Source organism: Sceloporus occidentalis, unplaced genomic scaffold (genome assembly GCF_023333645.1).
Source record: "Sceloporus occidentalis isolate IW3139 unplaced genomic scaffold, rSceOcc1.0.p SCAF_2, whole genome shotgun sequence".
Taxonomy (NCBI): Eukaryota; Metazoa; Chordata; class Lepidosauria; order Squamata; family Phrynosomatidae; genus Sceloporus; species Sceloporus occidentalis.
In genome coordinates this window covers 204,419,258-204,471,169 of record NW_028316982.1, presented here as the reverse complement: position 1 = coordinate 204,471,169, position 51,912 = coordinate 204,419,258, and the positions used below count along the sequence as shown (strand labels likewise).

Sequence of the window (51,912 nt, the reverse complement as noted above, 5' to 3'; positions counted from 1 at the left end):
ATGGTTAGGATGTTTACTACAGTCTAGGGTTGATATTTTCTCTGAGGAAAATAAGTGGCTGGTATTTGCTTGGACCTGTTGAACATAAAAAACCAGGTTATTTTTGTACTGGCTCTCAAGCTTACACAAAATGCTGCAGAACTGATATTGCAATCACGTGCCTCAGCTGATCTAGCCAAGGAAAAGGAAGTGGAGATTACAGTCTCTGACCTAATTTATGACCCATGTATGGCCATTCAAGCATGAACTGTAACTTCATTTTCTTCCCTACCTTATTGCCCAGTTAAGATACACGTAGCTCCATAAAGCCTACTTTATAACTCTGCTCCATGTCAAATCTACCAGTTTGACTCATCCTTCGGATGAATATATTTTTTATTCTTGATTAACAATCTCTTCCTAAATAAGATGGAAAAACAACTTGAGGTTAAAGCAATTTAAATGTGGGAGAAGGGTAAACATAGGCCCAAGACCGACTGCCTGTTATCATAGAATCTAAGGAAGCATCCAGTGCTCCATTTGGTCAGTGACATCTCTAATGTTGGTGTCACCTGATGCGGGTGCCTGAAAGATGCTACCAGGGAGGGGCAGGCCATGGTCTGCCACCTCGCACAGCCTCCCACACCTGTTCCCCCTCTCTGGCCAGCCAGCCACCTGCCACACAATCCGACTCAGAAAAGGCTATTGGGCAATGACAGATGCTGCCTATCTTACCCTCCCTCCTATCGCCTCACTTGCTGGGTGGCCACCCAGGCCTGCTGAGAGCAGACGGGCAGCAGGGGAAGTGAGGCAGTGTGAGGGGACAAAAGGGGCGTGCGCTGCCCATCCTTGCCACTGCCTTGGCTTCCTCCTTGTCCAAGAGAGCCATCTGGTCATTTTTCTAGAATCAGTTGCTATAGCTGTGGTCTGATGATGTTGACAATACACTTGAATTAGTCCCTTCCATCATATGTAAACTAATAAAATGTAATAATCACGTATTGATGGGTGGATCCAGGGGTGAATACTAGCCTCTTTGTGACAGGTGGGTTCTGTGTATTGTTGGTTCTAGAGTCTGAGAATTGTGTAAATAAGCTTGTCTGCATAGGGCTGCATTCTTTCAGAGAAGCACTTTAGCTTGGAATCGCTATTTGTACTCCCATATTTGTTGCTGAAAGCCCAAATGGACACCACAGCTTGGAATGGCACTAGCTCTGCCTAGTGTGCCAGCAACGGCCTTTCCTGGACAAAGATAATTTACAAAGATAATGGGGAAATTACCACATACTGGTAATTTTCCCATTAGAGAACTGTAATGCATTCTATTTGGGGATGCCCGTAAAGATGACTTGGAGAAGCTACAGCTAGTGCAAAATGCAGTGGCAAAATTGCTGGCCTGGGTACCATACAGACATATGAGCTTAACACTGATCTTAATGCACCAGCTGCCAATTTTCTTGTAGTCTGAATTCAAAGTGCTGATGATATTTAAAGGTCTTAACAGCTTGACACATCGATACCTGAAGAAGCTTGTCTCCCTATATGTATATGCTTTCCCTGGGATCTGCCAGAGGGGTCCTCTTCAGTGTCTCACCTAGGACCTATAAGAAGGTTGGTTCAGCCAGTACATTAGTCTAGAGAACCAAGGAAGGGCCCATAAATTTCTGAAGTCCCCTCCTTTAAAAAAGCAACAACTCGCAATACTCTTCAATTGCATTATTTTACAAAGGTTAGCAAACATGTTGCTCAAATTATTTGGTTGGCTTTTTGCCAGACATTTACAAGTATGTAAATCCTGTGGTCCAAACTTGCAGAATTGGATATGGAGCCAAGACTCTTTTATCTGCTTAAGGCTCTTCACTCAGATACCTGCCTCAAAGTGCATATTGGAGCTAGTGGTGCATTGTCCAAGAAAGTCAATGTGCATAAAGGAGTTAGACAGGGATGTATTTTGGCCCCTACTTTATTTAATTTATATGTCAATGACATCCCAGGTTTTCTTTTCTCAACAACAATCCACACACCAAAGATAGGCAATACATTTAATGTCCTTCTCTATGCCAATGACATGGTTCTGATTGCTCGCTCGCAGGTGGGTTTGAGATGGCTCTTACAAGCCCTAGCCACTTACTGTTCCCTTAATTCTTTAGCCATCAACAAAGATAAGTCTAAGCTGATGGTATTTGGGAAAAGGTACAAAAAATATAATTGGTTCCTGGAGGGAGTCCCAATTGAGCAAGTTAACTCCTATTTATATCTAGGGGTGTCCTTCTCAAATACAGGGAAATGGACAAACCGTCTTAGAAGAAACAGAGAGCTATAGCTAATTCCAGTGTATTTTATAAATTGATAAATTACAACCATCCCACTAGTTTATCTCTTAAAAATTTATAGGGCTAAAATCATGCCTATTTTGTCATATAGAGCAGAACTATGGGGGCAGATAAAAGTACCCCTTTTGGAGCAGGCACAGAACTGCTTCCTAAGGAGGATACTTGGAAGAGATAAGAACACTCCGGCCCAAGCAGTGAGAGCAGAACGTGTTGCCTATTCTATCCAGTGCCAGGTTTTGATAAAAGTCTTTAATTACTGGCTAAGGATCTTCAGAATGGACTCAGGGAGACTGCCTAAACTCTGCTTAGAAGAACAGCTAGATATTGGGCAACCAAACTTTTGGGTATGCCAGTTATTCCAACTAATGTACCAGCTAGGTTTCTCTCCTCCTTATCAACTTTCCACTGGTCATATAGCTAAGGAAACATTAAAACAAAGAGTTTTGGATAACAGTGCCCAAACAGACATAGCCTTGCTGGCCGGTTTCAAGTCTCTAAATTGGTTGGCCAAGAATAAAACATTATTTGGTTTAGAAAAGTACCTTAGGCTGAACCTAATACAGAGACAGAGAATAGCTTTCACCAGAGCTAGATTTGAGCAACTGAACTCTATGGTAAGAATAGGACGGTTTCTAAAAATACCCTACCACAAAAGAACATGTATCTGTGGTGCTCCAGTCATAGAGGACACTGTGCATATCTTGTTTGATTGTTGTACATATGCCAAGGAGAAATCCTATTACTTACAACCATTTTTGGTTAGAATGATCAACTGGGATTCAATTGTTAAACTGTCCTATTTCCTTTCTGGGGAGAATTTACACTTAGTATGCTGCACTACAAAATTTATTACAGTCCGCCCTTCCCTTACATGAGGGATCCATTCCAGACCTCCTCACATAAGGGGAATTCTGCATATGCATGTGGTGGCGCAGCAGCATGTGCATCACAGGCACACACACCATTACCCCTTATGGGGCACGCCGCCCCTTTTCCCAGAGCGACTTTCAGCGGGTGCACTGTACAAAAGCTGCTCACCCAAGGGATCTATTTATCATACAAAATGGAGTCTCCTGCCATGGTGATGAGCTTATTTAAATACTCCAACTGAATTTTTTATACTCGTTACCTCACTCCCCGTTTTGGCTTGCAATCTATTTTTATCAAATTTACTATTTATTTAAGTTTCATTTATTTTAAATTATCTAGTTGATTTTATATGAGTTATAGGATAGTGATTATGTTTTATCTGTGTATGCATTTTGGTATTTTATATTCTATTTTATTTTATTGTTGACTAATCAATAAATGTTGTTGACATTTACAAAAGCATTTTAAAAAGTTTATCACTGGTCATATTCGAAAATTAGCCATCTTGTTCAATTATGCTTTCATAATCATATAGCAAAAGCTGTCTGCTTTGTTCACATTTTATTATAATCATATTTTTCTACAAAGGGAGAAAAATGGCAGCTTTTAACATTTTATGTTGCCCCATTATCTTTATTGAAAAGACTTAACTGAGGAAGTAACATTCATTTGGGTCCTCTGAGAACTGTAAGCAGTCTTGTTCTGCCTTGCAAAATTTCTCTTGGCGATCTTGGTCCCACCAATTGGGGCAATATGAGGGGAAAGGACACGGGGAGAAGGCCTTCTTGCCTGTGGTTCCCCACCTGTGGAATTCCCTTCCTTTGGAGGCCCAACTGGTGCCTCCAAAGCCTGTGGGATATAATTTACTTTTAAGCTTGTACATGGCTTTAAAAATTGTTTTGGCCATTTTAAGCTATTTTAACTTGTTTGAGTTGGTTTTTTAAAAGATCATTTGATTTTAATTTACAATTGGATAAATGTGAAGTCGAAGGCTTCCATGGCCAGCATCCAAAGTTTTTGTGGGGTTTTCAGGCTGTGGGACCATGTTCTAGAAGAGTTTGCTCCTGATGTTTCACCAGCATCTGTGTAAAAGAAAATCTTTCTCTGAAGTTGTCAGACACAGATGCTGGTGAAACATCAAGAACAAACTCTTCCAGAACATGGCCACATAGCCCAAAAAAACCCCACAAAAAACAATTTGACAAATTGTTAATATTGGAGGGTTTTTCTGTTTACCATCTTGAGATCTAATGATGAAAGCGTGGGATAAAAACATAGAAATAAATAAATAAACAGTTCAACTACATCTGATGTTAATTACGCCATCAGCAATTATATTATTTGTTTTCAAAATTAAATACCAGACATAAGTTGGGAGTGCAAAAGTAATAATTGGACCTGCATGGCAGAGTGATAAAAAGTTTAAACCCAAGCTCCCTGGCCAACATATCCCTTGCCAATAAAAATGGCCTTCCTTCTGTGCAGCAATTTGTATTGGCAAAGGAAACCTTTCATTCAAATTTCCAAAGAAGTCTGCATAGCAACCTAAACTTGAGAATCGGTGGCCATTTAAGACTCCTTTAAAATATTTCTGATCTGCACTAGTGACACTGAAAACATTTTAGGACTAGTACAAATACTGATTATAATAATAATTTAATTTGTTTTATTTATATACCGCTATTCCAAAGATCATAGCGGTGAACAGCAAGTAAGCTAATTAGCAAGTAAGCTAATTTGCCCCCAACAGTCTGGGTACTCATTTTAGCGACCTTGGAAGGATGCAAGCCTGAGTCGAGCTTGGGCCCTTTTGCTGGTCTTGAACTCGCAACCTTGTGGTTTTGAGTGAATGGCTGCAGTACAGGCATTTAACCACTGCGCCACCAGGGCCCTATTATGTTAAATATTTACCTCATTGTAAAAGACACACACTTTCTCATTTCAGATTAGCATACTGTAAACAATAAAAGTGAAAGGGCAAATAAACTTGACTTGGCAGTTTCCATGATAAATTCACCAACCAATATTGTTAAGCCCTCCTCCCTTTGTTTGTCCATAGTCTTCAGAATCTTGTCACTAAATACATGTTAATATGATAGACCCCAACCTCTGTGCTACCATTTGGTACTGAACTGCAGAAAACAGCAGATGGTACAAAGCAAATGATACATGATGGAAACCAAAATAATATTGTGTAACGAAGACGTTGCCAAAGATTAAGGAAATCCCCTCCAACACACATGCACATGCTTTTCTTCACAAAAATTTTCTGGTATTTTTGCTAATTACAGTGTAAACATTTATTGCTGACATCTTCTGGAACTTTGAGCTGAGATATGAAAGAGAATCAGATTTGACCCTGGCTAGTCAAATGTCTATCTACTTAGCACCAGAAATGGAAAATGGAAACTTTGTGTTGTGTTGTTCTCTACTACTGCTTCTTTCATTCTAAACAGATTTAAACCACTGGAAATGTTGAATATAGCAACTCTGAGGCATTGATAATGTAACAACAATGAAACACAGTGTGTTGATACACCAATAGTTTTTCTGAAGGCCTAGAAATTTGTGAGAAATTGACATTTATTGGATTACAGTTCACTTTGGTAGCAATGATGGCTCAGGTTTCACAGCTTTTAGGAATGTAAACCTGAAGTTTCTTCCAAGTGATAAACTATGCATTATCTTCCCTTCCCAAACTGAATCTGCCTTGTCATCTTTTGTTTGAGATCTCATATCCTGTACTGTGCCCTTTTACTCATTTAGTTGAGTCATACAATTGTCTTCTTATGGACTTAGTTGAACTATAGGCCAATGTCTAAAACAATGTTGATTTAATTTTCCATTTATGTTTTTAAGTGTTGCACCAAAGCAAGTTGTTTTGGTACCACAAAACTCTTTGTTGCATTTGCTGCAACAGACTGAGCACATTACTTATCCAAAAATCTGGAAATAAACTCAAACAGTGCAGTAGTAATATACAGTACATAGTTTTCACTCCCCCCATTTTCTCCTTACAAGATGTCTGTGCTGTTCAGTAACATAGGAAACAAGGGAGGAAGCTGGACCCTCCAACACAGCCCAGTGGCTTATCCTTCTGTTGTGGGAAGAGGGTCCTTGGGGTTGTGCATGTGCACTTCTGTGGACAGTAGGTTGCAATTTGCAATATAACCCAATGCTATGAGTTTCCAATTGCTGGACACCTATGCAGTGTAGTGGGTTTTAATGTATTTAGGATTATCTGTTATGTCAGTGTTTCCCCTCATCTAACCTGTTATGAATCCCATCTCATACCAAGCACACTTCAGGTCATAACAAAGTAAGAATCCTTAAAATCTTTTTTTTTTTTTAATTTAAAGATGGAAATTCTAGATTAAAGGGGGGATAGAAACCCTCTCTTTGATTCAAATAGAAAAATATACAAAGAAAAATTTATAACGTAAGCTTTTATGAACTCCATCAGACACATCTGATTTTTAATGCTAATGTCTTTTCATGTCGATACAGACCATTTTTTCTTCATCATCTTCATTTTAACCCACCTTTTCGGAAAAGGCTTTTCCCCAAGCCTGAGACACAAGATGGCTTACACATCAAGACAATTACAGTTAAAGCATACAAAAAGCTGTTTACAAAATGTAATGTTGGCTAAGCCACTGTATATGATGTTGTTGTTCTCCCTTGTTTTCATTGTAAAGCAACCCCATGGGGTTTTGTTGTCAAGATTAGTTCTGAATGCAGGGAGGGAGTTGTCCTTGCAATCCTCTGAGAATCTGTGACTTGCCCAAGGTGGCTTCCATGGCCCTGGTCTCCAGAGTTGTAGCACAGTGTTCAATATGACTTGAGAAGAGTGCTGAAAAGATTGTGGACGGCTAAAAAGACAAACAAATGGGTCTTTGAACAGATAAAGCCAGAAATTTCCCTGGAAGGCAAGGTAATCAAACTGAGGCTGTTGTACTTTGGCCACATCATGAGAAGGCATGACTCATTTGAGAAAAAAATAATGCTAGGAAAGGTGGAAAGAAGGAAAAAGGAAGCCATGTCCCTGTGTTTGCAAGACTTGAGCAGGGTAGTGGATAGGGTGACCTGATGTCCTCCTTTTCCAAGACATGTCCTACATTTCAACCTTTTGTCCAGGAGTAATACCAAAATGTCCTCCATTTAAAGCATGACTCAAATGTATGAATTTACATTTATATGAGTTTTTAGCGTTTATTTTGTAATTCCCTCTATTTTTCTTGAATACCCTCCATTTCACAATGACTTGTCCTCCTTTGCGGTTAGGACATCTGGTCACCCAGGAGGCAGTGGAGGACAAGGGGATCTTGGAAATAGCTCCTCCACAGGGTCACCAGGAATCAGTGATGACTTGAGAGGCAGTTAATAACAATAAAGGTCCAAAACACATTGCAGAAATCATCCAGTTTGAGACCGCTTTAACTGCCCTGGCTCAATTCTAGTGAATTCTGGGAACTGCAGTTTTGTGAGGCATTTAGCCTTCTCTGTCAGAGAGCTCTGATGCCACATTAAAACTACAATCCCCAGGATTCTTTAGCCCAGAGCAAGAGCACTCAAAGCTGTCTCGAACTGGATTATTTCTGCAGTGTGTTTCAGACCAAAGCATTAGTGTGGTGTAGTGGCTTATATTTTATACTGAGTGTGTATATTTGTCATGTCTTTTAATTTCTGTATATTTTAATATGATTTTATATTGGGGTTTTTTGATAATTTTTGAAACTGTTTTAAATTTTATTGTAATGTTTTTAAATCTGTGAGCCGCCATTGGCCCCTTCGGGGAGATTTCATATCAATGAAATTAAATAAATAAATAAATAAAATAGTAGTTTGAACGATGGACTCTGGAGACCAGGGTTCGAAACCCAGCTCAGCCATGGGTAACCCTTGAGCAAGTTACACTCTCTCAGAGGATGATGGCAAGGGCCGACCCCCTCTGAAGTAGCCCTGCCAAGAAAACCCTATGTAAGGTCGTCATAAGTCAGAAATTGGAGCCACACAACAACAACAACAACAACAACAAATATGTTGTCCTCTGAGAGGAAGAAGAAGGCATCCCTCCCGCTGAAAACTAATTCCCTCAGAGCATGAATTCAAAGACATAGCCGTGTTAATCTATGGAATCATTATGTAGAGAGATCTTGTAGCACCTTTGACACTAACTGGAAGAAAGGTGGCAGCATGAGCTTCCCTAGACTTAAGTCTACTTCCTCAGATGCATAGGAAGTAGACTTTAGGAAAACTCATGTTGCCAACTTCTTTATTTCAGTGAATCTCAGAGGTGCTACAAGATCTCTCTCTGCGCACTGATTCTACAGACTAACACGGCTATATCTTTGAATTCCACCAAGATATAGCCGTGTTAGTCTGTAGAATCAGTATGTGAAGAGATCTTGTACAGAGAAGTACTGTCTCCTGAAATATCTGCAATAGTAGCACCTTTGTGACTAGCTGAAAGAAGTTGGTAGCATGAGCTTTTCTTGACTTAAACCTACTTCCTCAGACGCATTTGGAAGAGGAAGTAGCCTTAAAGTCTAGGAAAGCTCATGTTGCCAGTTTCTTACATTACCACACAACACTGCTATTCCACTTTGACTGCCCTAGCTGCCTCCTGTTGCATTCTGGGGCTTGTAGTCCAGTGGGGCCTCAGAGCTCTCTGGCTGAGAATTCTAAATGTCTCCTCCTTAAACTCCAAGTCCCAGAATGCAACGGGAGAAGGCAGCCAGAGCAAAGTTAAAAAGTGGAAGAGCAGCACTGTATAATAGTGTAATGATTTAATTGGTATTTTACTATTGTTATGCAGGAATTATGATGTTGTTTAGTTAAGGAGGGTGGGGGAGAGTGGGATTTGTTTTTTATATTGTATGGATTTTATTATTGTTGTTAGCTGCCTCGATCCTATTGGAGAGGTGGGATAGAAATATTATTATTATTATTATTATTATTATTAGTTTATACTAGGTGCTACAAGATCTCCCTCAAAGGAGTGTTGTAATAATGTAGTCTCAAAGGTGCTACAAGTTCTCCCTCAGAGGAGTGCTCTTGCAGCTTCCTTTGAGACTTAACTGAATATTGCCAACTTTCTCTCTTACAGTGAGCCTCAATAAGGTGCTATAATAAGGCCCCTCTCTAGGTCCTGGGTCTACAGACTCATAATACCACTCCCTCACCCTCAGAGAGGAGTGGAAAGAAGGAGGGAGGCTAAAATGGCGGCGGTGCCGACGTCACGGGGGTCACGTGACCCTGAGGCGGTCTCGCTTGAGGCATCCTCTGTGGGCTCTGTATGCATTCCTCCTCCTTGTCTTCCCTCAGGGGAGCCATGCCAGGGCCATACTCTCTGCTTATGGTGCTCCTCGCCTCCCTGGGAGCCAGGGCTCTGTCCGTGGGTGAGTCCCCCCTGCGTTTGGGTGTGTTTGGGTGGATTACCCCCCTCTTTCTTCGCCTGGGCTTTGGGACCGTTATTCCTGGGATGCAAAACAAGGGCACCGCCCTCCCTTCCCAGAGGGGCATTGCTGCTTTTTTGTGTGTGGGAGCAGGGTTCGAGTTCCACCATTGGGTGGCCTTAGGCAGAAAGTTACACTCTCTCAGCCTCAGGGGGAGGCAGTGGAAGCTAAAGCCTCCTCTGGACGAATCTGGCCAAGAAAACCTCAATGAGAGAGGGTCGCCATAAGTCGGGAACGACTTCAAGACACACAACACACACACACAATTCCCAAATAAGAATTCAGACACACCATGAATTTTTCCCCTCCAGTCCCCAAATTTCTACCTGCACCCTCCTCCTTAAGGTTGCCTGCCTCTTTGTGTTGTACAGTATGCAAATGCTTAGTTGAAGAGTGTGTGTGTGTAATATATATATATGTATATGTATATATATATCATGGTATAAATGAAGGTATAAATGAAAATACTTGATAGTGAAAACTTGTTTGCCTCGTCATTTGCTGTGTTTGCCTTCCTCCTTAAGGTTGCCTGCCTTTTTGTGTTGGATGCCAAAACTGGATTTCTAAATGCTTAGCTGATATTTCATTTTATAAAGGAAGGTGACTGGGGTTTTTTAAACTTACTTAAAAAAATAAATTAAATTATTAAATTAATAAGTAAAATCAAATAAATTAAATAACAATTAAAATTATTTAAATAAATCAAATAACAATTAAATAATAATAATAAATACAATTAAATAATAATAATAAATACAATTAAATAATAATAATAAATAATAAATAATAAGTGAACATTATTTAAATAATTATTTAAATAAATAATAATTTATTGTTTAATAATTTTAATTATTTAATTAATTTTAATTATTATTTAATTAATTTAAATTAATTAATTAAATAATAATTAAAAATTAAGGTATTCAAATTAAATTATTAAATTAAAATTAAATTATATTATTAAATTAAACATATTCTTAAATGTTGTACGTATGTATTTTAATATTTTGTATTGTTTTTAAATTGTATTGTTTTGTACTTGTTCACCTTGGATGATGATGATAATAATAATAATGTAATAATAATATACATTAAATACTTAATAGTGAAAACTGTTTGCCCCTTCATTTGCTGTGTTCTCATTCCCCTCCTTAAATGTTGCCTACATGCCAAAACTGGGTTTCTGAATGCTCTACTGAAGTTTTAAGGTGCTAAAGGCAATGGCAAAACGTCCTCTGAAATAATCTTGCCAAGAAAACTTCCATGATCAGGTCGCCTCAGTGTCTCCATAAGTCAAAAGGCACACAACAACAACAATGCTAGGAACTCAGGCACTGGAGGAAACGTCCTGGGGGAAAGAATTTTTATTTGGGGTGCTTGTTGTTGTGTGCTTTACAAGTCATTTCTAGCTTCTCACCGCCCTAAGGTGAATCTGTCATGGTTTTCTTGGCAAGATTTCTTCAGAGATTTGCCATTGTCATCTTCTGAGGTTGAGAGAGTGTGACTTGCCCAAGTTCACCCAGTGGATTTCCATGGTCAAGCCAGGATTCGAACCTGGACTCCAGAGTCATAGTCCAAAGCTCAGACCACTGCACCACCCTGTCCCCTTCTTTTGGCCCATAGATTTCACTGCTATAGGGTGGCTATTGGTTAAGTCGGTGTACTTAAAAGTGGTGGTTCATAAGCCATCAGCTTTCAGTCCCAGACACATTTCCAGAAAAGAAAAAATTGTAGGCAATGGGCACACATCTGGGGCCGGTACTTGGCACATTTTGGTGGTGGTGGAATAATTGCTGGTGCCCCACATAAGCCCATTTGGGAAGGACTGGGTTAAGATAGAGTCCTGGGAAGAAGTAAAGCAGTGTGAAAGGAAAGGTTGCAAAGCTTCCTGTTTCTATTGTCATAGCAAACAAAGCTAAAGGTATACTCAGCACATAATGCTGAAACATGAAAAAGGGCTTCCCAAAAAGAGATCAGCATTTCTTGGCACCCTGTATTTGAGCGCAAACGGCTTCCAGGAATTGGGGTGTTCTGTTATTCAGCATGTAATAGTTGCCTTCAGGGACAAAATTTGTATGATGGGAAAGGGCAGCAAATAGTTATTTCAGTTTTTATACATACAGTTGGCCCTTCTTATACATGGATTTTTTATACACTGATTCAAGCATCCACGGTTTGAAAATATTCAAAAAAAGTGTAAATTTCAAATATCATACCTTGATTTTCGATTTTTTATAAGGGACACCATTTTGCTATGTCATTATATTTAATGGGACTTGAGCATACACGGATTATGTTATCCACAGGGGATATTGGAACCAAACTCCAGCGTATAACAAGGGTCCACTGTACGTACATATATATGTGTGTGTGTGTACATATATCCTTATTAATTAAACACTGGTAAAACTATTTGCTTCGTGTGCCAAAATTATTTGGTTAGTGTAGTGCCACTCACTATGCAGCTTGATTTGAGGGGATGTTGTGGTTTGAGTGTCGGACCACGGTTTGAATCCCCACTCTGACATTGATCCAAAATACACTCCAGAAATAATCCAGTCTGAGACAGCTTTAACTGCCTTGGTTAAAGCTAGGGAAACTACAAAACTGTAGTTTTGTGAGACATTTAGGCTTCTCTGTCAGAGAGCTCAGATGCTACAATTAACTACTATTCCCAGGATTCCCTAGCATTGAGCCAGGGCAGTTAAAACAGTCTCAAACTGTATGATTTCTGCAGTGTGTTTTGGACCATTGAAACTCACTGGGAAGCCTTAGACAAATCACACTCTCTCAGCTTCAGAGGATGGCATAACAATTCTCTTGTGAATAAATCTTGTCAAGACAGTCCTAGGATAGCGTGCCATAAGTCAAAGTCAACTTGAAGGCACATAACAACAACAAGCCTTAGCTGCTATTCATCAGGCAGCAAAATATCTTGGGCTTGCCATGGCTCTTATTTCTGCCCTGCCGCCATCATGTGGTTTTATTGATGTTAGCTTTCAGGATGTGTCAGTGTGGTGTGGTGGGGGAAGAAGTGTAAGTTAGGAAATCAGTTCATAGAGATATTTATTTGCACAGGCTTTAATGGAGAAAATTGGATGCTTCAAAGAAGTTGGGAAGCCATAGGATAATTCTAAGCATACTCTTAACTGGTACTTTTTCTTTGCTGTAATTATTTATTTCTATCACAAACACAAGATGTGATGGCTTAGAAGTGGGGGAAAGGCATCAATAATTCATTCTATAATTACTTTATTATTTATTCAATATTGCTTAATTCATATCCCATATTTCATTCACCGTGAATTAGTTCAGAGCAGGGTTTGCCTACCATTATGGAGACCAGGGTTCAAATCCCCACTTGGCCATGGAAACCCACTGGATGTCTTTGGGCAAGTCATACTCTCAGGCTCAGAGATAGGAAAATGCAAACCCCGCTCTGAACAAAGCATGCCAAGAAAATCCTATGAGAGGACATAAGTAGGAAACAACAACAATTTCATTCAGTTAGCTCAATGTGTAGCTCCTTTCTTCAACATTTTATCCTCTCAAAAACCTTTTGAGGTACCTGAGGCTTAAAAAATACTTGCTGTCCCTAAAGACACCTCCATGAGTTTTCATGAAGTGTAAGGACTAAAACCTGGATCTCCCAAATTCCAGTCTGGCGCTATTCTGCACTGGCTCTCATAGGTTTGGCACCATGACTTACATGAGAAATTATCCCCTGCCCTCTTATATGACAAAGCATTTAGAACTCTGTCTTTTAAGGGAGACGCCAACCATTTTTCTTGCTGCCTTTTCTCTGTAGAAATCCCTCCAAAAATAGGTGTGGTGGGTTACTTTTCTCTCCTGGTCAAGCATCCACATGGGCTCTAGCTTATTTGCTATTTGCTTTCTCCTGTATTTTTTGTGGCAGCACCCCAGTTAAGGATTTTTTTTTCCTAAGAAAGTTTTATTGCTTTTAAAAATTATTTTCAGTTGTATTTTTAAAAGTATAACTACAAAGAAAGACAGTAAAGAAGAAGAAAAATGAAAAAAAGAAATATATAGGAATACATGGGCTATGAGTGTGAACTGGGCAGATACAGCTCACCCACCCCAACCACAGGCTTGCCATCTGCAGATTTGAGCATTGGTGGATGACAAACCCCATTGACCCTAATAGTGGCACATGCACGCGGCCATTCAAAACCATAGGGCTTGAGGTCCCGTGGATCTTGGCATCCATGGGGGGTGGGTCTGGAACAGAACCCCCTAGATACTAACAGCCGACTGTACATTGATATAAGCAGATCATATGTCCAAAAACACATTTTCTTGAAGTTGGCATCTCATTTATTTATTTATTTACAGTATTTATGCCCTGCTCATCAGCCCTAAAGGCTCTCAGAGCAGCTTACAGATAGTTATTCTCCCTCCTTAACAGTCATCTTTTGGCCTGTGAGGGAGAGAATAGGCTGGCCCAGCTCCATCAGGGCTAGCCTGAAGAAAGAGCCTCCTCCCCCCTCCTTAACAGCCATCCTTCGGCCTGTGAGGGAGAGAATAGGCTGACCCAACTCCATCGGGGCTAGCCTGAAGAAAGAGCCTCCTCCCTCCTTAACAGTCATCTTTCGGCCTGCGAGGGAGAGAATAGGCTGGCCCAGCTCCATCGGGGCTAGCCTGAAGAAGAAGAGCCCTCCCTCCGGTCCATCTGCCTTGGTCCAGGCCTCAGAGGGAGAGAAGAATGCTGGACCTGATCCCCTCCCCCCCTCCACCATTCCCTTCCCTTTTTGTGTCGTGTCTTTTAGATTGTAAGCCTGAGGGCAGGGAACCGTCTATTATCCCCTCTGTTGTAAACCGCCCGGATTCCCAGTGATTGGGCGGTATATAAATAAATCCTATTATTATTATTATTATTATTATTATTATTATTATTCAGACGGTTTCCTGACCTCAGGCTTACAATCTAGTAAAAAGACATGACACAAAAGGAGAAGGGAATGGTGGTGGGGAAGGGGATCAAGTCCAGTGGTTCTTCTCTCCCTCTGAGAACTGGACCATGGCAGATGGACTGGAGTGAGGGCTCTTCTTCATGCTAATCTGAAGAATCTTCTTCTTCAGACTAATCCTCCCAGGCTGGATGATGACAAATGGCATCTCTAAAATACATGTTTATGAGTAGGTAAAGCAGGAGGTTCTTCTAACTATTTAACAATAGATGATGAGAGAGGCAGGCTGGCTCCAACTGCCTGCCTGAAGAAGACAAGCCCTCCCTTCAGCCACCATCTTGGGGGGAGAGAGGCAGGCTGGCCCAACTGCCTGCCTGAAGAAGACAAGCCCTCCCTTGTATTGTTTTTAAATTGTATGGGTGGGTTTTTGTATTGTTGGGCTATGTATTGGTTTTGATGGTGTTTTTGTAAACCGCTGTGATCTACAAGGAATAGCGGTCTAGAAATAAAATTTCATTCATTCATTTCATGATGAATATTTATTTTCTAATCCTGTACTATAAAGCTTTAGCAACAATAAGAGCATGCAGGATCCAGTCATGATGACCATCAGTTAAATGGGGCGGAGAGCAGTCAAGGGAGCAGCCATTGCAACATTAACAGGTGGGGAGACAGGGCAATCATCAAGAGAGAGCGGAGAGCCATAGAATTGGTTGCCCCTAAACTGTCTTCCATTTCAAGTTGTTTTAATAGCCTTTGCAACAACCCCTCTCCCCAGCTGAAAATGCTACTGCTTAGTACCAGGTCAATCAGTTGGGGGGGGGGACATCCTTGATCCAGGACTGGCTCTTGAATTAACATGCTGGCCTGGCTTGTGTCACAGAGACCTGGCTGGATAAAGTTGTGGGTGGGCAATATTTCCAGCTCTTCCACATGGAGGAGCAGAAAAGCTAAGGGGGTAGGGAGGCAGAGTTGCTGTGGTCTATCAAGAGTCCATTTCCCACTCCAGGTGCCCCATTTCATAGTCTGCTGGGTTTGAAAGTGTATATTTAATGGTGAGTAGCCAGAGCAAAGTAGGGCTTCTGTTGTGTACTGCCTGTCCTGTTCAACAATCTTCCTTCCTGATTTAACTTTTGATCTCAGTGGTGGTGTTGGAATCCTCTTGGCTTGTTGTACTGGGGAACTTCAACATCCATGCAGAGACTCCTCTGCCAGGAGTAGCTCAGGACTTCAGGTCCTTCATGACAACTATGGGCCTGTCCAAAATAGTGTCTAATGCCACCTATGCTGCAGGACACACCCTGGACCTAGTTTTCTGTGCAGAGTGGGATGTTGGTTATCTGATTGTGGAGGAAATTTCTGTAGTTCCGTTTTTGTGGACAGATGACTACCTGGTGGGGTTTAGATTTATTAGAGCTCAAAGCCTCTGCAAGGGTGGGAGGCCAATTAAGATGGTCCACCACAGGAGGCTTATCGATCTAGATGGGTTCCTGATAAGCTCTTGTGGAGTTTCCTGTTGCCTCAGTGGTCCTGTTGGAGCCTTGGCTGATCTCTGAAATTGGGAAATGACTGGGGCAGTGAACACAATAGCTTCTAAGCATCCTTCCCATGGAGAGGAGCCAAGCAAGCTATCTTGAATCCCAACTTGGGTAAAAGGTGGGGTGTAAATTTAATAAATAAATAGATAAGCAAAAAAACTTGTTCACTAGGGAGCCGGTGGCAATGAAACAAGTGGGATAGAGACTAGGGCAATAGAGTGAGTCTAATTGAATACATGCTAGAGGCTATTGGAAAGCCTACTCTGTTACAGTGGCAGCAGCTAAGAAATCATTCTTCTCTGCATCTCTGCATTGCATCTACACAGTGTCATCCAGCAGAGGTGCCTTGAGTGATCGGGCCTTTTACCCTTTGCCCCACAAAGGCAGTATGTAAACCACTTGGCAGCCTGCTGTGAAGAATTTGCACAGCATTTTGCAGATAAAATTTCTCAGAACCAATTGGATCAGACTGAGGGCTGAAACAGACGGCCTGTGGGGGCATGCGGTTCAGACATGCCATGCCCCTGAGTTCCCTGCAAGCCACTTGCCCCAGACAAGAGGCAAAGGGACGGCTTTTTTCTGCTCCTATTTGGGGTGGAAGCTGAGCAGATTGAGCCGTGGTGTGTGGTTGCTGCTGCCCCAATCAGGAATTCCGTTTCACCCCTACGATTCTATAGCTGATACAGCTCCCACAAATTTAACCTCAGCTCCTGATTGTCCTGTGTTATTAGACAATGATGTGAGGATGTGGACAGGATCATTGGCAAGGCAAGAACCACCATGTGCTTACTAAAACCATGCCCTTCCTGGCTGTTAAAAGCACCCTGAGGAGGACTAGTGGAGTGGGTAGTGTTTCCACCTTGCTTAAAAGTGACTGTTGTGAGGCCATGATTGAAAAGAAATTCTCCTTGGATCCTACCATACTGGAGAACTATCAGCCAAATCTCCAGTTTTCCTTTTTGGACCAAGATTTTAGAACTTGTAGTAGCCACCTAACTTTAGGGCTTCCTGGATGAAATGGATTATCTAGATCCATTTTAATCTGGCTTCAGGCCTGGCTACAGGATAGAGACAGCTTTAGTCATCTTGATAAATGACCTGCTGAGAGAATTAGACAGAGGGAGTGTGTCCCTCTTGGTTCTGCTGAACTTCTCAGAGGCTTTCAGTACCATCAAACATGGCATCCTTCTTAACCGCCTCTCTGTGGTAAGACTCAAGGACATTGTGGCTCCAGTCCTTTTTGGAAGAGGGGGCCCTCAGAAGGTAGTGCTTGGGATGCCTGGTCAGCATCCTGGCCCTGAACTTCAGGGCTTAGTTCTATCCCCCATGCTGTTTAATATTTACATGAAATAGCTGGAAGAAGTCAACTGGAGCTTTGTGATTCAGTGTCATGAGTATGCTGGTGACACCCAACTCTTATCTCTCCTTTCCATATGATCCAAAGGAAACAGCTTCTATATGAAACCATTGGCTGCTGTCAGTATTGGACTGGATGAGGGTGAACAAATTGAAACTTAATCCAGAGATGCTCTGGATTAAGGCAGATCAGGGTATAGGGATTCAGCCTGTATTAGATAGTTACCTTCTTCCTGAAATCTCAGGTTCACATTGGGTGTATTCCTGGACTTAGATCTGAGCCTGTGTGCCCTAGGTTTGGCTGTGGCTAGGAGTGTATTTGCACAATTAAAAGTTAGTGCACCAGTTGCATTCATTACTTGAGAAGTCAGATCTGGGCATGGTGACATATGCCTTGATCTATGTGGAACTGTTCTGGAAACCGTTTGGAAACTTCAGTGGGTTCAAAACGTTGCAGCCAGGCTGTTGACCAGGATAGGTTACAGGAATCATGTGACCCCCATGTTGAAACTGGCTACCACTCCGTTTTTGTTTGTTTGTTTGTTTGTTTGTTTGTTTGTTTTGCAGAATTCAAAGTGTTGGTTTTGTTTTTTAAAGCCTTACATGGCTTGGGTCTAAATTAGCTTAAAGACTGTATCTCCCTGTACAAGCCAACTCAAGTTTTTAGATCTTCAGCAGAAGGCTTTATCTCACCTTTGCAGGCTTGTTTGGTGAGGAATCCAGAGAGAGCATTCTGAGTGGCTGTTCCAAGGCTGTGGAAATCCCTTCCACGGGAGGTCTCGTTGGTCCATTATTATTATTATTATTATTATTATTATTATTAATAAAGCGCTATAGGGTTACACAGCACTGGACAAATGATCAGTTAAAATAAAATAAAATAAAGACCTGACAGTGGTGCTCACTCTACAAAGAACAATGGAGATTAATATGTATATTAAATTAGAAGCAATAAAATAAACAACACAGGTTAAAACAGCATAGGCTAACAATCATGTAAGGCCTGTGAACGCTTCCCTAAACAGTTTCTTTCACTGGCAGGTGAAAACCTTTTTTATCCAAGGAGGCCTTCGAAATGTAATTATACAACATTAATGTATGTGTAAAGTGGTATGCTGTATTTTTTTTAAAAAAATTTGTTCTGTTTTAATTTGTTGTTTTAACTTTTAGATTGTACGCCACAGGCAGGCTTTTTATATATTCTGGATTTTACTTGGTTTTATACAGCACCGTGTACATTTACGGCGCTTTATAAATAAAGCTAATAATAATAATAATAATAATTCTGTTGTTAACTGCCCTCGAGTGGACATCAGCTCATGGTGACCCTGTGGATGAGACATTTCCAAGCACCTCAACCTCCCTGCTAAGATCCTGTAGGCTCAGGCCCATGTCTTCCCTGATCAAGTCTAACCATCTGGCTTTTCCTCTCTTTCTGCTGTCTTCCACCTTTCCTAGTATCATTCTCTTTTCTAATGATTAACTTTTCCTCATGGTGTGGCTAAAATATGACAGCCTCAATATAGTCATCTTGGCTTCCAGTGAGATTTCTAGCTTGATCTGTTCTAGAACCCATTTGCTTGTCTTCTTGGCCATCCACAGGATCCTCAGCACTCTTCTCCAGTCCCCCATCTCAAATGAGTTTATTTGCTTCCTATCAGTTTTTTTACTGTCCAGCTTTTGTATCTTTACAGCATGATGGGAAAGTACAATGGTTTGCAGTATCCTCACTTTAGTGTTCACAGTTATGTCTTTACACTTTCATAGCTGCCCTTCTCAAATCTTCTAATTTCTGGACTGCAGCATCTGTTCTGATCAGTATCAAAAGAAGATCTGGGAAACTATAGGTCAGTCAGACTTCTATGACATCCTGTATTTTATGTCTGCTTCCTGTTGTTCCTGAATCAAGCATAAAAGAACTACTCGTTGCATGCAAATGTATATGTTAAAGCCCTGACATCTTTCTCTGTTTACGCTTCGCATTTTGTTGCATCTCGTGTTTTATCTAGGGTGGTCTAACTGCTTAATTATTGTTTACAATTCTTTTGGCTAAGCAAACAATTTGCATCTAATTTTTCTTATCTGATTTTTCTGTGTGGGATTTTTCATTATTCTTGCCATTTTGCTGAATTTAACTCCACTCATCCCAAAATTGGTCTTCTCCCTCAACCAAAAGTGCTTCCAATTGGCAGTTGCCTTCTTTATTTCACTTCCCATGAAGCATGTGAATACATTCATATGTACGGTATACATACACACATATAATGTGGGGTAAGATAACCGAAACGTCAAGCAGCTACCCTCTTTTATTTTTATAGGAAATAAGACATATTCATTCTTATACAGAAAGATTTGTTCCTGTACTGTGGTTCGATTTGGGACGAAACCTCATCTGGTCCAATGGGAGGTTTGTCAGGGAAAGAGAAATTTGCAGAGGTTGCACCATTCCATTTCCAGCTGTGACACGCCTCCCCACAATTGCCAACTTGGCATGGCATATCTAGGGGTAGCAATGTAGCAAAGTACAATAGCATCCAAAATCCACAAAACAACCTTTATTTGCCAACCAAAATGCACAAAATATATGTTATAAGTATTTGAAGCTCCTCCGGCTTTTTCATCAGGCAAAGGTGTTAAAAATCATACAGGAGGGGGAAAAAATTAGGACAATGCTACTCACAAGCCTGCATTTTGAAGATGTTGCTGTTTTCAGTTCAGGTGTTGCTGGATTCATGCCAGCTGGTCCCTCCTCCTTCTGGCCATGTGAATACTTCCATTAGCAAGACAAAACGAAATGCTTCTTTTGAAATCCAAGTTGCCTTAGTCCTTTGTAAAGCTCCTTTGTTAGACTGATAACATTGAATTTCTAAGGAAATCATGTTTTTGCATTAGGAAACATTTTTTAGATATGGCAGTTTGTTGTTAACTGCCTTTGTGTCAGTCTCAACCCATGGCAATCCTATGGATGAGACATCTGCAAGTTCCCCTATCCTCTGCTGCTCTGCCTAGCTCAGGGGTCGGCAACCTACAGCCCGCGGGCCGAATCCGGCCCGGCGAGGCCTTGGGACCGGTCCTGCCGCCGATTGCTGCCCTCGCCGCAGCTTCTGTGCTGCTCTGGGTGCCATTTTGAGTTCGGGCCCCCAGTTGTCTGAGGGACAGCAACCCGGACCCCGGTTCAAAAAGGTTGCCTACCCCAGGCCTAGCTCCTGCAAACTCATATTTGTGGTCTCTTTAATAAAGTCCATCCATCTAGCATGTGGCCTTGCTCTTTTTCCACTTCCCTCCACCTTTCCTAACATTATTGTCTTGATTCATGCCTTCTCATGATAGATATGTCCAAAGTAAGACAGTCTAAGTATATTGTGAAGTCGAAGGCTTTCATGGCTGGGGGCATCCATAATTTTTTGTTGGTTTTTCGGGTCTTGTGGCCATGTTCTAGAAGAGTTTATTGGCTGGCATCTGCAGATAATGCTGGCATGGAAGTGAATAGTGTGTGTGTGTGTATGCACACACACACACACACTGTGTGACTCTAGGTTGGGAAGAGTGATTTACATGTTAACCTGTGTATTTTTCTGTTGTTGCATGGAAAAGCCTCAGGGTGGGAGGATGTGCAAGGAGTGGTTCGATTTGGTTTCTATTTTTGCCAGCAGACAATGGACCACTAATTAGGCAGACACAAATCCTCTTTGCATTTTTTGCAGCTGCTTTTTGCACTGCGGAAAGGCCAGATCGGGGACGCGGTGTGTGATTGCCGCGGACTCAGTTGGTGAAGAAGGAGACGGCTGCAGGCCTATGTCTCAAAGGTGCTACAAGATCTCTCTTATTGTGGCAGTGTCTGACCATCTGTTAAAGTTTGCACATGAAAATTTGGGGGGTTTATGGCCTTTGGGTTCAAGGAGAATTTGGACAGTAGCACGGTCACAAAAAGTTTTAAACTTCTAAAGCTTCACATTGAATACATATACTTGCTGGCATGTTTATTTATTTATTATGGTATTTATGACCCACTCTTCAGCCCTAAAGACTATTAGAGCGGCTTACAATTATTATTTTTAATTAGATGGTTCCCTACCCTCACAATCTAAAAAGACACAACACAAAAGGAAAAGGGAATGGTGGTGGGGAAGGGGATCAGGTCCAGCAGTTCTTCTCTCCCTCTGAGGCCTGGACCAAGGCAGATGCCATGGAGGGAGGGCTGTTCTTAAGGATAGACCCAATGGCACTGGCCTGTCTTTTCACTCCCTACCAGGCTGGATGGAGTCAGGTGCCATGGAGGGAGGGCTCTTCTTCTTAAGGATAGACCCGATGGCATCTGTCTTTTCACTCCCATGTTTAAAAAAAATGGACCAATACAGGGTAGTGGAGGGAAAAAGAGCTATATTTAATGAGCAATTTTAGCCTATCTTTCTGTTGAAAACATTTTCAAGATACAATAATAAAACAATATAAAACACATTTTATAATAAAAACCGTCAGCCACTCTTGTCCCTGAAGGTCTGCATAAATATGTTAATTGCTTGTCAGAGCTCAGGGAAGGGAAGTTCCAGTTGTGTTGCCTTATTCTCATCTGAGGTCCTTTTGAGCCTAAAATACGTTCTGTCTCTGCACTAGCTGATGCCAACAAACCCCCTCCCCCCCCAAATTTGGGGCCATGTCTGTGCTATTTGAAAAAGAGATGTGTAGCTATATTTCACCATTTTTTTTACTTAATAGGTTCCTTGTGTGATAAAGCAGATTAAACTTCCTGACAACCCTTGGTCTTGGAACTTGGAAAGTATATTTCAAGTGTAATAGCATCTGTGTTTTTGTTTTGTTTTTAATTTCTAGGATTAATATGTCTGAAGCAACCACACAATGTTACTGTCCATGTTGTTGACACAAACATTAGTCTGAAATGGGAATGGGATAATCCTTGCAATCTCAATGTAACCTTTTCAGTCCAGTATCAAGGGTAAGTTCCCAGTTAACTATGATTGTGAAACGTTGCTATAACTTTTGGTTCAATCCAGATCTTGTCTGTGTGTTGATATAGCAATAGCAATAGCAAGTACATTTCTGTGCCACTTATCAGTTCACTTAAGCAGTTTACAATGTGTAAGTTAATTGCCCCCAGAGAACTGGGTACTCATTTTAGCGACCTCAGAAGGATGCCAGGCTGAGTTGACCCTGGAGCCACTGGCTGGTATCAAATTCACAACCTTGAGACTGTGAGTGAGTGGCTGGTGTACTGGCATTTAACCACTGTGCCACCAGGGCTTCTTTTTCTATGTTTCACCAAAATATCAACAAAATTACTTTATTCATAGGATTATATTCCAGTCAAAATTAGACACATGCATGAAACATGTGGCATAAATTTCTCAGATTATACTAAACCTTTTAGGTATATTAAGACGGGATATAAACTGCCCCTTTCCCCGACAGATCGGGGCCTCAGCTGCCACAGCGGCAGCCCCGGAGGCCCCGATCCTCCACTTTTCCAGGTCTCTGGGAAGTGGCAAAAGGCTGTTTGCCTGCGGCCTGGAAAGGGGTATCCTTGGGGGTTCATGCCCCAAGGACACCCCGACAGCGGTGGGGAGACAGAGAAAGGGCCGCTTGGCCCTTTTCTCTTCAGTATCGCTGGTGCAGCCATGTAAAAGCCATGCCAACAATACGCAGCGCGAAAGGAGCTCCATTTTGGAGCTCTTTTCGATGCCACTGAAAGGACGCCAGGACGTAACGGCTGCGCTGCGCCGTTTAGACACAACGCAGCCATTACATCAAAATGGCAGCGCCCTTGTGTACAGAGTGCCACCATTTTGACGCCCCCATCATGTGCTAGGGATGAGGCTGGTATGGACGCTGCGTCCCCGGCCAACCCCTAGCACGTGCCGGGGTTGCCGCATACGCCAGTATGTACAGCACCTAAGATTCTGCCCTAGAAGAATCTTGAATAAATTACAAGTGCTAGAATTTGCTAATACTACAGGAAGTAGAAGTGCTTTTCATATAACAATTGCATGTAAAAGGGATGTATGATGGAATAGAATTGTGATTACAGGCTACTCCCATGGTCTTTGCATGTTTGCTAGAAGGCATATACAGTTCCCCTCTGTACACAGACTATATATCCAGACATAGAGTTGAGGATGATATACTCAATGGTCTTAGATTGTGAGGCAAGATTTCCCTCCTACCCTTAGGGTTAGCTGGTTTAAAAAAAACCATATGACTTTTAAAAAACATTCCTGGTTTTTAAAAAATGATTATTCATTTATTTTTTTAAGCCTGGCTATTATTATTACTTTCCAGCCGTCTTACTGAAACAACAATGGCTGTTTGAATTTAAACATTTCACGACCAGTATCCAGTGTCAGTTACTTCTTTTTAATCTCTTTATTTATAGTGCAAGAAATGCTATTCAGAAACAAATTCTTTAGTTAACATAAGTTCAACCAAAACAACTTGCTTTATAAGAAGATTTTTACAAAGAACAATTATTATTTAATTTAGCAGCCATTACATCTGAACTGCATTTTGCGCCTTAATTTTCTGATTTAGTCCTGTATTGGTGCAGTCCTACACACAGTAATGCAGTGGTTCTCAAACTGTGTGGCAAGAGTTTCTCAAGGGAGGTGCAAGACTTGGAGACCTTGATCCCTCCTCCTCCTCTTCCCAAACTTTTTTTAATGTGTAAAATTTGCACATGTCCAGTTAAATATTGAATTTACTTAAATAATTCTGTTCTAATTTAAACAATGTTATTTCTTTATGAATTATTAAAATATGAATATACATGAATGTGTGAATGAAAATATTCACACTAAATAAACAAAATATTTTATTTATATACTACATGGGGGACATGTAGATGTGAAGGGGGTTACAAGGATAAAAAGTTTGAGAACCACTCTATTAATGGGGGAAAAACTGGTTTAAACCAGCAAACCTTATTTAAACAAATAAAAACCAAAACAGTTTCCAACCCTGATAATTTTGCCGCACACCACAGATAGGCTTGTTACAGACTGCCAAAATAAAGCTGCTTCAGGTCTCTTTGGAGGTATGCTATTTAAATGATGCATGGGTCCTAAGAGTCCGGAAGCTGCACCAAAGCTGCACTCCTATGCTTAGGAATGGAGTGTGGCTTTGGCGTGACCTCCGGACTCTAGGACCCATGCATCATTTAAATAGCATACCTCCAAAGAGACTCGAAGCAGCTTTATTTTGGCAGTCTGTAACAGGCCTATGTGAGCATATAAAGTGCCTGAATCATTCCTAATTTTGTTAATGATAGAGAAAAACATGAAAGGCAATAATCTCCTATACGAGCATGATGCTTATAGGACACTTCAGGAAAGATTAATTATCAAGAGTCTGAAACCAAGACTTCCTCATTTTGCCCCCATTCCCTCCTGACCTCCCAATTTTTTAAAAATTAAATTACTCCTTAGATCTTTTAGAGAGTTTAGAGGGCAATTTCACCACGCTTTATCCCAAACCTATTTTAAGCTTGGGGAAGAGCTTTTTTTTCAAAACTGTAAATGATTAGAAGTCACTTCAAAGATCTGTTAAAACCCACCTCCTCTAGGATTGTGGTTCTTATAAATTCCGATTGTCAACTCCCAGAAGTCCTGGCGAGCTTGGCTGGTGGTCAAAGGGTGTAGAAAGTGAAGACCAAAATATCTAGATCACCAAACATGGAAAACCAGGAGGCTTTTAAAATATAAAATTGGGGGTGTATGAGTGGTTGTCCTTTACCCATTTCAGTTTTAGACCATTGTGGTTCTGGAGTAAAAGAGAATCTTCTTTTTCTTTTTAAATTATTTAGCTGAGCCAGACAGATGTGCTTTACAGGCGGAAATTGGCAGGTGACAATGCTTAAGTTTTCCCACACCAGCTTCCTCTATGAAAGTCAACTAGCACCTGCCACTTTCACCTTTATGCAATAAACAGGAAGAGCATCTGGGAGAGGGCCTTGCAAGGAAAGAGCGACTGGCAAGAAGAGGACTAAGCGCCTATGTTCAACTGGCCACTTTGCTTTTTTATGGTTTTCGTTCACTCCTCCAAGTACCAACCTGCCGCTTTGCAGCTGTTGCCAGTTCATCAGATAAACAGTGTAGTAACCATATTTGGCTACCAGGTTGTGCAGACCAAAGCTAAACTGAATTTTATTCAAAGATCAGCAATGCTTATTGATCTACATTGTTAGCTCATGTATTTATTTGCTTTCTTTCCCTAATCGCCAAACCTAGAAATCCAGAGGATGAAGAAAGAAGCCCTGAAAAGTGGTCAGTGATTTTGAAGTGTCAAAATATAACAATCATGGAATGTGATCTCTCTTCAACAATGCTACATTATCTTGATGAGTATATTGTGAATGTAAGAGCGGAAACCACAAAAGGTCACTCTCCTTGGGCAAATTTAACATTTTGTCCTTATAAAGAAGGTATAAATACATCTTTGTTTACCTATATCAAATCAAAAAGCCAAAACCTTATGAAGAGTTATTTACAATATTTTTATAAACCAGAACTATGTTCTACAGTCATCCCTCCATATTTGCGTCTTTGATATTTGCGGATTTGATTATTCACAGATTTCATTAATATGTTCTCTCTAGGACTGTCTAGGTCCTCCAGTGCAACTCTGTGGTCAACTTTAACTAAAAATTGCACTGAAAGACCATTTGTAGCTACTCCAGTGCCATTCTATGGTCAGTGTATGTTGGACATTGACCACAGAGTTGCACTGAAGGACCTAGAGATTCCTAGAGAGGTGTCTTTCAGGTAAAAAAAATGGTGTTTTTGTTATTTGCGGTTTTTCCATATTCACGGGGGTCTTGTTCCCCTAACCCTAGCGAATATGGAGGGACAACTGTATTTTGTTTTCACAACTAGATGTATATAGCATTACTGTACTGTTGGCATTCAGAATTGTGCTCATATGTATTTTGTTTGGGGGGAGGGGGGTATTTCTCTCCTGCACTGTTTTCCTGGTCAAAATGCTCTCATGCTGCAAGTTGCTGTTGTTTCCCCTAGTTCAGGTAGGGAGAAGAGTGGTCCATATTTTTGACTATCCAAATCTTGAAATGTTAGTGGAACAAGAATGAATATACAGTACAAGCCCTGGATCCACAGGGCTTTTCACTTACCCATGTCAGAAAAAGTATGTTCTCTCTGGCATTTTCTAGGTCCTATGCAATTCTATGATTTGTTTCCAGCAGATGTTGACCATAGAGTTGTAGTGGAAGACCTAGAAAAGAACATCTTAGAGAGGTGTGCTCTCTAGGAATCTCTAAGCCCTCCACCGTGACTCTATGGTCAGCTTCCTCTGGAAGTCATTCATTTCACTAGACTTTACTATTGTCTATGGTTTTGCATTTCCATGGTGAGTTGGGGAATATTCCTCATGGATATGGAGGTCATACTGCAATGCCAGCTTCTCCTTCTCCATAGTTTCCAACCAAACCAGCCAGAAAAAAAAGACACAAAGAAGAGAAAGAACATCCAAAAAGGCAAAAGTTTCAAAAAGAAAATTAAACTCCAAATTCAAAGATCTGTCAGGCTATTTATAGCAAATAAAGTGGGGGAAGGAGTGGGATGCAAAATTTTAACATCTATATACAAGAAAGAAAAAGGGAAGGAGAAGAGGGAAAATAAACTTGATGAGACACTACTATCATAAATCATAGCCACTGCAGAAACACTCACACTGTGTCTGGAGGTATTTCAGATGCTACGGACCAAAGATGTACACTGAAAGACAAGAACAGAAATTGCAGAGGTTTTCAGTGGTTAGAGAAGAGCTCTTTGATACTTTTCAATTATTTCCTTTCACAACCATTCAAGAGGTCTGGTGGCTTGAGTGCTACCAACCACTGTGCTGCCTAGTGAGTCCTGAACTCTCTCCTTTCACCCAGGGATTAAATTTCTCCTCTCACCAGATTTATAGTGTAAAACTGGTGATCTTTGGGGTCTCTAGGTCCTGGGCATCCCCTCACTGAGAGGTAAGTAGATAGATCTGCAAAATGCTCTCAAAAAGCCCTCCCTTTGGGGGTTTAAAGTCAGAGCTCAGCTTTCACCCTTGTCTGTAGTCTCTGTCCCAGACTGTGGAATTCTGTTTAGCAGTAATATGAACTTGCTGTTTTACATGGTTTCAGCACATTGGTATATTTACTCTCCAAACTGCCTTTCCAAGCTCTACTCAGGGCTAATAACAGCTGGAAGTGAATAGGAATGGGGATTAATGTACACTGTGTGATCTAATTCCATTCACGTCTACCTTTAATTTTGGGTTTCAGCCTTAATTTTCCTTTTGGGATTGGGTGGGTTTGAGGGTTGAGCAGGGCAAATTAAGCATAACAGATGCATTTGGATATGGATTTGCAGTTGTTTGGATTATTTTTTTGGACATTTAGTCCCATTTTGTATTGGATTGTCAAGGGGTTTGGGGAACGTCTCCTTCCACCTTTGTGAGACACTACAAATTAGACCTCTACCAGTCAGCTGAGTCTGCCTTTGGGATGAGGGTGCTTCAACAGGTGCTCTCAGGTTCCCCACATAGAGCACAGCATCCCCACCCTCCAGCTAAGGGGGCTTTTGTAAATCCCAGTCTAAGGAGGATCTCACCTTCCCTGCTAGGAAATGGGAACATCGGTCTTGCCTGCTGTACGTCCATTTCCAGCAGCGAAGGGTTTGATCCTCCTGCCTTTATGACGTGCTGTGCTGAGAACCCTGGATGATGTGTGCTAGTCAGGGTCCACTTTGGCCTCTGGCCCCTGTTTTTCTTCTCTTTTGTTTTTTCGTTGTTTTTGTTGTTGTTGTTTTTCCTTGTTCAACCTTGGTCCAGCTCTCTTCTGGCTGGCTAACAACTTAACCTCTCCTGGGTTGCCCCTCCCACTTGAGGGACAGGAAGATCTTTTGTTTTTGCATTATTTCTTACTGCCTGTAGGAGCAAATGGGAGGGGCAACCCAATCTAAGGAGGATTGAACCCTTCTCTGCTGGAAATGGATGTACATCAGGCAAGATTGACATTCTTTTCTTCCATGGCCAGGGTATACATAGAAGGAAAGAGCTCACTTTCGCTTTCTTTCTCTCTTTCATCCCTTCTTTCCACCCCTTCTAGTCAAACCCACAAATAATCAAATCCACAAATGTTAAATCCATGAATGAGGAGGGCAAGCTGTAATTCTTTATCTGTTCTTTACTTATGTGCATGCTGTCTTATCAGCAGTGATCAACATCAGTAATACTCATTTTAATAATATTTATTCAATAATATTCAAATGAATATTCAATAATATTCATGTAGTGTCTTACATTCTGTTATTTTCATCTACAGCGAAGATTGGTCCCCCAGGTGTGTGGCTTGAGTCCATAAATGGAAATGAGAAAATTAACATTTTACATCCTGAAGCAAACCAATCAAGAAAAATGTGGGAGTCAGATAATTTAAGCTACACACTCACTATCTGGAAAAACTCATCCCATCCTGAGGTGCTGCATTTATTTCCATGTCTTATTTAAAATTTACTTTCTTTGTTGACATATGCCTTTAAGACATAGCTCCTGTATATCATGACATGGGTGCTAAGGAAATTAGAAACAGAAATGAGATTATGTTCTGTGGTAGCATTTCTAGGAATAATCTGGTTTAATTATGCAGTCTTGAATTTTACAAATAGCTTTGTAAAAACTTGGCAGAGATAAATTATTTTCACAACTGTAGGTGTAACTATTTGAATAGGTGTGACTGTTTAAATGGCAATTAAATCATAAGTGATAGTCAAGTTATAAAGCACACTTCATTCCGATCAAGTTGATAACATAATATCCATCCCGAAATGATCCCAATTTTATTATTGTTCAGTTAATTAAACTTTGTATCAGCTTAGGAAGACCGTGTATAGCAAACACAAGTTAAATTGTATGCAATTGTTTTTCCACAGGAAAAAATTGAGCCTGTTTTTCCAGGACAATTTATTCATGGCCTTGAACCAGAGACTACTTATTGTCTGAAAGTGAATGCACATTTGATTGATAACATCGGTTTAAATAGTGCAGTTTACTGTAAACGAACCCCTAAAGGTATGTATTTGATATTCATTCATTTTAACATTTCCCTTCTGTTTGTACTTGGTGGTGTTACCAAGTTTGGTTTTATATAAATTTTGGGTGCCATGCAATCTAAATCTATGACCCCTGACTGCCCCCATCTCTAGCCACCATTATCCTAAAAGTGAGCTGACCACATAGCCAGCAGTCTTGCTAGGCTTGGACCCAGGAAAAGGTAGAATTTAAACCTTTCAGCAAGCAGTTTTGGGAGTTGCCCTACTAGTTTCGCAGGCTGCCCGAAGAAGAGAGGACAATAGAGGTAGCCTCCTTCTCAATGAGTGAGTGATTAACTTAACAGCTCTGCCATCTAGATATTTGTCTCCTCCTGAAAAGTGCCAGACCTCTTCTTTGTGTATCCGTTGTGTAAGTTTCAGCTTAAACAAAGATAAAATCATAAAGCCTTTGTTCACCAGGCTGCCATAGCCTTAGGTTATGTTTAGGGGTATAAAAGGACCCCGATTTCAGCCCTCATTTGGCTTGTAGAGCAGAAGTTCCAAGCCTGATTCCAAGCTGGGCTTGTTGAGCTTTGTGTTCCAAACCTGATACCTTGCTTGTCGAGCAGCCTGCTCCAAGCTTGCAATCCTTGAGCCTTGGGCTCCGCTGAAATCACTTGAGCTAAGCCAAAGCTCGCTGTCTCTCGGGCCTCTTGTTACTTTGCCCGCTGGAACTCAGCTCCTAGCCACTGCGGTCACCGCTTGCTTTCCCCATTCCCGCAGCTGTGTCTCACCCATTCACCATCCCTCATCCGTCGCTTTGGAGAAGACTCCTAAGGTAATTATCCCAACGGTGCCTCTATTCTTTCTCCTTTACTCCCGAACTCACCCCTCCCTTGGTTTAGCATTGAATGTGTATGTGCGTGTGTGATCCCCTTTGTTGTGTGGCTTTAATAAACGTTTCATATTTTATTGCAACTCATTGGCATTTTGAGTCTCTTTCTCTCTGGGGGTGGACTAGATGACCTCTGGTATACACATAGGGACCCGACCCCGCTGCGTGCGTTGTTAGGACACGCCTCTCGTAATATTTGAGCTAATTAAATTCCCCTAATTCGATCCTTCCTAACAGTGGAAAAAATAAATCTCTCCAAATAATAATAATAATAATATAGTATCCTCAAAAAATTCCATGGCCAGAATTGATCAGGAAATTCCTTAGGTACTCACAAGAATATCCACTCACTTTCTCCTCTTGTTTTGTTTCTAAATTCCAGCATCTTGCATGGTGTTTGAGGCCATTTCCATTATATCCCTAAATCCAGGGAACAGTAATTGGTTAGCCCTTGAGGCATTCCTTTAAGAGTCCCCTCTGTTCCTGCACTGTTGATATGATCAGAGCTTGTTTACAGCTCTTCAGGTTTGCAATTATTCCTGAAACTAAATGGATGATGGATTTTTTCCTTTCCTTTTTTTATAGCTTGGACTGGTCTGCCTATTCCTGAAAACCTTCGAGTACATGCCTTGAATATGAAGTGTATCTTATACTGGGATACTCTGAATGAGGGAAATGTGAGCTACCTGGTACAGTACCTCTTGTAAGAAGCCTTGCAATGTGCATTTTCACATGTACCATCTAATGGTACTATTCTTCCCTCTGCCAAATCTTTGAAAATCAGGGTTTCTATAAAGTAAATCTGACAGGTGTAACTTAAGGCTATTGTGAGGCTTCAAAGAAATATGATCAGAAATAAGCACCAACATTCCTGCAGTCTTTGTGAGCACACTGTAAGCAAAGACAGGTCTTGCTGACCTCAAAACTACTAGTGCATCCCTGCTTTCAAGAATCCATAATAGAAGATGTACAGAGACTAGTATAGAAGAAGGAGAGAAGCAGCCATGGGTGATTTGAAATAAAGCCAGGAGAGGGATCACCGTTTGGATGATGACCTCCATCCCACAGCATTTTAATGGACATACTGACTAGAGGATTCTGGGAGTTCAGGCCAAAATTACAAGTTTTTCAGGCTCCCTGATATTCCCATCTACCTGTGTGATCTCTGGTGCAAGGGGTGCTGTTTTTCTGCCTGTTGCAGTGGAAATCACTCATAGGAGGAGTGGGAGTGTCAGTCAGCTGCTTCCTAATCAATAGGGGAACAGGTCCCCCATTGTTCACAGTGGCTACTGCCTGGTAAGTAGAGACTGGGGGACTTTCGTAGTCCCTATATATCCCCCAGACTAGGGAATACAGTCAGCCCTCCATATGCACAATTTTTTTTATCCATAGATGCAAGCGCCCATGGCTTGAAAATATTTTTAAAATATATAAATTACAAAAAAGTAAACCTTGATTTTGCAATTTTATGTAAGGGACAACATTGGTATGCCATTGTTTTCAGTGGGACCTGAGCATCCATGGATTTTGGTATCCACAGGGGGTCCTGCAAATACCAAGGGCCCACTGTACATAGGGATTGTGAATATGAACCAGTCACAAATGCTTAACTTACATTCGTAACTGTCTTATGACATTACTCCACACAGCTTTTAATCAGTAATTACACCAGGAAAGAAGCAGCTTTTGAGATACTTATTGCATGAAAACATATTCGACCCATAGCTGCTGTGTCCCCTAAATGTCCCTTTTCATTGACAGGAAGCTCATCAATGACCTGGCAAGCATACAAGTCCCCAGGTGTGAAATGTCACTGCTGGAGCAGTTGTGTAATTGCCAGTCACATGGTGTCAGTGTCCCTCCTCCCCCTCCCCGTTTCCCCTCCCCCTTGCTGTTTTCAAGCACTCCGATTACCTTTATTTTTTCTATTTCTATTTCTTCTTTTTTTTCTTTCTTTTTAAATATCAGTCACAGTAGCAGAGCTCCAGAATTGTGCCGAAACAGTATGTGGTGGTGGTGAGGATTTAAAAAAATAACCTAATGCTATGATGAGTAGGACATAAAGCAGGGTCAGGAAGAGAGGGTGAAGGTGGTAGTAGTCCCGTCACAGGATTGAAAAGAGGTGCAGTGATGCCTTCTCTACGGGCGCTATCTTTCTTTGTTCTTTTTCTTTTTACTAGCATGACTGCTGCAAAAATGGGGTATGTGCAGGCAAGTCCTTAGTGAATAATAAGTAGTTGTAGTAAGGGGCATGTTTGCAGGAATCATTAACCAGCATTGAAATCCTCAATTCCTTTAGAGCTTTTCTCAGATTTCCTTATTGCTTTACTAAATCTGATTTCTAAATGTGATTAAGGCTATAGTCATATGCATACTTATTTGCAAGTAACTTTCATTGATTGTTAGTCAATGGGTTTAACTTTCATGTAAAGATGAACAAAGCTGTGATTTAATTTTGCTCAAATAAATGTCTTGTACTTAATCATCCTTTTGTTCTTGTAGGGGACACAATTCACGGGCCTCTCTTGATATCTCAAAGAATTGGGCCAATGTAACTGGATGCAAAAATGTCCAAACTGCACATTGTGATATCTCATCTTCTGTTAGCTTTGATGGAATTTATTATTTCCAAGTACAAGGTGTGCATAATGATAAGAAATCACCTTGGTCTAAAATGCAGCAATTTGAACCTCAAAAAGATAGTAAGTAACACTTTAAAAGCATTTATCAGTGGCAACCTGTACATCATAAAACTCAACATCACAGTTTATAGCATGCAAAAGTTTCAAAATTGAGCCTCCTGTCTATTGGCTGGGATGAGACTTCTGCCCAGCAGAAATTCCTTATGCATGTGTTTTTTTAAAGTTCCAGATATGCTAAAAATATGTATTTAAATTTCAAGTTTGTTCATAGAATTGCTAGCAATAGATTCATGAAACAGCCCCTCCCAAAACACCTAGTTTTGTGACCACTGTGTGTGTGTATGTTTCTGTTAAACAAATTTCAGTGCCACATTTCTGATCGCTTCTTCTTTAAATCCTCTCCTGAAGTAGACATTTTGCCTGTTGTTTGAAGCTTTACTTCACTTCCGTATGGCCTTACCATTAAGTAAAGCAAGTCAACCACCTTAAGTAGCAGATATAGAGGGCAGCAATGTGAGCCCCTAGCACAGTGATGACGAGCCTTTTAGAGACAGAGTGCCCAAACTCAAAGGCGTTCCCATGCTGGATGCTATCTGGTGCTGGGGGTAGGACTTCCATGGGCAGGACTTCCACCTTTTAGGGGTGGGATTTCCTGGAAACAGCTGAAGGCCTGGGAGGGTGGGGAAAGAAGAGGAACAGGTGTATGCCTGTTCCTTCTCTTCCCTGCCCTCGTGGGCCTTTAGCTGTCTCCCGAGATGCAGCTAAAGGCATGGGAGGGTGGGGGAAGAGGAGGAACAGGCATGCACCTGTTCCCCCACTCTCCCATCTCTGTGTGCCCTCAGAAAGGTCTGTGAGTGCTAAAGAGGGCACACATGCTATAGATTCGCCTGCACGGCTCTAGCCATTCCTTTTGAGCTTTCCAGCAATTCTGCTCTGTTACAGGACAGAGTTCTTTGTGCCACATGGTGTGTTTTGACTCAATCAGTGGCCCCCAAACTGTGCCCTTTAAGAGATTTTGGACTTCAGGTCCCAGAAACCTCAGCCACGTCTAGGATTCTGGGAGATGAAATCCAGAATCCCTTAAAGTGCACAGTTTGGGGACCACTGTTCTAAATTAACCTGCTGCCCTCAAGTGCAGTAGATGATAGTATCTTATTTAGTACTATTTAAATAAGAGCCAGTTCTTTTTCTTGTTCTCTGTGAATCACACAAATGGGTCTTCTTGCACCTGTACAGAACCATTTGTTATTTTTTAGAATCTCTAGGCAGATTTTTGGCATTAGTTCCACCCATCTCTTGTGGGATATGATGGCTCAGGTGGTTAGAATGCTGACTGTTGATTGTGGCCACATGATCACAGAGTAGTCTCTGACAATGCTGGCTCTTCGGCTTAGTAACAGAGATGAGCACCTCACTCTGTGGTCAGAAATGCTGCCTTGGAAGCATGAAGAAATGACTTGATAACCTTGTCAATGGGGAATACTTTTACCTTTACCACCCATCTCTTATTTCACCCCTAGCATTCCTGCTCATTTACCTTACTTCCTTTTCATCTGCTGGCAAGCAGGACTGAAGGAATGTTGTTCTTGGAATCGCTTTTGATTACCTGACGGTTTGGTTTTTGACTCTCGGACTGTTCTTTTGACTATTCTACTGGTTTTTCCCTTTGGGGTTTTGTGTTGTTTTTTTTGTTTGGTTGGTTTTTTTTTTTTTTTTTTTTTTTTTGGTATTAACAGCTTTGACTCAGATCTCCCAATTATTCTTCTGGCTTTTCCTAATTGTTCTACGGTGTCTATTGACTTTGACTTGGACACCTTGACTGTGTTTCAGTATGGTGACTCTTTCGACCTCTTTTAAGAGGTGCAATGAATGTGGAACTAAACTTTGAGACCATGATGGCCATTCCCACTGCCTTCTGTGTATGGCAAAGGACACAATGTGAATACATGTGTTCCCTGTAAAACCTTTACTCCTCAGGTGAATCAAAATAAGTCTTGGTTAAGGGCATTTCTGTACAACAGGCCCTAAAACCTTCTGTTTCACTGTCTGCCACTGTGTCAGCCACTCCAACTTCAACCTCCATGGGTAAATCTTCTCATTCACTCAAGGAGTACCATCTTGAGGCCAGCAGATGTGCTGAGTCCAAGAAATTTTCTTGGTGTAGTGCTGGTACTGAATTGGTCTTGAAATGTCAACCCAATAAGGAGATCTTGACACCAAAGAAAAAGAAGGACTCGGCACCAAGTCTCAATGTCAAAAGGTCACACGCAAAGGACTCACTCTGTGATTAGGGGTGAAGTCCCTTTGACTCCGGGGCGCTCCCTCTCAACTGAGTTAACCACTGGCTGACATTCTGGAGACTCAGAAAATGAAGAAGCATTCCATGTGGTCTTCTGAGGAAGGCCCTTGGCCTGGATAATAATAATAATAATAACAACAACAACAACAACAATATAGTTTATTTATAACTCCCGCCTCTCCCACGGATCGAGGCGGGATTACAACCTTAAAAGACGCTTAGTACAATTTATAATCAATACAACAATAAAATGCTAACACTGAATTTACCAAGAATTCCTATTAGTTCTCTAAAAATTACAATTCGTCCATTAGCCAACAATCAGAGTCAGTCTGAGCAGTCGTCATAACCTTTTATATGGAATTCAGTGGATAAGCCCGCCGGAAGAGATTCGTTTTGAGTGCCTTCTTAAAGGCCTCTAAGGTAGTAATGAGACGGATCTCTTCCAGTAGGTCATTCCATAATCTTGGGGCCGTGGCAGTGAATGCCTTATGTGAAGTTGTCATTAACTTGGTATTATAATATTCTTGTAAGAACTTCCCAGATGTTCTAAGAGTGCGGGGCAGATTATGTAGGGAGAAGCGCTCCCGCAAGTAACTCGGGCCCGAGCCATGTAGGGTTTTAAAGGTAATAACCAACACCTTGTATTGCACCCGGAAGCTAATTGGCAGCCAGTGAAGAGATTTCAGTATTGGTGTTATATGGTCAAACCTAGATGTTCCGGTAACCAAGCTGGCTGCTGCATTTTGAACCAATTGAAGCTTCCGAATTTGGTACAAGAGTAGCCCCAAGTAGAGTGCATTGCAGAAATCTAACCGAGAGATTACCAGTGCAAGTACTACTGCTTCAAGGTCCTTTCGGTCCAGCTAGGGACGCAGTTGGAATAACCGAAGCTGATACCACGCAAGTCAGCAACATCTGCAATGCCTCATGCTCCTGAGTGTACTAAGATGATCTTGTTTTGAGGCTTCTCTCCCTGGATATTTCCATTCAGGTAATTGAGGTGCAGGTTAGCTCGACATCAGAGGGTGAGATCCTTGACTCTCTCGTACGATGGTCCTTACCTCCAGTCTTGCCGGTTCCACCTCTGAAGGTCTGTAGGGTGATATCTTCATCACATACCCCCCAGAGGATTCTATCTCCTCCTCATAAAGTGTTGGATCAGCTGTCGATTTTGTTCTCCTCTCAATCTCCATTGCCTCGGTACTGTGAGAAGTCTCCACTCCTAACCCGATTCATGGCCTTGCTCTTGAGAAGTCTCTGAACGTTACCATCATGATCCTTGATCTTGATACATATTGAGATACCCTTTGGTTCAAGTTCGGGAACCTGTAAAACTGGTGTATTAAAAACTGGTTGGTCTTTGCTCCCTGCCATGCATGGGTTCGAGGTGCCTTATCAGCATTATGCATCTGATCTTCTATGTGATATAGTGTCTTCCCTGACTCAGTCGTCCTCCAGTTGGTACAAATTGCATTATCCCGGCCGTCTCAGTTTACAGCAAAGGTATCATGTCTGTCTAGGGATTTATCCACCTTCTGTTCCACCCCAACAGCAAGAAGCTCCTTCTACTTCCTCCACCACACTCAGTCTCCAAGCTCAGATGTGGCCTTTCTCGTATCCATTTATCAGACTAGTTGAGAGATAGGTCTTCATCTCACACTCTGGTTTTCCATGAGTCTGTGTCATCTACCAACAATATCCATCCTTTTTCCAAGCAAGTCATATGGATAGCTAGTGCTCTGAACATTGAGGTGGTTTACTAGGAGTATGATCCATTGGATCTAGTCTGTAAGGAGATTCAATCCAAGGTTCTGACACTGGCGTTGATCCCATTTCTGCGTTTGATGTCAAAGATTGCCAAATGTCTACTCTATCTACCATGCCTCCCACCTCTCAAAAGATGGAAAATTTGTATAGGCTCACTCAGTTGGATTGGACCTAGCTTTTCGAGCACCCCAGGCCCTATTTTGTGATCATGGAGGCATCCCAACTCAAGCCTACCCTGCACATTTCTTCAAGGCTGTCAGACAAGGAGGGTCATAAGTTGGATGATATGGCAAAAAAGTTTTATCCTGCTGCTGTCTTGTGTCTCTGCATGGCTGTCTACTCAGCTTGTGTGGGTGCCTATCAGCAGAACTTCGGGAGAGAGTGCTACCACTGCTGGACAAGCTGCCTGACAAAGAAAGGAGGTTGACCCATGTGCTTCAGACTGAATCTCATTCCCTGGGTGCTCACTGGATTAATTCAACCTGCCATGTTGCCAACTGCATGTTGAAAGTGCTGTTTTAGTGGCTTTCAGGCAACATGCATGACTGTGTTCATCAGATCTTTCGACTCAGGCCCGTTCATTGAAGACATGCCATTTGACGACTCTGGTCTCTTCAATGAAGAGACAGATAAAAAGTTGGACTTCAAACCTAAGATGAGAATGATGGCTAAAAAGTATGGCATGTATTCCTCCTCCTAATTCAAACTGAGACAGCGATACAGTTGGCAGCACTCTTCATATGGCCACAGGCATTCTTTCATTCCTTAAATGTTGAGGAAGAAGAAGTATCTTTCTCAATCCTCTTCGTCCTCTGGTAGGTGTCAGTCACCATCTGAATTTGTACATTGCTTACAGACGGTTCCGTAGTAACTCACCTCTATCCTTCCAGTTTTTCAAAAGGGGGACTGGTTTGCCACCCTGGATCTCAAAGATGCCTATTTCCACATAGGGATCTGGGATTACCAAAGATGGTTTCGTGCCATTGCCATATACTACCATTTCTTTCAGATCCGAGTCCTACCCTTCGAGCTGTCTACGACTCTCACAGTTTTTACAAAGTGCATAGCGGTGCTGTCCGCCTTTCTCCATCAAAGGGGTATTACTCTCTTCCCCTATTTGGATATTTGGCATCTTTCAGAGAGGTTCTGGTTCAACACATCAATGACACCCTATCTCTCCTGCACTCTTGGGCTGATAGTCAGCAGAGCCAAGTCCAACCTGCTTCCATCTCTGGAAATCAAATTCATTGGAGCTATGCTAGATTCAAGGCAAGGACTAGTTTACCTGCCTTTGGACAGATTTCAGTCCCTGGTTGAGGCGGTTCTGTCCTCCAGATGGACAATCGCCAGGTCAGTTCATGTCACTGTATGACACACGGCCTTGTCCATGGCAGTCACTCTGTGGTCTCGGCTTCAGTTCCATCTATTCCAGTCTTGGTTCCTGTCTGTCTTCGTTCCACTAGTGGACTCTCCTCTGAAAAGGCTCACTGTTCCTTGTCCTATCAGCAAGACACCGGACTGGTGTCTTGCTGACAGGACATTCGGTTCTATAAAGACAAAGTTGTTCTTCAGCTGGACATCACCTTCCTGTCCAAGTTGGTCTCAGCTTTTCATATTAACCAGAATATTGTGTTCTCTACATTTGTGCTGAACCCTAGTCTTTGATACCAAGCGTACTTTGCACTCTCACAGTGTCAGGAGGGCTCTGACTTTCTATGTGGACAGAACCTCGAATTCACATTGAACTGAAAGACTGTTCATTTGTTATTTGGATTTGAGGTTGGAACTACCTGTCACCACTCAGCGGTTCCCAAAATGGGTGGTTGCAGCAATCCATCTTGCTTATGAATGCTGGAAGGCTCCCCCTGCCTGAACTTGAGCTCAGCCTACCAGGGCAGTAGCAGCCTCTTCTGTCTTTCTTAGTGGGGTGTCATTGGAGGATGTTTGCAAAGCTGCTTTCTAGTCCCAGACATTGACTTTCATCTCTCACTATAGGCTGGATATTAGGTCACATAATGATGCAGCTTTTGGGAGGGCAGTGCTGAAGTTTGAGTTTCATTAAGGTTGGTTACGTTTCAAGTTCAGGTTTGTCTTGTTATTGAATAAAACATGTTTTGTTTCACTGACATGGTGTTTGGTGTCATGACATTCCCTGTCACTAAAACTTGCTAGTCTAACCCATTTGTGTGATTCACAGAGACCATGAAAAAGAAGGTCAGGTTGCTTACCTGTAACTGTAGGTCTTTGAGTAGTCATCTGTGTATTCACACAAACCCACCCATCCTCCCCGCATGTCATGTCCTGCACATGTTACTTCTGGATTTTGCTATGAGGTGTCTGAGTAGGAACTGAGGTAAATGAGTGGAAACGCTAGGGGTGAAATAAGAGATGGGTGGAGCTAACACTAAAAATCTGCCTAGCAGTTCTAGAAAGTTCTGAATGGCTCTGCGAATGTGCAGGAAGACCCGTTTGTGTGAATTCACAGATGACTGTTCAAAGAATTATGGTTATAGATAAGCAATCTGTCCTCCTTCTTCATGGTCTCTGTGCAGCATTGCTACCATTCCCTCCATTATTCAGGAAGAAATTGAATGTTTTTGACTGGTATTGCTAGGACCCTCTTTCTGAAAGCACTCTTACTGCAGCATTAGAATTCAACCTATTTTGTTGAATTTGAGTGTTTAATATACTATATAATTTTTTTTTAAAGATCAAATCGGCTCTCCAAGCATCAAAGTTAATGCCAGTGAGGAATCACTTCTAATTTCCATTGCTTCTCCTGGAGAAAATGAAAATAATCCCATGAGTAAACTATATAAATTGACTTACAGTATTTGGTACTGGCCAAATTCTTCATATACCAAGGTAAGACTGTTGTCATTGTTGCTGCTGCTGCTGTTATTTCTTCACACCAATAACCTATACATGGAAATATTGAATTGTAATGCCTACTTCTTCCTTTATTCTGAGCCATCTGTGGCTTTTGTGTTCCGATGTTTAACTAGCTCCTTATTTTTTATAGTCCAACTGATCCCTGGATGTTGATTAGTAAGTAGTTGACATCCCTCATTTTTATAAAAAGTATTTTACTGAAATAAGCTCAGACAAATGTTAATCAAGAGAGGAAAAATTATATAACAACTCATCAATCAGAGTGATAGAAAAATATGCAGAAGCATTTGGAAAAAAAAAATACCCAGGAGCTAGAGAATTGTATAGAAGTATACATAGACTTCCTCTGTGGTTTCCTTAGTACATAGTTCCATAAGGTAGCATGGACCTTAGGTGGTGGACAGATTTCTGAATTTTTATTTACACAATAAAAAGCTACTTGATGTTATAAAATATATATGTTGAGTCTGGATGTTTGAGCCTTCTAATCCTCTGCCCCATCCCGGATTCGCCCCTTTTCACTTGCTGCCCCTCACTCCTGGAACCTTCTTCCTCCACAAGCAAGAGTCATCACTTCTTTAACCAGCTTCAAAACAGAGTTGAAAACCATCCTGTTCAGAGAAGCCTTCCCAGACATCGCATAATTGTCGCTTACTATCTGATGTTCTGTTGTTGACTGTTTATTGATCCATTTCCTATATTGCTATGTACTGTATATGTATTATCCTACTTGTGAGTATGTATTTTCCCTGGATAATGATTAACCTTCCATTTTGAAGCCAAGCCCTCCCTCCTGTCCATCTGCCTTGGTCCAGGCCTCGGAGGTTGAGAGGAACTGCTGGACCTCTTACCCTTTCCCGTCACCACTCCCTTCTCCTTCTGTGTCATGTCTTTTTAGATTGTAAGCCTGAGGGCAGGGAACCGTCTAACTAAAAAAAAAAAAAAATTGCATGTACAGCGCTGTGTAAATTTACAGCGCTTCATAAATAAAGGTTAATAATAATTAGTTAGATATTCTAATAGATCCTTTTTTAAATTCCCAATATATTTATTTATTTTTGTTCCTAAAATATTTTAAAAATTTTATTCCAAAGACTGCTGTTGTTGTAAGTCCCCTGTTCATGATACCTGACCTAGAGGCTTTTTCCCTTTTGCTTAATGGTTATGCATGCTATTCATGTCTTCATTCATTCTAATATCCACTAAGACTGAGTGCAAATATACCTGTATACCAGCAAGGTTGGGGGGGGGGGATGTACTGTACTTTATAATGCAGGAGCTGCTCTTACTCATGCTTTTGAAAAAGGCACCTTAAGTAATTTAGGATAACTTTCTTTTTGCAACTTTCAATATAAAAATGCTGAATATATTTTTTGCTGCTAATTCCATGTTAAATGTGGCTTTAGAAGTAGGGCTGCATCCGCACTACTGAAATAATCTGGTTTGAGACCGCATTAATTGCCACAGCTCCATGCAATGCAATTCTGGAAATACTAGTTGGTTGTGGCACCAGAACTGAGCTGGGAACTACCATTCCCAGAATTGCATAGCATATAGCCATGGCAGTTAAAGCGGTCTCAATTGTAAGCCTCTCTGAGAGCTTTTAGGGCTGAAGGGCGGGGTATAAATACCATAAATAAATAAATAATAATAAACCAGATTATTTCTAGGTACTTTCCCCAGAAACTGGAGCTACACTGAATATACATGTAATGATGCTTTTATTAAGCCAGGATAGCTGAGCCCTAGTAAGTCCCAGAGTGAGAGTCATGTGCTCCAAAGTTATTTTTGAAGCCCTCTACACTCACCAAAAATGTGTATGTGTGTTTGCATTACATTGGAGAATTATGCTTCCAGAAGCCTCTAGATAGTGGCATCCCTAGAGTTGGCTTTACCCACTGCAGTGACTCATGGTGTCACCCCACGTTGACCTCGTCCTATAGTATACCGTACAGAATCCTTAATAATGTTTTTTGTACTAATATTATTCTGTTAGGGAAACATTCCCAACATGTTCATTTGAAAGGAGAGTCCTTGAGTGAGACACGAGAACCCGAAATGTCCATAGGCAATACGAACTTTATTTTGGCCAAGACGACAGCACACCAGCAGATGGTGATAAAATTGCTGCCGTGCCCAATAGCCATTTTCAAAAGTTTTTATAGCAAAACACAGTTCATTGTTTACATAGCATTAGCTTAATTGGTTATTTAGTACACACATGATTATACAACTGGCAGTTAATTGGCTATTGTCTGAACATCAAGTGATTGGTTGCATTCACTATCCATGCAGTGTTCACACACTTTCTTATTGGCATTACATTTGCTTGGAGTCTGGAATGCAAAGAGATACTAGCTAATGCAAAGAGATACTTAGCTAAGCTGATCCTGTTCTCCTTCAAGGCTACTGCTGAGACACAGGCCGTTGTATTCAGAGCTCTCTAGAGAAAGGAGGGGTGAGGGGGTGAGTGTGTACTATGGGTCACACACAGTAAAAAAGAGTGGGGGCCAACAGCCCATTTACACTTTACTCTGTAGCTCATTCTATGAGTCTACTGTAACCACTGATTCTTTGCATCTCAGAGCACACTCACTCTGGGTTTCCTGTTCCCTTATTTGGTCCGTTAACCTCTAGGCCTTGAAGCAAGCAGATTACAGAAGCAGAAAGCAAGAAAGCATTAGTTCAGCCATACTTATGTCCCTCTCAATTCATAAATCATAATCCCCACGTATCACTGAATGTAATGGTAACAGTTGTGACATAAACAACTAGCACCATTAAAATTATGCTTTTAAATTACAACATCATATGCCAGCCTAAATGTATTTACATGTACTTAAAGTGAAAATTTGGTAAAATGTGATGTTAAGGAATTTTTTTAAAAATACATTTTTAATTTAATTTTTTTTGAAATTTTAAATTAAAAAAACCTGGGGCCTCTCTTTTCTCCTCCCACCTCACCCCGTTCACCCCATCTCTTCAGCAGCCTGTTTCTGCCAAAAAGTAAATGTTTGAGGAGCAATGGTGTCATCCCATCATAGAGTGTCACCTGGAGTGTTCTGCACCCCCCACACCTTGCCTCTTCAGCAAGGGTAGATAACTTCCAGCTATTACTCCATTCCCTCCTCTTGGAGGGCCACACTTGCCCTGCACTCCCAGTCTCCCAAAACTGTACCCTAAAATTGCCCAGATGTATACCCAAAAGGCTCCAGATAACACAATGGCTTTTTGTTGTTGTTAACTGCTCTCAAGTCATCCCTGACTCATGGTGACCCTATGGATGAGACATTTTCAAGACTCTTTATCTTCCACTGCACTGCTCAGGTCCTGCAGACTCAGTCCCATGGCCTCCTTGATTGTGGTCTGCCTCTGTTTCTACTGTCTTCTACCTTTCCTAGCATTATTGACCTTTCTAATGAGTCATTCCTTCTCATTCCCACTCTTGGTTTGAACTTTTCTCACTTCTCTCCAAGATGAAGAGAAGCCATTGGTGAGCATCCTTTGAGTTTAGTCAGTCAACCAAATCTTATCTAACAGTACCATTGTCTAGCCCACTTTTTCCTAGGTTTTTTGCACGAATGTCATGGGGGACTTGTCAAAGGTCTTATTGATAATCAAGATATACTACATCCACAATATTACCTTCATCTACCAAGCTAGTAATTTTATTGGGGGGGAGGACACAAGATTAGTCTGCCATGACTTGTTTTTTGGAAACCCATGTTGGCATTTTGTGATTATGCCATTTCTTTTTAAATGCTTACAGACTGTCTGTTTACTGATCTACTCTAGAATATTTCCTGGTATTGATGTCAAGTTAATGGGACAATAATTGTTTGGTCCTCCTTTTTCATTTTTTGAAAAAGGGACAATATTTTCCCTCCCCCAGTTCACTGGGACTTCTCCTGTTCTCCAGAAATTCCTATTCCATATCCTATGGTTTTGAGATTATTTCGGCCAATTCTTTTAATACTTTTGGATGTAGTTCATCTGGCCCTGGAGACTTGAATTCGTTTAGATTAACCAGCTATTCATCTACTACTTCTTTACTTATCCTGTGCTGCACTTCCTCTATCATACTTTGACCACATAATGAGAAGGTATGACTCACTAGAAAAAAACAATAATGCTAGGATAGGTAAAGGGTAGAAGAGGGAAGACCGCAGACTAGATGGATGGACTCAATCTGAGAGTTATGGGAATGGGCTTGCAGGACCTGAGCAGAGAAGTGAAAGATAGGGATTCTTGGAGATATCTCATCCACAGGGTCGCCATGGCTTGGAATTGACTTGAGGATAGCTAACAACAACAGCAAAACCTCTCTAGCAAGTCTGAGCTCATTCAGCACTTGAGCTTTTCTGACTTTCCCCCTACAGATGCTGGCTATTTGTTTAAATTCTCTTTCTTTCTTTCTTTCTTTCTTTCTTTTTTTTTTTTTTTTTTTTTTTTTTGTGATTTCCCACCTTTTCCATTTCTTATACGTGTCCCTTTTAAAGCTTAGCTCAGTTGAAAGTTCTTTATTCATCCATCCTGGCTTATTGAGACACTTCCCATTTTTCTTTGGAACTGTTTGAAATTGTGCCTTCAGTATCTGCCTTTAAGAAACTCCCATTCATCCTGAACTGTCTTCTCTTTGACAATTCCTGACTACAGGATTACATCCAGTATTTTCCTAGGTTTACTGAAATCAGCTTTCCTAAAGTCTAGAATGTGTGTCTGAGTATACTTGGCTTCCCCTTTCCATTATATAACAAACTCCAGGAGAATGTGATCACTCCCACCTAAGGATCATGCCACTTCCACCCCATTAACCAGGTCATTCCTGTTGGTTAGGATCAGATCTAAAATAGCTGATCCCTTTGTTGCCTCTTTCACCTTTTGGACAGTGAAATTGTCTTCCAGGCAAGTTAGGAATTTGCTGGATCTTAAATTTTTGGCTTAGTTCGGCTTCCACCAAATATCAGGATAGTTGAAATCACTCATCACTATTACAGCTCTCCTTTCTGAGTGTGTGGTCATCTGTTCTAGAAGGGCATCATCCAATTCCTCAGTCTGACTTGCAGTTCTGTAGTAGACTCCCACAATAACGTCCATGTTGTTTTCCTCCTTTTAATTTTTAGATGCTCTCCACCCGGCTTCCAAGTTTAAGTCCTGGATCTCTTCATAGGTGTAAACACCCTTGACATATAATGGTACTCCTGCTGCCTTCCTGTTTAGCCTACTTTTCTTTAAAAAGTATACCCTTTTTCTCATCCATTCAGGCTTCAGTGATGCCTTTTTATCATATTTGCTTTGCTGTGCTAGGAGTTAAAGTTCATCTTGTTTATTTCCTATCCTCTGTACATTAGTGTAGAGATAGCTAAGACAATGAGCCTTAGAAATAATCTTAAGTAATTTTTAGTTTTGTAGGAATGGTATGGCTACTGGAGAATCCATGCTGGAGGAAAATCAGGATTCCTCACCTATGGTCTAGGTTAGTGCTATTTGAAGTGGTGGTCCATGGACTGCTGCTTGTCCCTGAGCCATTGGTTATTAGACCCCAATGAATTTCCAAGAAAGGAAAAAGCAGTTGTAGCCAATGGGCACACATATGGTACTAGTCACTAGCATATTTGGAAAAAATACTTGCCTGCCCCCAACATCACATAGCCCGAGAAGCCTTGGTCTAGGGAACAGTGTCTTGTGGGTTTCAATAATTTGATGCCACATCTTGAATATCTGTTCTCTTGAACCCAGAACACCATGCCTGGAGTTTGTTGAGACAACAGCATAGTCAATGTGGTTTACATCCCAAGTTGGCCAAATTAATAATTTTAAATAGTAAGTCACTTGAAGATTTTCTGAAAGACTGGTAAACGTTTATGGATTTATTTATTTATTTATTTATTTATGAGTTATAAGAAATCTAACGATGTAATAATCTGTAGTTATGTTTTTCAGTAATTTTAGTAGGACTATTTAGCTGCATCTGTAATGATGGAATAATACATTTTTTCTCTTTATTTTATTTTCATTACAGTCAGGACTTGGGGGGGGGGACAGTGTCCTATTGTATATTAGTTATTTGTTCCTCTCCTCTTTTTATTTTCTCCAGTTTTCTTCTTTCTGTCTTTTAATTTTCTGAAGGTATATTACTTAGATTATAAATTAGGTTATTTGCATTAAAATTGATTTTAAAAATGTGGTTTGTACCCCAGGTTGGAAAACAAATCACTTTACTAATTTTTGGGCTGGTTTAGATTTCCTCCCCCCCCCCCCCCCCCCTATATGTTTTCCAGAAGAAAGAACTTGGGGATAGAACATCGCCACCATATGTGATCTCAGGCCTGATTCCATCCACTCTATACTGTCTTAAAGTGCAAGCATTTTCTCGACAATATAATAAAAGTAGCATGTTCAGTAATGTAGAATGCATTGAAACAGCTAAAGGTATGTTTTTTTTTTCTCTGTTTATTAATAAACGTTACTAAAAGAAGTGGGGAATTGTCCATCTTGGGGACAGAATTCCAGTTTGGGGAAGGTATTAATGTAACAGCAGGCATTTTATTAGCAGACCCAAGGACAGTGGGTAGAGGCAAATGTAATCCTTACCGATTTAGACATTTTCCTGCTAAGCATACAAAAAACTAAATTCTAGATATGACTGAGTGGAAGTAAGCCCAAATGCAACAACTTTTATATGTACCCGTATTCTTGCCACCAGCAACATACAGTTCAGCTGTCTGTAGTTGTTTTCTTACCTTCAAAGGAGTTCTGTGAAGACCATTTAAAGCAGTGGTCCCCAAACTTTAAGAGATTTTGGACTTCAGCTCCCAGAAACCTCAGCCATGTTGGCCAATAGTCTGGGATTCTGGAGCTGAAGTCCAAACTCCTGTAAAGAGCACAGTTTGGGGACCACTGATTTGAAGTCCCTGTAGATGGCTTTTATTTCCATTCACTGAACTGAGATAATAAAAGAAGAAACTTGCATCTCAAATATGGTACCCCAATAGCTGCTTATAAAGTGGAAGTTCCCCATCTCTTATTGATATATCCAGTCCTTCCGATACAGATTATCACAAAGTGCATGCAGTTATCTGCAAAATCTTCCATAAATATAAGAAGGCTGGAATACTTACACGTGCATAATATAAGCAGTGATGGAAGTAATTGATTAGAAATTATTGCTTTGGATTGATTATGATCAAGGCCCAACAAATGTACACTTCTGGAACTTTTCATGTTAAGAAAGCATGTTGTATTAAACTTTGACATTTATTGCAATATAGGGCATCAGTGTTACTCTACTAGATCTTGTTACTTAGAGCAAACTTAGGCCTGTCACAGACTGCCAAAATAAAGCTGCTTCAGGTCTCTTTGGAGGTATGCTATTTAAATGGTGCATGCATCCTAAGAATCCGGAAGCTGCACCAAAGCTGCACTCCAGTGCTTAGGAATGGAGTGTGGCTTTGGCGCGACCACCAGACCCATGCATCATTTAAATTGCATACCTCCAAAGAGACCCAAAGCAGCTTTATTTTGGCAGTCTGTAACAGGCCTTAGTTTTATATCTTTGTATTGATAAGGCTGAGATGCTATGCATCATGCCTGTTACAAAATAACAATTTTCTGAGATAATTTAATTTCTCAAGTGCTAGGGCATCACATTACTGGCAGAAAAAATAACACTTATTTAAAATTAAACTTTAAAGGTTCAAGTGCTTTCCTTGCCCCCCATCCCCCACATGCATGCCATTGTTGATTAGGTTCTCTTCTGGCCTCTGCTGTTGAAGAGCAGAGCTGCGTGGGTGGAAAGCTCCTACTGGCAATAGCAAGGTTGAATTCCCAGAATAGGACATGGCAGGAACAGGTTGGAGCTGCCTTTTATCTGCTAGAATCAGTTGGTTGAGAGGGAAACTACATTAAAAAAACAAGTCTGCTTTGCCAAGGGTATAAGACAAAGAAATGCACACACATATATGTGTACAGAATACAGCTGAACTGGCTGGTGTGAGACACTAGGGCTATGGGTGAAGCATTAGATCAGCCTTTAACCTTTAGTCAGTCAACCCATCCCAGCCCCACTTCTGATTGTTCTACCTCTTGATTTACCACTTTTTCAATATTTCAATATTTAATTTTTTTCTGTTTCTTTTTTGCAGGAGAGTCTTTAGCTTTACACATAATAATTATAATTGCAATTGCCATAGCCATTGGTGTAGTGGTAGCAGGTTTAATCGGTTTTACATATTACATTTGGAAGAAAGTCAAATATGCATTTTTTCCAAAATGCAGCCCTCCTTTGACCATAAAGGTATTTATGCTTGATTTTCTTCCTTTATCATTTCTGTATGCAGAGCTCACAGTGAGCATATGATTGCTTTTTCCACAGGGAGTAGGAACATGTATGGAGTGTGTGGTGTCGTGTGTTTGTATGTGTGTTTCAAAGAGAACAAATGGAAGTAGTCCCAGTACACCAAACACAAGATTTTTTACATGCTTGGGAGCTGCTTTTGAATATCTGTGTTGTATGCAAAGATCCCTGGTTTGAGGAAATATGATTCTTTCACTGAGTATAGTTACTAGGTGATCCTGCCATACACATTACTTTGGCACATCTCCCAAATTTCTCTAATACTGTATATTGGATTGGCAATTTTATTTTAACATCATATAATGTCTTAAAGTATGTTTTCTTTCTACAATACACTGACCATACCATAAAAAGAAAAGGTTAAGTTTCAAGGCTCCTCCTAACTTTTCACCTCCTCCTGGAGGATACCTACACAGACATTACATACCTTTCTGCACACAGCCCCAAAATGAAGTACTGCATGTGTGCATGTGTACCTCCATGTCATCTGTCATTTTATGGCAAACCCCATGAATTTCATAGCATTTTCTGATGCAAGAAATACACAGAAGGTAGTTTGATACTGCTTTCTGAAATATAGCCTATAGCACCTGGTATACCTTGGCAATTCCCCTGCTAAGTATTGCATTATCCAAATATAATGACAGTGTATCAGTTAAATATTTTCACATCTCCAGTAGCCGATTTTTGCGCATCACTGAAGAAATGTTCTCTGTGAATACTCTCTGGTCTTAAAACAGCTTCTCCCCCCACCCACCCAATTATCACACACATGTATTTATTTTTAATCTACCAAGCAAAATTGTAGACTGTTTTCTATTGTACTGTTGCACTTGAAACATAATATATCACGTTTTTGTTTTTTGGTATCATGAGCAAGTTTCCCAAAGAATCCGATGTTGAATAATAATGAAATCTGTTATCAATTCTTGTAATGAACTAGAAATTGAAATCCAAGTCTTTCTTTGCCACATTAAGGCCAAAATGCACATTGGTTGGACTCATGTTTTTCAGTATTGAAATACTACAGTAATTTATCTTGGCTTCTCATTGCCAACTCACCAGTACTCCTTTCTCTCCTTACTGCCAAAAACAGCAGCTTGGCTCCCCTCACAACATCTAGCTGTTGTAGATTGAACTTCTTCATTTTACCTTCCACCACCTTACTGATGGCTTTCATGTGTAGTCAGTCTATATTATTGGTTGGCAAGAGACAGTAAAATGCAGAACTATGTGGCGTGAAAACATACTTACTAGACACTATGGAAGAATAGATATTAGACATTATCGAAGAACTCAATGTGCAATTACCAGTTTTGTTGGGAGCTTTTACATATTGCATAATATCTGTTTTGACTTTAGCTCCATCCTATTCCAGTGATCTGAACTTACTTGTATAATGCTTCTGAGAAAAGAGTAATTTTTTCAGTATTTTATACACCAGTGATACCTTCAGTCTCTGATAAACAGCAATGACATAAAGTTAATTCTAGCTGTACACAATAGCTTTCTGTAGTTTTTTTATGTAGAAATCACTCTCACCTGTTTTTTGCACAGTAAAGCTTGTCTGCAAAACTAAATGGTAGTATAAAATTGATTTTTATACAATTGAAAAGTTTATTATGTTTTTTTCTCATTACTTGGTTTCTTGCTCCCCACCTGCAGAGCATTGAAGGAAAAGATGTGAGCAGTTCCTATTTGCTGACTTCAGAAGAACCAACAGAAGACTGTGTTGTCATTGTTGACAGTAGTGCTCCAAAAGATGTTAATCTGGTTGAAGTGAAAGACCATAAAGAGTTGGAAGAGATCAGCCAAGACTCAGGAAACTATTCCAATCATGATGATATTTCTGGAGATAAAGATTCCTGTAAAATCACAGAACAGAAAGCAACATGAGTCTTGACAGTAATCGGCAGAATCTAGAAGATGGATATCACAAATGTTGTATCCCAAAATAGGCTAGCAGGTGGCATTCAGTATTTTGAATTTTGTTTACTGCTATTGGAAGAACTGCTGGAATATGGAGAACAAACCTTAATATCTGTCTAAAACATGATGGGAAAATGTTTACACCATCGTATTAACTGGAGGTTGGTGCTTAAATGTGTGGTAAAACACAACATCCTGCGGACTGTAAATTTATGCTGGTATGGATACCAAGTTGATTGTTACAGTAATAGTTGTCAATATTAATAGTCTTCTGCGCATCATGGACTGCAGCAGCTTCCAAAGTACAGTCGGCCCTTCTTATACACGGATTTTTTATACACGGATTCAAGCATACACGGTTTGAAAATGTTCCAAAAAAGTATAAATTTACCTTGATTTTCCATTTTTATAAGGGACACCATTTTGCTATGTCATTATACTTAATGGGACTTGAGCATACACGGATTTTGTTATACACGGGGGATCTTGGAACCAAACCCCAGCGTATAACAAGGATCCACTGTACTGAAAGGGTCTCCAGCTTTTCACAGAGAGGAAGGCACTTCTTCTCTGACCAAATGTATGCCAACATTGTGAGTGTTGGCTGATGTTGGTGATTTACAGCGCACATACAGATTACTGCTGCCTTAATGTAATCTTATGCAAGTTTACAATTTCTTTTGTAACTACATAATGGTACTGTCAAGATTGCCATATAGCTGCATGTATTACACTCCTGAGTTAAACATTCTTTATAGCTGAGGGATAGGAATCCCTTTTGACCCTGGAGTTGAATCTCAATTTGGGAATAGTTTCAAGATCTGCATTCCAGCTAAAGTGGGGTTAAGGGGACAGGACAGCCCAAGTTAAATGTACATGATTTAATGCAGGATAGTCTAGGGCAATCTTTACTGTTGGCAACCAAGAAATCAAATGACAATCATTGACCAAGCTATCAGTGTTTCTCAGAACATTTTTAAAAAATAATTTCTGTATCCTTTGTTTCTTATCTTTAATCTTCTAATCTGTTTTCTTTGATGGAAGGATGAGTATTAATGTGTACCCATTGAAATGTTCTTTTCTTACAGGATAGCAAGAGTTTAGCAACAGTGAATAGATCCGTTGTGTTGCTACTGATATAATGTTAATGAAGGGGGAGGAGATGTGTGGCTGCATTCATGCTGGCTGCAATCCATTGCTTTTAAGTCTTCATTCTGCTCCACACCATCATGGTTTTGCTGAAATTTGAGCTCCTGAGGCATATGCTATGCATGAGTGATTTTAGTGAGGTTGAGTACAAAACTGACTGATGTGGGGGTGGAGAGAATATATTTTCGTATCATTTTCCATTTGTAGCTACAATGGAACAAAAAAGAGTAGTCAGTGCATGGTATTTGAATGCCCACCACCTTCTAGCTTTATTTTTAATTTTCAGAAAGTGCATCATACCATCCAGGAAGCATATTTTTATCTGAATACTTTGGCTAAAAGTGATTTTGGGTATTGTGGGCGAGGCTAAGGGGCCTAGCTTGGGAGTGGCTCCTTTGGGATCCATGGAGCAGGGACGTAGCCAGGATTTTAGGAAGGGGGGGTCCAGACTAAGTGCCACGGGGGCTGGCCATTGCCATCCTCTGA

At 40.8% G+C, this 51,912-nt stretch overlaps 1 protein-coding gene across 1 annotated transcript; it reads left to right on the top strand.

Moving 5' to 3' along the window:
- Window positions 1-9,503: 9,503 nt before the first annotated feature.
- Window positions 9,504-51,272, top strand: IFNAR1 (interferon alpha and beta receptor subunit 1). The gene is made up of 11 exons (XM_089512068.1): window positions 9,504-9,583; window positions 22,293-22,416; window positions 25,700-25,893; window positions 28,789-28,943; window positions 29,396-29,534; window positions 30,975-31,092; window positions 32,892-33,091; window positions 39,811-39,965; window positions 46,274-46,424; window positions 48,137-48,288; window positions 50,014-51,272. Exons 1-11 carry the CDS (start codon window positions 9,517-9,519, stop codon window positions 50,242-50,244), a joined length of 1,686 nt encoding a protein of 561 aa, XP_089368194.1. The 5' UTR covers window positions 9,504-9,516; the 3' UTR covers window positions 50,245-51,272.
- Window positions 51,273-51,912: the final 640 nt, after the last annotated feature.

Excerpts from the sequence above, each read along its gene's own strand:
- IFNAR1 (XM_089512068.1), top strand. The coding sequence starts at position 9,517 with ATGCCAGGGCCATACTCTCTGCTTATGGTGCTCCTCGCCTCCCTGGGA. Across the intron at positions 31,093-32,891 it reads TACCTGGTACAGTACCTCTT|GGGACACAATTCACGGGCCT; the intron begins GTAAGAAGCCTT and ends TTGTTCTTGTAG. Across the intron at positions 48,289-50,013 it reads GCCCTCCTTTGACCATAAAG|AGCATTGAAGGAAAAGATGT; the intron begins GTATTTATGCTT and ends CCCCACCTGCAG.